Here is a 72,089-nt window from a genome sequence, read left to right as displayed (position 1 = left end):
AAGCTATTTGTGATAAGGACACACAGCCGACTGATGCCAGCGCAGCTTGAGCTAGGCATGAAATTCAAATGCTTCTTTAATCAAATATGCCTGGGGCAGTATCTGATCTACTATGAATCAGATGGATATAGTTGTGCTCATGAAAATAGTAATTCTGCACGACAAAAATACAAACATAAGACAAATGAGTAATACATATATGGTTAATGAGGTATATATATATATTGATTCATAGTTGACATTGACATTAGCCAACTCAAGAGCACTTCGAGCCCTCTGCCTCACTGTATGCACTCAACTTTCGTTTTTACTTGGCATCTGCTGCTGTCTCTTCTACTTTTGTGTGGCTCATGCCCCAAAACTAATCGCGACTGCTTAAAAGGGGCAGCAGCAGCAGTCGCTGTTCTGCACAATGCATAAGAGAGTGCGAGAGAGAGAGAGAGAGAGAGAAAGAGAGCGCGAATTCTAAATTAAAAGTAATAATAAGTATGTTATGTTCGAGTAACAGGAGGTGTGTGTGTGTGGGGGTAGCTACCCTGCGAACTTAGACATTGAAATGAGAATTTTTAAATATAAAAGGATGCCACACACACTCCCACACACACACACACACACAATATGCATATGTATTAACTCAGCCCACACCCACCTGACATCTACTAGCAACAACAACAACAACTAATGCCAAAGCTCTGGTTGTAGCTAGTCTCCAGCGTCTTCCACGCTGCCAGCGTCGCTGTCGCTGCCGCCGTTGCCGTTGCCGTTGCCGTCGACGTCAGCCGCCGTTAGCAATGCAAAAGAAATATTGCAACCCTCGGCAGAGGGTTGTGTGTGTGTGTGTGTGTGTGCTTTTTATTTTCTAAACTTTACTGAAGTTGTCGTTGTTGTTTTTTTTCCATGCTGCTTCTCCTCTTTGAATGCTTTTTTATACATGTTTATATGTATATATATAGTACCCGTACTTAGTGGCTGGGCAATGCCGAAAACGCACTGCGAGAAATCGCGAAGACTAGCGAAAGAAGACATTGCACATGATCTCCTGGTCAGTGGGCTTCAGAGGCTGAAGCAGTAGAGTGGAGACAACTCATAACCTACATGCACGAGGTATCGAACTCAATCTGCAATAGACGGACAAACGAATAGAATGCTTGAGAGCAGAGCTCCACAGTGACCCAACTGCAGATCTGCTTGCTTCAAGATCTGCTGGCTCCGCGTTCCACATTTCATATTTCATATTTCATATTTCATATTTCATATTTCATATTTCATATTTCATATTTCATATTTCATATTTCATATTTCATATTTCATATTCCATGTTCCATATTCCATATTCCATATTCCATATTCCATGTTCCATGTTCCATGTTCCATATTCTATATTCCACATTCCATATTCCATATTACATGTTCCATGTTCCATGTTCCATATTCCATATTCCACATTCCATATTCCATATTCCATATTCCATATTCCACATTCCATACTCCATATTCTATATTCCATATTCCATATTCCATATTCCATATTCCACATTCCGTATTCCGTATTCCATTTTCCATATTCCATATTCCATGTTCCATATTCCATATTCCATATTCAATATTCAACATTCCTCATTCCATATTCCATATGCTCTCATTTCACTACTTAAGCGAGAGAGAAGTCGAATCATACCAGATTATTATCGCTAGCTCTAGCTCATATACATACACATCTATATATCTTAGTATATAATCGACGTTCAGCTAACTATTTATTTATGATATTTCTTATTCAGACATCATTTTGCTCAGTGTACGCTTTGTATTGGCGCCTGTCTGTGCGGCGTTGTCATTGCGCCTAAAAAGCACCTTTTTCCACTACAATTCCGCTCATGCTGCCTGCGCCTTAGCCTGCCTTAGCCTTACAACAGACTGGCACAACAATTTACAACACACACACATACATACATACACTTAAACAAGCAGCCACCATAAAACATAATATGTATGAGATTTTTCTTTCTTCTTTTTTAACTACGAACACGTAGTTAAAAAATGAAAAAATTTAGAACTGCAAACGAAGATGAAGATGCTGTTGTATGTGTGTGTGTGTGTGTGTGTGTGTGTGTGTGCGTGGGGGACTCTGGTTGTACCTAGCAGAAGAGCTACTGCGGCATCGACGCCAGCATCAACGTCAGAAAATTGAAAAAAAGAAAGAAAAAAGAAAATAATACAACTACAACGCACCGACGACGTCTGCTATCGTCTCAGTCTCAGTCTCAGCTGGCTTTGCTACAGCCAAGTCGCAACTACACGGACACAGACACACAAACACAGACACACGCACACGCACGCACACAGAGACACGGGCCACGCACAGACATGCATATAAACCACCCTTGAAAAAATTTCGCGCAGCAAAATCTAAAGCAAAAATTTCAAGAGACGAAAAAACGAAAAACGAAGTGCAAAAGTATAGAAAGAAATGTTGAAATAAAAACCTTGTTTCCGCGCAAGTTACAACAGCTTCCCCCACCCTGCCCCGCTAGCCGGCCAGCTGACAAAAAAAGCTAAGCACACACACACACACGCACACCACTTATTTGGAGGGGTTACGAGTACATGCCGTATCCACCTTGAAGAGAAAGTACGATATTTGCTAGCAATAAAAGTAGTAATCAGTCGCGGTGCCTGCCATACACACACACACACACACACAGAGACGCACACACACACACACACACGCACACACATACATAAAAGGCGAGCGAATCGCCGAGGTTGCTCTGTCGACATTCCCGAGTTAGAAAGAGATGAGCATTAGAAGCAGGCAGAAAAGCAACAACAACGTTTCGTAGGGAGGCGAAAGAGTAAGCGAGAGGGGGCCGGGGACGTATGGGGAGGTGGCAGTGGGGAGCAAGCTGCTGGCTGGTGGCTGGTTTAACAACTGCTCCGCGTAACGAGAACTTTTCATTTTATGTAATTTCACTTCGCCGTTTTTTTTTTTCGCCGCACTGCTTTTTTTGCGCTTTGCTCATTTTTCTATAACATTCGAATTTTTAAGTGAGTGTCGCCGGCGCTGCCGACGCCGCGGCCGGCGTCGCTGTCACGCATGTCGCCGCGGCTGTCTGCCTTTACTTTTGCTTTTGCTTACCCCATTTTTCGCCCCTAGCGAGCTGCAATGTTTTTTTGCTTCTTTCTTTTTTCTCGCTAACTAAGACATTTGCTGTCGCTGCATTCGTTGGCGCTGCTGGCGTAGGCAGCGCTGCCAGCGTCGGCAGTTTTTCTTTTTTTGTGTGTTGAAATTACGAAAGCGACATTAATTTTTTAGAATTGCGCTTATGCGTGGAAAAGCAGTTAGCCTAGTGCGGAGGAGGCGGAGGAGGTGGAGCAGGTGGAACAGGGACAGGCAAAAAAGAGACAGAGGCAGCGACTGCGCTGCTTGCCAAACTTTCACTGCGGGTTTGGGGCTTGGAAATTGGGTTGGGGGTGGCTCGGCAGAAGCTGCGTTTTAAATGGGTAGTAAACGCGCATGTATGTAGTTATATTATTTTTTACGAGCGCGATATGTTGTGTAAAATAGCATTCTGCCTCAGTCAACAACCACGCCTACCCGCACCCCTCTCCACACCCCATCCGCCGCCCTACCACCTCCTCACATATCTCTATATATATATGCATATTTTGTATGTGGCTATGCAGATGAGTCGGCTGTAAGTTTTCACTTTACACTCAGGTGTGCTTCAGATGGGGGTGGGGGTGGTAGGGAGGGGGCAGCCGTTAAGATACCTTTGTAGCACACGGGTTTCCTTAGTATTCTATACATAGTTTGGATGTGGGAATGATTGCCTACACTTGAACGAATCGATTCATTCGATAACAGAGAAATGTCCCAGTTTAGTAATCGATAAGTTAATTTTATAATGCATGCCATCGATATGTTTTTATAGATACTCAGCAATTAATTTGTCCTTCCAATCGATGAATCAAAAGTCAAAAAGAGCAAGTTTTCACAAGTTTTGACTGGCATTATCGATTTGCCGCTAGTTGTACCATGAAAAGTCATCGGTATGTGTTGAATTTACTTAGTATATCAGCTTCTTGATAGATAGATTCTTGCTGTTCAATCAAAAAAGTAAAGTATCGATAAATCGATAATTGTGAACTATTAATCAATTTGGGTTTTAATTCTTATGTGGATTGTAAGTTATGCGATGCATTTAGATGCCCAAAAATTCACATCGATTTATCGACACATTCTTATTGATCAATCGATCAAAAGTTGCAAGTCGATAAATCGATTGTCACACATTAGTAGTAGTGCATAGCCTGCTCTTGCACATTATATGAGGTCTCACGCTCCATCAAAATAGAATGCAGACACAGTTGATAAATCGATAACCGATACATTTTCTGTTTAGTTTCTCACATGTAGTTTCATCGATACATTTCTAAAGTTGAATTATCAGTAAGAAATCGATAAATCGATACTCATGAATTATGAGTAAATTAAGCTTGTTTGCCTGAAACAGTCGTGGCCAAATTAATGAGCACAGCACAATGCATTGCATCGCATCGCATCGCATCGCATAGCCATTCGCTGCGACTATTTTGATCCTTTTTGTGTTTTTTTCCTCCCATACAGTTTACTTAATTTATGGCCACACCCCTGCTCACTGCCCTTGCCACTGCCACGAATGTGAAATTATTTACGCGACAATCGAAATGGATTTTTTGTTTTATAAATGAGGAGAAAACCTCATGAATAATAGCGCAAAATATTTGACGTCAGATGCCTTTTTATATATTGTAATTATAATGGCAAACTTTTTGCCATTTCCACTTGTTTTGTCGGCATTTATATTTGATTATGTAATGGTTTTTTATTGCAAAAGAATGCATAAAAAACACACAGCAAATCAAGCAAAAAATAGATGAAAAAATGATGGAAATATTTTGTGTTTGCTTTGGGGTTGGCAAAATTTATTGATGAAGCGAGAGGCAAGAAAGGAAGCAAAAAAAGCAGCCAAATGAAATGTTAATTTCACACACACACACACACACTCGATCCCCCTCTCTCCCTCCCTCTCTCCGCCCATGCTTGACAGCTGACACTGGCCATAGCAAACAATGGAAATCACAATGACTGACCGATCCTGGCCTTGTGCCTTGTGCCTTGTGCCTTGCACCACGCCCCTCCTGTCTAGAGCCCAATTGACCCCTGGCCAGCCGAACGCCCCTCTCCCTGATTCTCATTGTAAGCACAGCAAAATGAATATCATGCTGCCAAATTGTCATAACAACAACAGCAGCAGCAGCAGCAGCAGCAGCAGCAACATGACTTGCCCATTGCCAGAGCGACAAAACCTAGAAATGTTTTCATAATTCAACAGTTTCTAGCTAGAGCTGTGCGTGTGTGTGCGTGTGTGGCGCGTGTGTGTGCACAGTATGTGCCAACGCTATTAGACAATGCCATTGACTAAGGCCAGCAAACACGAGAGCAGCTGCAAAGGCTTTTCCCAGACTCTTTCAGCTTTTCACTTTCCCCTTCGCATATCAATCAGGCCCAGAGCTTAGCTCTCTGCGACTATAGACAGATATATAGAGATATATACACAATGGTTATATTACACTCAGGCAGTAGAGCAAGTACAGTGACGCAGTACAGTAAAGCCTTGCCAATCCAAACAGTCTTTGATCAGTAAACAATATAAAGGAGCAGCAGAAGACGAAGCAGAATAAGTAGAACGCGTAAAAGGGAGCTTGCAAAGAAGAAGAAGATGAAGATGTAAGGAAGAACATAGGAAGAGTAGAAGAAGGAGAAGAAGAAGAAGAGGAAGAGGCAGAGGAAGAAGAAGCCGATGTACAACTTGTGCTTGTCAAGCTGGAACTTGCTCGAATTCCAGCACACACACACACACACACACACACACACACACACACACATATCTGTCTATATGTTTAGCAGACGTGAAGGCAGAGTAAAGGAATGTGCGTAATATGCATACAGATATATATATATATATATATATATATATATATATATATATATATATATATATATATATACTATATACAAATATATATGTGTATGTGTGTGTGGGTGTGGGTGTGGGTGTGGGTGTGGGTGTGGGTGTGGGTGTGGGTGTGTGCACTCACACGACGACCCCCAACGACATGCTAAAAATTTGTATAGAAAATTAGTTAAAAAATTACTCCGCAGACACGCGCACACAAACAATTTACATGGCTGGGGGCGGGGGAGGGGCAGCTGGTGTATATGTATTGTATGTGCGCACACACGCACACACACGCACGTAGTCGCGTACACACATTCGGCATTAGTGGGCGGTGTTAGAAATTTGCGTGGATCCTTCCTTGCCCATTGTATAAAGGCGACATTACTACCTCCACACCCACGCACACACAGGCAGAGAGGGAGATAGCAGAGCGCACAGCGTGTGCAGGGCTACTTCTACTTTTTTAAGCACACACACACACACACACACACATGTGACGAGTGTGTGTGGCGCGCGAGTTGAAAGTTTGTCATAAAGCACCCCATTAAAAAAGAGGCGCACAGCGAACGCTTCACAAAGTTAGAAGTGGCCGGGGCGGGAGCATGCCCCTCCCCCTGGACTCCCCTTTTGGGGAGTTTTGTGCGGCAGCAAGCGAGACAGAGCGAAAGCAGCCACCAAATTAAACATAAATGCGAATTAGAAAAAACTTTTCTTTTTTTTTACTGCGAATAGCAGCAGCAGCAGCAGCAGCTCAAAAGGTTGAAGCCACACGAGGCAAAGCGCAGGGAAGCAAACAATGAGAGCACAGACGCCTAGCTAAAAGCTAAAAGCTAAGAGCAGCCTCCAGTGGCAGTTGATCTATTGCAAGCAGAGCTTACGATTTGGCCTTTTTCGCGACAGATCTAGCCTTTTTTGCTGTTAAATTCCTGAAACTCATTGGACATTGATAGAGCTGATGACCATTCGTCCGTCGCCTGTCCAATGGCACTCGCGAGCGCTGTAAAAGCTGCCGACTTGAAATCGGGAATATCTAGACCTATCGAGGCCCTGCGCAGGTTTTTGATTGATGTCTATCGATAAGTTTTGCAGGCTTCTAAGCTCTAAGCCCTTTGTATATATATGAGCAGGAGTCCAGTCACGAGTGTCTGTTCATCCGTCCGTATGCACGGACATCAGTTCTTGAGCTCGGTTCGGTGAGCGGAGCTGCATACCATAAAAGCGCGCTTCAGGGTATCTGCTAGTCGGGCACTCCCGCCTTAAGCAGTGTTTTCTTCCCTGTGCGATCGACGAGTCTCGGCCGCAGGTCGCCTAAAGTGTGTCAGCTGTGCTTAGGATCGACTCGAAGCAGGCTTCGCTAAAAATTGCCCTCTTGCAGCAGTTGCCACTTGCCACTTGCCACTTGCCACATGGCACTGCTGCCACACACAGAGCAGACGTGTGCAGTTGTTTTTGGCAATTAACCAAGAGTGCTGCTGGCTGCGCCGTCAACGCCCACCACTGCCCTGCCTCCTGCACTGGGGGCGAGCCCCCAGCCCCCACCGCCAGCCAGCCCCACTAGCAAATGTAAAAAAAGGTACACATACGCACAGTTTTTTGTTGCCTGCGTCGCACTCCACATTTTTAAATATGTTTAACTGCTGCGCATCGTTTCATGGCTGGGTAGGCCGGCAGGGGCGCAGGGGTAGTTGGGGGTGTGGGGGTGTGGCGGTGGCTGGCAACGTGGCAGCGTGACAGCGTGGCAGGGCTGGCGGGGTGTTAGGGTTGATATTCGTTTGGCGCTTTTCTCTGTTTGGTTAATATTTTGGCTCGTTTATGGGCAATGCGTGTGCGTGTGGCCATGTATGTGTGTGTGTGTGTTTATATATACATATATAGATGTGTGTGTGTGTGGGAGTTCGCGGAGTCTTTGTGGGTTCGCTAGTGTATATGTACATAAGTTCACACACACACACACACACACACGCACAGACACGCAGATAGGTGTAGGCTGTTCGGCTCACACTCAAATAGCTCCGCCCCACCCGCCCACTCCTCGCCCACTTTACAGGCAGCGAGACATGTGCGTAATATATTAACCGACACAAAAAAAGTAGGTGGAGCTGTAAAAATGAGCGCCGACACTTTTTGGCTTACTCTTTGCTGTGTCCACCTGACCAGCCCACCCCAGCCCCTTTCGCCTTCCCCTCCCCCTCCCCCTCAGCTACGCCACCCTCTCCCCTCTCTCTGCCTGCATTCATACGGCACATAGACAACTCTATGCATGATTATTGAATGTTTTTTTTTTTCAATTGACTCTATCTCTTTCTCTCTCTCTCTCTCTGCACATGAATTGCCAAAAAATCATTTTTCAATTATTTTAGCACAATTAGGGAACTGAGAAATGCTTCCATATAATAGCAGTCCATACATGAAGTTATAGCTCTTGAAGTCAAAGGTTCTTCCATAGCTTTAGTCGCATGCATAGAAAGCATAGCAGTTGGGTGTAGCCAACTGTTCAATACTCGCTCTTGCCACGCAGTTGATAAGAGCTTCAGAGAAACTATCATATGGGGCACAGGGAACCTCATTCATTTATATTAAATGTAGCTTGCATAAAAGCTAAAATGCTCGCTTTTCACTATGTAAACAAGCATAAAAAGGTAGTTTTTGTTTTTGCATTTGAATCAGCTGAAGGGAAAGCAGTTTTAACTAAGGCAAGCACTACGATCTTAAATTTCAATCTAATATGGCACACAGACACACGCACACACACATACTGGTTTTGAAACACGCCCAACCACTACATATGCAAAACAGCTATTCCTATTGGCTAATTACAACGAGCTGAAAAATTACACACAGCGAATAATCTACATAAGATGTTACATACGTACATCAATGCCTTGGGCTTATGAGTATGCGCGTGTGAGCTCTGTCTGTGTGTGTGTAATTTAAAAAAGAAAACACACACACTCACACACACACACACGCACACACGTCGTCGTCTTCGTCGTCGCCGAGCTGCTCATGTCTAAGAAAATATGCTGAAAGTTTACCCCAGCAAAGGGAAAAAGTAAAACAAACTCAAAATCAAGGCAAGTGTAACAGTGTACGTGTGTGTGTATGCACGTGTGTGTGCGAGTCGAGTAAATCAAAATTATGTGCACTCACACAAACACACACACTACTTGCGCCTCTAGCTGCACACACACACACACACACACACACACACTCGTACACAGAGCCAACATCTTAGATTTTTATACAACCCAATGAAGTTGGCTGCAATAGCAATAGCAATAACAACAATAACCGCTAACAAACTACAAGTATTTACAGCCACATGCAGCTCAAATAATTTGTAGCATTTGCCTGCTCCCACCCCACTCTACTGCTCTACTGCCCGCTCTGCGCCTCTTCTCTGCCTACGCTACACTAACCCCACGCCATATTCGCTTTGTCTAGCGGGAGCGCTAAATAAAACTACAACGAAGACGTCAACATCCAAGTCGATTGTTACACTGTCTCTTGCTTGGCCTTGCTCTCCCAGCTAAACGCACACGCACACAAGCACACAAGCACAGGCAGGCGGGCGCGCGCTCTTACGATTTGTAAAAAGAAGCAAAAGTAAGAAAGAAGAAGGAAAAAAATAAAGAAATGTCGGCGCACTTGTTGGCATCTCAAAGTCGCCGCGCCGTCTAAGAGCAAAGCGAAGAGAGCATAGCATACTTAGCAGCGAGCCAAGGCACGAGGCGAGGCAAAGAGCGCGGCCTAGGCGAAGAGCACTACGGCGAGACGGGGCGAGAGGAGACGAAGTAAGGCAAAAGCAGCGACGCTGCGTGGCGCTACTGGTGGGTACTTTACTTGATGATTATGGCGACGATAATGATGATTGGAATGGCTTTGATGGCGTTGAAAATGAAGATTGCGTGTAGTAGATTTCTTTGTGCTTATTTTTTTTTCCTTTTGCGCTAGCAGGGTCCAGCGGCTTGTGCGTGTCCTCCTTCGCGATGCGTGTGTTAGTGCTTGTGCGTGTGGGTGGTTAGCTTAAGGTAATGCTTACAACTACACACTATCAACATTTGATTTTATTACGCTCATTTGTATGCACACATACACACACATAGTAGCGGCAAAGATAGTGCGTGTGCATGTGTGTGTGTGTGTGTATTTGTCCGCCCGCTCAATTTGGCGCCCATAACCACTAAACTAAATTATAAGAATAGATTCACAAAGAGACTGAGAGAGCAAGAGTGTGTGAGTGAGAGAGAGTGAACAACTTTGACCTCCTGCTGTGCTGGACGCTGGCATCGCAGCTAGCATCGCAGTTGACGTCGACGGCAATGAAGGACGCCGTCGTCACACGGCGACTTTTGCCGGCTGGCTGAGTTCATCTTACATTTTTTCATCTTATTTTTATTTTATTTCTGTTTTTTTTTTGGTTTTTGGGTCTTTTTGGGCAACCAGCAGGAGCAAATCGCCAGCGTCTTTCAAGGCAGTTAGTAACTGTTAAGACGTCGTGGTCGTCTCGTCTCGTCGTCATTCTCGCTTCATTTGTGGGTTGCCCATTTGCTGCGCTTCACTTCGCTTCTCGATTCTGTATTCTCGCTTCTTGCTTTTTCTCTGTTCTGTTTGTGTTTTCTGTTGTTTGCCGGCTAGCCTCAGCCAGCCGGCAGCGGCCAAAGCAGCCAAAGCGGCCAAAGCGGCCAAAGCAGCCAAAGCAGCCAAAGCAGCCAAAGCAGCTAAAGCAGCCAAAGCAACCGCAGCAGCAACAATAACAGTTAGCTGGCTCGGACAAGCGGCGGACAGGCTAGAACGTGTTGCTTGCGTTTGTAAATGGTAACAGTAACGGTAACGGTAACGGTAACGGTAACGGTAACAGTAACTGTAACTGCGAAGCTGTGAATGTGAATGTGGCTGCTGTGATTTACTAACTGTTCTTAACATCAATGGATGGCGGAGATAAAGATAGAATGAGAGTGTCAGAGAGCGAAAGAAAGAAAGAGACAGAGAGCAGCATAGCTATTGTAGTCCCCAGTCCCTTTTGCAATAATAACAAATTAATATTATTATTAAAAATAAAAATTATAAAAAAAAGCTGAATATGCACACACACACACACACACACACACACACACACACACACACACACACACACACACACACACACACACACACACACACTCACACACACACACACACACGCGCGCTAATAAATCTATTCACACACACGCACATACACTAACACACACACGCACAAGCGACGCGCTTCTTTTTTTGTTTTCGGCTCGAATATTTTTTGTGCGTCGCCCTGTCGATTTCCCCTTTTCAACGCCAGTGGGTGGCACCGCCCCTTGCCCCCTCCGCCCACCACACTTACTGCACATAGTTGTATTTTGGATTTTTTTGCCCTTTACAATTTGTTGTTTTTTTTTTTAAATTTCGTGCCGTCGCACGGGGGTTGTTTGTGTGTGTGTGCGAGTGTATTTGCGGCAGCGACGCTGACGTCGCCGTCACAGCGAACGCAGCATGCAGCGGGGTTGGTTATGGGCTTCCTTTTTTTCGCTCGCACACACACATGCAAACACACACACACATGCGCGCTCACTCTTTTGCTTCTTTTTTTTTGTTTCAGCGCGTTGCTGTTGTTGTTGCTGCTTTTGGTTTTAGCATTTTTCGTTTTTACTTTTTTTGTTTGTTTTGTTTGCGATTTTCCTTTGGCCGACGTTGCCGTCGCCGCTTCTGCCGACGTCGCAGCTCGCAGCCTTTTTTTAACGCCGCACGCAGCGCAAAAACAACAAAAAAACACACAGAGAAGAGATGAAATAAAGCTAGTTGTTGCTTGCGATTGGGGGTGGGGTGAGGTGGGCTGGTGCGAGGGTCGGAGTGGGGTATTGGCTGCTGCCACATGACATAGGCCGCACAGCAGGGTGGAACGAGTGGAACGGATGGAACGGGGTGGAACGGGTGGCCAGGCAACGGCAATGAGTAATGAGAGTGTTTAGTGCTCGTGTGTAGTTTGGCGGGCGTCGCAGTCGGCAGCCGGCAGCGGACAGTAGCGGCAATTATGCCGTTAGAGCAGCCAAAAAATGCCGGCCACAGTCACTGCCGGCGTCGCAGTCGACGCCTTCAAATCATAGCACAACCTTTGGCGCACTCTGCCATGGTGTGTGTATTGGAGGGGGTCCTCGGGGGTGGAGGGCTTGCGTATGTAATGGCTTCAATTGTGTGCTAAATTTTCTATTTCATTGTCGCGCTGACTGCGCAGCAGCGACCGCAGCCGCAGCATCAGCAACGCGTCGTCTTTTAGCTTCGGTCCGCAATGTCTGCTGCTTCGGCTTAGCTTCGTGTGCCGACGACGAGGACGAGGCCGAGGACGAGCGCGACTCTTTTTAGCCACAGTTGCTGCGCTGCGACTGCGACTGCTGCTGCTGCTGCTGCTGCGACTGCTGCTGCTGCTACCGCTGCTGCCGGCTCGTCCTGTGGCTGCGACTTGCCCGTTACTTGGCTCACTTCAATTGAGTTCCGTTTTTAAAAATAACGTTAGTTGCTGTTTGTTGCTCGTTACGTGCGCGTGTTGCGACGCGCGACAGAAAAACAAAAATAAGCAAAACTGAAAACATCAAAATAACACAAAAGGAAGGAAAACAGCAAACAGAACAGAGAACACAGCCAAAAGGACATTTCATATTTCACTCGAAAAATATCAAAACAAAAATTCGAAAATTCTAAAATACAAAAAACAAACCAACAAAAACAAAGCAAATTAATCAAGCAGCTATTGTGAACTGATTTTATTTTCTATTTTTTTTTTCGAAATCGAATCGGAATTTTGTAAAACAGTTTGAAAAACAAACAAACAGATTTTTTTTATTGTGAATGCAACGCAGTCGAATGTGCAATAATAATTAGTGAATCGAATCGAATCGAAACATTCACACACACACGGGCACACACACCCACACACACACAGGCACACACATCTACAGCAAACATCGAGTAATTTCGTCTGTTGTGGCCCATTGCAGCGCCTGGTCCGGTGTGGTTCGAGTGTGTGACGAGATAAACAAACATCAAACAACAAACAAACAAACAACAAACAAGAGAAACAAAAACAAAGCTCGCGACATTCAGGCTCGAAATCGTACAGCGAAAGCGAAAGTGCCACAAAGGACCTGCTGCAGACGACCACGACGAACTAACAACAACAACAACAACAACAACAACAGCAGCAGCAGCAGCGAAAGAACAAGATAACAAAGTGCAATCGGAAACAACAACAAATTGAAGCAAAGCAAAGCAAATCATGTAAGTAGAATCCAAAAGTCCATTAGATAGAATAGATCAGCCAGAAGCATCTGAAACCCCATTGAAACTGATTTCTACAACTGTGAATATCATATGATATGATATGACATGATGTAAATGTAACACATCTGAAACAGTCCTTATTAACTACATTCGGAATGAGTTGGGAAAAGTGAAAGAACTCTCAAAGAATAGATCTACGAAAGTAAAAGTAAAGTCCATTAGTCGATGAGTCCATGAAACCCTATTGAAACTCATTTCTATAATTCTAAATATCACATGATAAAATATGATATGTATTCATTATATCAGAAACATCTGAACTCCTCTCAACTAACTCTGAATTAACTATTATTAAAAGAATAGTTTGGCGAACATTGAAGCAAAGTCCATTACATCGAGTAGAATAAGTTAGTCAGAATACAACAATATTTTCTCAAAATAAACTCACTTTCATAACTAACCGATATGACATGAGATGCTATACATGACATATCTGAAACGTCTATAACTAAGTTGTAAATAGAGTGCCTCTGCATATGGAAAGTCCATTGAACATCTATAACTGCGAATCTGATGTGCAGTTATCTAGCTGAGCCTTGTTATTATGATATATATCTATATAGCATATCTGAGTACCACTCAAGCACTGCGAATGGATAGAGAATAGAGGGTATAGTAAAGCACGTTGGATCACACAGATCTATCAAAATAGAATATAATCACATAAGTCCATTAGATAAGACGAAAAGTCGACCCTGATTATAATGTGTAGCAATATCTGATACATCTCAGACTCTAGATCTGATGGGATATACATTTATATACCCATATATATAACAGAAATTCTGAGTAGAGTCCATATGCATATGGAAAGGAAAATTAGATCAAGACAAGACACGTTTTAATTTAATACTTTAAATGCAGAATTCCTAGAGTAAATAGGTTAAGCCCATAGTTGAAAATTCTCTTTAAGGCGACAAATCCCAGAAATTCTGTAACATAAACTGGCTAATAGAGTGGTCGAAACATCTTGAGTAAATTCTAACAATTTTGAGATTATAAAAGTTTGATAATTCCTAACCCAAGATGTGATTTCCTTAACGATGTGATTTCCTAGCAAAGTGTCTCATAGGTCTATGTGGTTGCAGTCTAAACTAACCGATAGACTACTTTAAATGAGCGTAGGAACTGTGTCCTTTAGGAGTTTGCCCTTTCAATGGGACAGCAAGAGTCTCCTTAACACAAAATCATGTTTCGAATTTACATCGAAACAGTGATTGCTCCACTTTCTTTGGGCAACTCTCCATATCCTTCGATATTCCAGTCAAAATCTGGCCCAATCACATTTCCATTTCAATCTCGCTATTCACAATGCCTATTTCAATGCCCAACAGCCACAGTAGATAAGCTCGCATCGTATAACGATTGGGCAGATAGGGCGAATGTCGCGCGGGGCAGAAGTTGCGGCAATCGTCTCTCGGGTTGGCGATATTCTCATGTCGCTTAGTCACGAGACAAATGGAACTGCGCGCCATATGCGCTCTCCTCTCCCGCCCCCGCTGTCCCGCGCTCCGTCTATTGCTCGCCTTGTACGATCTCTCGCTCAATGAGGAACGTAAGCGTATAAAGCAAGGCAAGTCGTTGAACTTTGCGAGCTTTTTCGACCGATTCCAATTGCCCTACCTACTTTGGGGCATTACAATTTTATCATTGACGAGATAGCGATATAGATATATAGAGATGTATCGCAAGTAGAGATACGAAAGCTGAAACTGATATTTACAGTGACTTATCTGATCTGATCGGATCAAATGTATTGAAGCTTCACTGTGACGTGACGTTAGCCTTGGTCGCTTTCCTGTTTTTGTGAACTGTAAAGATTGCAAGATAATTAACGCTTGGGTGTTCGTGTGTTTGCGTCTTCACTGTAAGCAGCAGCATATCTAACGCTGATATCATGCGACAGACAAGGAGGGAGAGAGACAGAGAGCGCGCTAGCTAGAGCAATGATCGAGCTAATTCACATTACGTATACGCCGCGTTTAGCGTCGGGCTTTTTATTTGCCTTTTGCCTTTGCGTTGCGTTTTTTTTTGCGTTTTTCGTCGCGCGAGCGCGGTCAATGGACGCAGCGCTTATTAGGCCTTCAGCGTCTTTGTGTGTGTGTGTGCGTGTGTGCGTGTGTCGGTGGCGGTGTCGGTAACCCAATGCAATATACAACAATTAGAACAAACAGCGGCAGGTTCATTGCGATCGCATTGCCAGATCATTGCGTTTTGTTGTCGTTGTTGTCATTGTTATTGCAATTTGCTGCTGCTGCTGCTGTTGTTGTTGTTGTTTTATGTATTGTTAATACGAGGTCATGCAAAGGGTTAATGTCAATAGCAGCAGCAGCAGCAGCAGCAACTGCAACTATTAGAGTAGCGAGCGTGAGGCAGAGGAAAGGCAAATGGAAGATTCCGTTGCACTGCCATTTCATTCCGTTCCAATCGTAGCATAGAAAAGGTGAAGTCGAGAGAGAGAGAGAGCTAAAAGATAAAGGGAAAGGGAAAGGGAAAGGAAAAAGGCTAAGGAATTCCGTTTCAGTTTCAGTCCGTCCCGTTCCATACGACAGCAGAAAGCTGAAAAGCTAAGCGAGCTGCATTATGAAATCGTTCCATGGGAAAAATACTTAAAACGAAGTTGACCGAGAGTTAAAAGCGTAAAGGAGATAAGAACGAAAATGACTTCAAACTGCATAAATTCCGTTTCAGTTTTAGTTTTTTGTTCTATTCCATTCCGTTCCAAACAATCATTATAAGGCGAATGGGGAAGGCTATGCAAAATGAGAGTCAATGATTGCTGCATATTGAATAGTTTCAATTTCAATATTTCGTTCCGTTCCATTTGATGATAAATATGTAGTAATAGCCACGTTATCCGCACTTTCAGTTTCATAACCATTCCGTGCCGTTCCATTCGGCGACAATGATCTGCCCTTACATATATTTATATATGTATATTTACAAATATATATATATCTACATCTGTGCATGTTTGTTTCGAAAAAAATGTCGAGTTTAGCGCAAAATATTGGCCAGATTTTCATTCAAGCCGCGCCGCTGGCATCTTCGAAAGGTCAAAACAAGTGCCAAAAAGCCATGGCAAACAGCAGTGTTAAAAAAAAAAACGAAGTTTAAATATCAAAACCAGAAACAAAAAAAAATGCGTATTCTGAAAAAATGGGCAAGACACAAGTGCGAGACAAGCACAATTAAAAAATTAAATCGCCACGCATGAAAACACAACAAGAAAAAAAATTCAGTTCAGCAAACAGACGACAGACGACAGACAGTGAAAAAAAGGCCCAACAAAGTACGAAAATTATATAAAAATCAGCAAAAATGGAACAACTGAAGAAGAAACAGAAAAAACGGCTGAAGCCAAGCAGCGAAAGATGCAATTCCCAACTTGTTCCTGCGCAGCGAACTCAGGGCCACATGCAAAGCGAGAAAGTGAGAGAAAGAGAAAGAGACAGAGAGACGGAGAGAAGGAGAGAAACAGTGGGAGAGAGTAAGAGCTAAGTGCGGAGTTAGGGGTTAAGCGAAATGCAATTGATTTTATGGATCTGGAATTAGGTTAGGCCCAAGTCATATCTAAACACACACATACACATGTATGTAGGGGGAGAGATAGAAAGAGAATGAATAGTGTTGCGATGCGATAACCAATCGGCAATCAGCAATCACCAATCGACATCAGCGCAAAATTCAGCAACTGCAAATTGCGAATGCACACACGCACACACACACTCAAATTGGGAGTAAAAAAAACAGGCCAAAGAATTTTGTTGGTGAGCTTTTGTAAAATTGCGAACAAAATGTGGGCTATAACTTTCAATTGGCGGCGATTTCAACAGCCGACGACGAAAGCAACAGCAACAAGGGCGAAAAACGAAAACGAAAATCGAAAACGAAGCTGATAAACGCTTTGATATGCCCGTTGATCGTACGTACATACAAACATACATACATATTAAATAATGCATATGTACATACATATACACACGCACACACTTACACACCAATACAGTGAAAGTCGCTGCGCTACAAGTGCGCCGCTGCTGGCGTTGGATCTGCAATGAACTCAATTCCAGAGCAGAGCAAATGCAAACACTTATTGCTGCTGCCCTGCAACTGTTGTCTACAACAGCAACGACAACAACAACAGCAGCAGTGCATAACTGTCAACAAATTTGTGTCTCTGTCTCTGTCTCTCCCTCACCCTCTTCCACGCTCTTACACATAGTGGGCGTGATCCCTAATTTTGATTGCCCAATTTCTCTGCACAGGAACGAAAACAAGCACACACATATACATATATACGCATATGCATGCATGCATATAACGACGCTTATTCTATTATAAAAAAATTTTTTTTCTTATGTCAAAAGAAAAACGAAGAGAGCATGAGCACAAAACGTTTTTTTTTTTGGCGACTCCGCTGCCGCTGCTTGCTGCTGTAATGTGCGCTGGCAGCGCACGGCGGTGACTGCAGTGACGCGTCGCTGATCGTTCGTTCGTCTATGTGCTTCGGTTTTCGGCTGACGTTGACGTCGACGTCGCTGCACTCCAATGGCAAATCGCAAGCCCAAAAAATGAAGGAAATATGTATGCGTGTGTATGTGACTCTCTCTGTGTGTGTATGTAAAAAAGTTGTATTTAAAAATGAAAAAAGAGCAAACACAGGCGGTATATACACACACATACACAAACACAATGTCAGGGAATTCTCTGATTCAATTGGGCAGCACGCACACACACACACTCTTATATTAACAGCCAGCCGCAGCAGCAGCGAGCAGCAGCAGCAGCAGGGGAAAAATATCAACACATTTAACTGCATTTTTTCGGAACTCAGTTGAGCTTTTTAATTCGATCGGTTCAGTTACTAAAGTTAGTTCAGCCAAAACGCACAATTTCAAATTCAAATTTGAATTTCACTGTTAGCAGCCGCAGCAGCAGCAGCGATAGCAGCAGAGCAGCAGCAGCTGAAGCAGCAGAGCAGCAACAACAATTTTTGGGCAGTGCATGCGGATGCGGATGCGAATCTGCGGATCAGTCATAGACAGACAAGGCATAGATAGAGAACGTGCGTCAAGTGTGCAACACAAATGCAACAAGTGCAAGGATCGGAAAGCTCAACATTTATTTTGTTTATTTTATTTTTTTTACGTTTTCCATTTTGTTAAAAGAAACACCCAAAAAACCAAAACAATTTTCCTGCATTTTCCAAACAAGTGAAAAACACCCACGTCGTAGTGTGGTCTAAGTCAAATCAAATTACAAAAACCAAATTGAAAGAAAAATTAAGTTAAAATTCGCAATTTCAAGGACTTTCCAACTTGAACTGCTGAAAGAGACAGCAAAAACTATTTGAGTAGAAGAAGCTGAAGCTATTTCGAGTTCGCAAATGTCGCGCCATGTGAGAAAAAATTAAATTCTTTTTTTGTCGTCTACAACGGGCCACATCCACAGCTGCAGTTGCAACAACCACAACAACAACAACAACAACAACAACAGCGACAGCAACAGCAATTCCAGCTTCCAACTTCCAACTTCCAACTTCCAGCTTCCCAGGTACGTCTCAATTCTATTCCAATTGGAAGCAGTGTAGAATGTGCTCGAAAGCTGAGGGCGAGAGCTACAGTTGCAGTCGTTAACTGATTCAAGGAAGTGCTGCACTGCACACACATATATATATATATATATATATATATATAAATATATATATATATAAACATATATATATATATAAATTATGTATATATGTATATATACATGAATATACATGTCTGTATACATATATGTGCGTAAGTATGGGCAGCTCTTTCTTGGCAATTGGCAAAAGAAGGACATTTGACTCATGCAATCCGGGAGAGCAAGTTTTCGGGCAAAGCGCATGAAAGAGCGGCAGCGCGAGGCAGAGGGTGGGGGAATGCATCTGATCAGCTTGCACTCAACTGAATCGGGCACAAGTTGAACTTCTCTCTCGCTCTCTCTACATTTTTGTTTTGTGCCAATTTTCTGCATTGAGCTTAGCAGGCTGGGCAAGGCTGTGTCTGCGTGTGCATGTGTGTAAGAGAGTGGGCACGCGCATTCATTTGCCCTTCTCGTGCGCTCTTCGTCCCAGTTCTAGTTCCAGTTCGAGCTGCCAGTTGCAGTCCCAGTAACAGTAACAGTCTCAGTCGCCGTCGCGGTCGCCGTTGCAGTTCCAACGCTTGATCATTAGCACTTTTGAGTCACCGTTGCCCTTCGCTGGCGACGCAGTCGAATTTAAGCAGTATATGTGCACGCGCATGTGTGAGTGTATAATATTTAGTATAAGAAGCATTTCTCAAGCGCTTTTGGTAAAGGGCCAACCCACTGGACATAGAGTGTAGGAGAGTGAAGAGAAGGTGAGGAAGGGGGTAGGCGATATGCAGGAAGTCGTTACCACACAGTAGCCCAACAACAACAACAAGAAGAACTTCATCATCATCATCATCGTTACCGAACGCTATTCACTCGTTGCGTTCGAGTCTCGTTCGTGTTTCGTTCGTGTTTTATTTCGTGTCGCTCGTTGGCCTTTGTTGCCTTTTTCTGCTCTGCTGCTGCTGCTGCGGCGATGGAGGATCTTTTTGCACTGTTGGATCGGGGTGTCGGGGCTTTGGCATTGGCATTGCGCCTGCAGTTTAGTATTCAGCGTCGCAGCGAACAAACGTCGTGCGGCAGCCCACAGCGCAGCAGCAGCAGCAGGCAACAGAAAACTGCATCCAAAGATTCACGTTGAGAAACATCCCGAATACACACAATACACATACGCACATGTAGCTGAAAGGACGTTATTGTGTTTTTTTTTTTATTCATATATGTATATATACAAATATATATATATATTTAAACATACATATGTACTGTGCGTTTCGTTGTTTTCACTTTCATCTTATTTTTTTATACATATTTTTGTTGTTTTCTTTGTGTTTGATATTGTTTTTTGTTTGTTTGTTTGTTTGTTTGTTGATGATATCGCGGATAGTATATTTGTTGCTTGTAACAAGGCTCAACAACTCAGGACTTTTACAACAAATAGTCAGTATAAGAATACACACACACACACATGTGCTTAAATGTATTTGTGTGTGTGCATGTGTGTGCGTGTAACTAGATGAACGCCGTTAAATACCTCGCAAAATAAACCAAGCCAAGAATAAGCCCCAACTCAGGAATCGGCAACCGGAATCGTGAAATTACCGTTAACAGGTAAGCGACAAGTGACAAGTGACAATCTTAACTAAGCATAAGCCACAGATATATCTATATACAGTTATATATATGCGCAAACTTTCGCTTTTTAATGCTGCCAACTAGGAATTGGGACGCTCCATAGGGCAATTATGGAATTGGGGAACGAGGGAACCGTAGAGTATTAAGTGAAATGGTCGTCAGGCCAGACAGCCAGCCCGACACACACATACACAGACAAAGAGCGAAAGAGAAGGGTAGAGAGTAGAAAAAGAGAACATGTAGCGAGCCGTCTGTCTACTATTTGAGGCTGTTTAGTTTGGGGCGACCGAGACCCCAAGCCCGAGACCCTGAATGCAGCCAAAGACCGGTATGCATGCACACACACACACACAGACTCACACTCGCACTGACACTCACACTAACAACGCACACACACACACACACACTCACACGCATGTGCATGCATGCACAGGCAGACATGAACAGATGCACAGATGCACACAAAGGTGACGTAATGGCAACTACTCCACTAACACATTTTTCTACATTCCTGCCGCAACCAAGCTCTGTCCCTCTGCGTCCGTCTCTGCGTCCATCGGTTCGTCCGTCTATGCGCCTGTGGCGGCAGCGTGAAGACGGGAAAAACTGAATGAAAATTGCAGCGAACGTAGCACATGCCCTGGCCTAGCGCATAAAGAGAAGCAAAAAGAAGAGCAGCAAAAAAAGCAACAACTAGGAGACGGCGGGACGACGCAGCCAGACAGCTAGAGTGTGAGTGAGAGTGTGCGAGAAAGAGAGAGAGAGACAAGTTATTGGGGCTGAGGATGCTAGGCAAATGGCTGTGGCTGTGGCTACTGTTTGCTGTGCAACTGCGTAGAGGGCACTAGAAAGCGTGTGTGTGTGCGTGTGTCAATCTGTGTATGTGTGTGTGTGTATGTGTGTGAGTGCGTGTGCAAGTGCCCGACATTCAAGGTTGACGGCACACAACTTGTTTTCTTGTTATTGTTTTTGCTGTTGTTGCTGTTATTGTTATGGTTTTTTATATCTGTCTGTCTGTGTGTGTGTGCCTGAGCTTGTGCTTGTTTTAGTTTCAGTTACAACAAAGCAAAAAGCCAAAAGGCAAAAAGCAAGCGCAATCGCAAACGCAATATGCAGTGAAGCCAATTTCCAGGAACACTGCAACAACAACAACAGCAGCAAAGATGAGGGGCGAAAGAAAGAAAGAAAGAAGGAGAAAAAATGTAACAGTAAAATTGAAGCCACAAGTCACAGCGGAAGCCTTCGTAAGGCTTCGCCGTCTCTGCTATTGCTCCCTCGCTCTCTCCCTTTCCCTCTCTATCTCTGTCTCTCTCTTGCTCCCTGCGCTGCCAGCGAAATTGAGCTGTTATTTACAGTTAATCAAAATGACAGAAGTCGGTCGCTGCCATTATTGCCTATGTGTACATGTCTCTCTGTGTCTCTCTTTCTCTCTCTCGCTCTTTCTCTTTAAGTTTGTGAGTAATTAGAAGTGCCCGCCCTTTTTGGCTGTATAGCCGCCGTCAACACTTCCGCTGGCCTTGAGAGACAATAAAACAATAAATAAACTAACAGCAACTGGCTTCAATTGAAGGGCAGCCAGCCAGTAGTAGGGGGACAGCCATAGAGAGAGAGAGAGCAAATGGAGCCGTCGTCTTTACTTAGCTCTACAGACGGATGACTCAGCAATAGGTCGCGCAGACACACACACACACATAGACATGAATGCATGCTTGCATATGCATGTAAAGTTCTAGCAAAGTCTACGCACACACACACACACACACACACGCACTGATAATGACGATGCCTTCAATTCATTCCAAGGCCGCATTCACGGGCAGGCGAGAATTGCAAAATGCAACAAAACAGAGTAGATAGACAAGTGCGAGGGTCTGCTGTCTGGCGCTGCAGACGGAGGAGTGGGGGCTGCAGCTTGTTGTCGCGGCTTCCATTCTCGGAAACGGTTACGCCAAGGCCACACAATGAATAAGCAACAAGCAGCAGAGCGGGAATTGACAAACGAACTTCGCATAGACCACTAAATGTTGCTAAAGGCGTAGCCATAGCCGAGATAATAAATATACATACATACACATACTTTTATACATACATACATGCATAGACGTAAAGAAAAGAGAAATAATAACTGTACCCGATAAGTCAGCACAGGCTCTTCTTCGACTCGTTGGCTGACCCCAGCTCCAACACGAGCGAAAGCGAGACGGAAGTTGTTGCAATTTTTTATACATGTATATTTTGTGCTGCTTTTCTCTGATTCCTCTTTCTCTTATTACTATTCTTAGTCTTTGCTCACTCAGTCAGTCAGTTGGTCATTGGTGTCATGTGCATAGCTCACGCTGTCTCCTTCTTCGTTCCTCTTTCGCCGGCATTCCTCCTGGCCTAGTCTCGTGGCGAAGCGATTCGAGTCTCAGTTTACATCATTGCCACGGCGAGGGTATCTTAACGCCGCCCCCTCCCCCCACCTCCTGCTCCTGCCGTTCCTTTATTTTTTGTGTGTGCTTTATGCATATGGATTGTAATATGAGCTGTGTCTTATATTAGTAACGGTAAACACAGGCTTCTCGTTGACCATGTGGCGTATACGTAACACATGCGTTATTTACTAGAAAATGCGATTGACAGACAGGCAGGCAGGCAACGTACGAAAGAGAGAGACAGAGATAGAGAGACGGGCAGAAGTTAAGCAAGTCAGCAAATCAAATGATCATTGAACTCGTTCACACTCAGCAATGCATTGATCTAACTCTCTCGCTCTTGCACACGCCATCGGGCTCATAACGGCATTTGGCGCACCCAAAATGCAAAGCCTTAAACTCAAGAATAAGTCACATGGCGCTGTATACATGCATACACATATATATATATATATATATATATATATATATATAACCATTAGTATGTATGCGTCTGCAAAAAATATATGTTAACTATAGCTTAAGCACTACGACTATAAATATATATAGAGAGAGCGAGTGGGAAAGAGAGAACCGGTCATAGTCATCCACTCCATTCGATTCCCCTTCCCCACATACACAAACACACACACATATGCATACATATATACATGAGTACGAATGATCGTAGTCGCCGATTCATTTCCATTTCCCAGTGTCGACTGCGAGCGCATATTTTTGCTCGAACACATTTTTATCTAATAACCTTGTGCAATGTTATTAAACCCAAAAAGTTTCTTAACCTCGCCGGCAGCGGCAGCAGAATCGCAGCAGCAGAGCAGCAGCAACAACGGCAGCGCAGCTGCGCGCCGAACAGCTTTTGATGTGAAATGCTAATACGCGTACTCTCTGCGTTTGTATGCAAGCCACACACACGCACACACATACACTAGCGAGCAAATAATCAACGACAACGCACAAAGCTTTAAAAAATAGCCCGCTCACTAATACAAATGCACCTCCGACTGCATATGCACACAGGCGACAATTCGGTCGACGTCGTGTAGAAGTTAACATATGGGGAGCGGGGGGAGCCTACTTGAGGCCTACATGAGTACATATGTATATATATACATATATATATATATATATATTTTCGTATATGTGTCAATTGAATACAATTCTTGTAGCGAGTAGGAGTTTGCTTATTTGTGCAGAAATTCGCAAACATACATATCTGAATATGTATGTAACGCATACATATGCATGTACAAGCATATATATGTACATACACCGAAAATGAGAGCGCTGCGTAAATTGCAAGGCAAATAAGCAAATGCCATGTAATACGAATTAAATTGTGAATAAATGTGTGTATACATACACACATGCATCTATAGACGCATGTATACACACATACACACAAAAGGATTGTGAAGGCAAAGAGCGCGCGCAGCTAGGGAGAGAGAGAGCGAGAGAGTGCAGGCAAGACCAATGCGCAGCTAACTTTTGTTTTAGCTTTTACTCTCGCACACACACACACTGTGAGAACTGTATTTGTGTTTTTTTTTTTTGGGTGCTGTTTTGCAAAGCATTGCGTTGTAGGCTTTTGTTCATGCCAGCAATTCGTGTAAGTGTGTGTCTGTTTGAGTGTGTGAGTATATGTATGTAGTTATTTTAAACTTAAATGCATTTTCTCAACTGGCAAGAAATTTCGCCAGCTCTGCATTACTTTTGAAAGTGCCTTCTTGCTTTTTGTGGGCCACACGACGACTGCGAAATGCTGCGCCAGCAGATTAACGGTCCTTCGATTGTGGTTAGTTTGCTTTGCATACATACAAACATGACGTAAATTATATAAGTAGAGAACGATAGAGCTAATTGGAAAACAAGTTTAAGTGCGAAAGTAAGTAACTCGAACTCCAGTTAAAAGCATTTCTCTACCTCGATTTTGAATTCCATTTAGAAGCGTTAAAGCCAATGCAATTGACTAAATTTATAAGTAGATTTCGATTTCGAGTTCGAGCATTGCACAGTGGCTTACAACTGATAACATACAAGTGCATGTATTTATATATTTAACATATGAACAGTGCAGTTTATGTATATATATTCACCTCTATGCAGCTTCAATATACATCCAGTTATATAGATGGCTCCCATTTGTTGGGTGTAATTCGCAGTTCAATGCTCAGTGGTGGGGAGCTTCGCACTGTTGAGGCCAATAACTGATTGCCTGCTGCTGCGGTCGTTGGGGGGACGGCGGTTATCTAAGGGGTCCCAGATAATGGAGCTCGGCGCACTCTGATTTTTGTTACACTTTTTCGCTAGCGAAACTGGGCGGGGGTGGAGGCGGGGGCGGCGTCGTTACTTGTGATCTGCGGGCCGTTGAACGGGTGTGCGAACGTCGCGAGTTCAAAGCCCTCGCATCGCGAGCGACGACGACGACAGCAGCAGCGACTGTGACGACGAAAAACCAAAAAAAATACAAAATAATGAATTCACTTCACCTTTGCCACACTTTCATTGCGATATTGCAATATATGCTTGGAATATGGACATTTTTCTTTAGCATATCTCATTTTCAATTGACGATTTTCCTTTTCACTTCGCTATTTGCACTTTTCATTTGGAACTTACATCACTATCGACGCCATTTTATGGACGAAACTAACGACAAACGACCAGAGCCAAACGCGTCGCACACTCAACTAAGCAACACTGGAAAATGCGCGACTCGACCTAGTCTAGCCCAGAAACTATTTGCGCTCAAGAGCAGCGGCGCAGCTGCTCGATTGGGGAAACTTACAGCTAGTTTACTGGCAGCGAGCGGCGACGCTAGATAAGCCAAAAGCGCTCAAATAGAAACGCAAACTACAAAAAAACTAGTTGAGCGAGCTGCCAAATGGAGCTTTTTGAGTGAAAGCTGCAGACGGCAATAGTTGTGCGATCACTATTGAGCATATATGCATGTGTGTGTAAGTGTGTGGTTGTGTGGTTGTGTGCGTGCGTTTGATAGATGTGACAGAGAACAAGTTGGGCAGGCATCTTAACTGAAATCTCTAGCGCTTGTTCTCATTTGTGAGACACATACATACATGCGTGTATACAAAGTAGTGATTGAGCTTGTTGTTTTTGTGTGTTATTTTCGACTTTGGCTTGAGGTAAACGACCGAATGTCCGACACCCAATGACTAGGTTAAGGTGAAGGTCAAATTAGCAAAAAAATGCTATAAAACAACAACAAAGCAACGACAGCAGCAGCAGTAACCGCGGCGGCGACTGCGACTTCGACTGCGACAGCGACTGCGGCGCGCACCAACAATAGAAATCAACTTTGTCAGCGATAAAGCGATCGAGCAGCTAAAATAACACGAAAAACAATAACAACAGTAAAGCAAACCCAAAAAGCAAAGAGGAGAAGAAATTGAAGCGTAGACAAACGTGACCACGCGCTGGCTGGCAGGCAGGCAGGAAGACACAGGAGCACACAGACACACACGCACACATTCATTGAAAGTTGAACTTCAGACAACAACAAGTTTAGCATACTAGCAGACATCCAGACGGAGGAGAAGGACAGATAGACAGACAGTTGCAGTTGTCTTTTATTTGTGTCTGAAGAGTCGCCCGCATCGTGAGCCCCCTGCCACCATTATCAACCCAGTCATAGAACAGTCGCAAAGTCTCTGCTGAGCTCATCCAGGCAACCGGCAACCAGAACCCAATTCTAATTTTTGCGTGGTGTGTCTATATGCCGAAATACTCACGAGCGCACATACATATACATATGAAAGTATATATGTGTGAAAGATAGACAGACGCCAACAAAGGAAGCAAACAGACACAGACACATACATGTACGAAATCTATACACTGCAAAAACGTGCACTGAGTCTTTGTATTTGTATACGTATTTGTATCTGCGTCTGCGCCTGTGTCTCTGGTGCTGCCCGTTTGAAAGTGTTTGTTGAACGCCACGCGTTTGCTCGCTGGGTCTCTCGCTCTCTTACTCACACACACACATAAAGAGAGAGGGACCAACAATAGAGCGCGAGAAGCTTTTTCTGCAATCTAATGGCGCATTGGTTTGGCCTCAGCTGCTGTTTCCCTCACACTCGCGCACGTATTATGCCTTTAGCTAGCAATATTGCCGGCAGCAGCAGAGACAGCAGAATTAGAAGCAGAGCCAGAGACGTTGAACGCAAGACCTTGAACTTGGACTCAATTTACGAGTTGAAAAATTGGGTTTTGTTATGAATTGTTTGTATGTCGTTGTAGTATTCGCCTCGCCTTCTCTCGGTCATAGCAAGCTTTACGGGTTTCTAATGCACAACAGGCACAACAAACAGATGTCATTCAATTACATTTAATTAGTCTAATCGTCTAATTAATAGACAAATCAGGTGTGCGTAAATTTAAACAAAGCCTAACTCGGGCTGCATAAAACATGTGCAACAAGCTTGCTGCAACTGCATGCGGTTGCATACTCATGTTGTTGTGGCTGTTGTTGCTGTTCCCCTTCCACAGCAGACATTTGCCGGCATCTGTCTAGCCTTTGTCTAGCCCACTAGCACACACACAGATAGAGAGAGAGACGCGCACACATGTAAGCACACACTCGCATGTGCAGACAGGGCTGTCCCACTCCACTTTGTTTTTGTAATGGTCGTCGTCATCGTCATTGCCAGCGTCGTCATCGTCGTCGCCGTCGTCGCCGTCGTCGTCATCGTCGTCTCTCGTTCTAGTTTTTACATAAAACTTTCGCTTTCGCTGCTGTGCTGTGGCTGCTTGACTATGTGTGCATGTATCTATGTATGTGTGCGTGTCTGTCTGTTTGAATGTGTATATGTGAGTGTTTGTGTGGGTGTGTTTTTGTTTGTGTGCGGACGTTAGATTTTACATTTGACCGGCATTATGTGTGTGAGTGGGTATGGTAACTGAAGGAATGAGAGAAGCCAAAACAAAACCAGGAGACCGACAAATGGTAGGCACACACACACAGGGTGTCTGTTGACTCGTGTCTCCATCTGTCGGCAACAAGTGGCGATGTGTTTGTGTGTCTATCTCTATGTCTACGTCTATGTCTCTCTGTCTGCGGGTGGGACTGACCTTGTTCAATGAGCGCTCTGTAAACAAGCATCGCCCTCTGCCCCACCTTCTAAGCGCTCTACTTATCTGCGCGAAGTGGAATTCGCGTTGCCAAGCGGCTTGGCGAGCAGAGCCAACTGATAGAGAACTACTAGAGGAGACTCGTCTGTTGGTCTGCCCTGTGTGTGTGTGTATACAGAACTAACGCAGTTAAAGCTAACCTTGAAATAGCAAACGCCGCACACATGGCGAACAGGCCAAGCGAAGCAAAGTGAAAAAGAGAGCAGACAGAAGTGCACCATATACAAAGAGAGAATACAGATACCCTGTAAATAGATAGAAATATGTATATAGTAGACTACAACAACTTATGTATGTACATATGTATGTATGTGCAATGTAGTTAAGCTAGAATATGTGGAAAGCAGCACAGAGTAATCCAGTTCGATAGAAATGCACACACACACAAGCATATGTGAATCTATTGTGAATGATATAATGAAACATAGTTTAGTTTCCAACCGAACAAACTACTTGTCTATCTAATCTCATTTGTTTGGCGTTGCTGCTTTTTTCGCGCATTCAACCGAATAATTGCTTCATACGCACACACACACACGCACACTCGCAGACAAATTTGCAAAAAAAAATTATGAGGAAAAAAAACTGCAACACCAAAAAAACGGGCAGAAGAAATAAAAAAAAAAACATTTTTTCTAGAACTATTTTAAAAGCTGTTCGTCCAGCAGCGACTGCGACTGTGTCTGCGGCAGCGGCAGCGTCGACGAAAACTCTCTTCCTCTCCCGTTCCCTTTCGTTCTTTCTTGCTGGCGTAGAGTGCGCAGCGAAATGCGCCAAACACAATTTAATAATAATACAGCAACAACAACAAATACAGCGCAAAAATGTAGTATTTAGCCTTGAAAGTTCGTAAGCACTACGAGCGAAGATCTTTTATTTTATTTTATTTTGTGTTTTTTTTCGGACAAAAAGTCACATTAAATACAATTCGAAATGGATCGAAAAAGCACAACAGATCGAAGAATCGAATTAAAACAATCTTAGCGAAGCTGACGAAAGTGAGTGTACTATGTATGCACATGCTAGTTGGCTTGAAGAGTTGAAAGTTTCGAGTTCGTATTCGAATTCTGTCAGATCGGAATCCTCACGAATACGAGTCGAAATATAAAATACAGCAAATGGATATATTTTATTCAATTTTCTATATTTGAATGCTCTATAACTAAGCAGCTGCTGGGCCACGGTCACGGTCACACGGTCCCCTGCCGAGGCTTCCCCTTGCCATTGTGTGGCGCTGTATTTGCTTGCTCTTATTTTTTACGTAAAATGATTTGGCTTGCATTAGAAACTTGAGTCTTTCCCACCATTTGGCCCACCGGCGGGCTCCACTTCGAATGAATTGCAATTGCAATTGTAATGCGATAGTTCACAAAGAGAGATGGAGACATGGAGAGAGAGAAGCAAAGGCGCTAATTACGAATTTGTTGCTCGTAATGGTAATTAGATGCGAGACATACACATTATGTACATATATATGTATGTATATATATATACATATATATATATTTATATGTATATATGCCGGTTGCTAGTTGAAAGTGTCAAAAGTTGCTCAGTGGGAAAGCAAAACTGTTAATCGTTCAGCCTGTTAGTTTATTTGTTTGTCTCTTCTATGCATGTATGCATGTACAGACATGCATACACATGTAGGTATATATATCTGCCTATTCATTTTGTTAATATTAGTCAGCGTTAGCGTTGGCGTCAGCTTCAGCGTCAGCGTGAGCGTCAGCGTGAGCGTCAGCGCAGTGGCTGCGTCGTCGACCGCAACGGAGTTTTGTTCTATGCACAAAAGTCACACACACAGATGTATACACATACTATAAACTAAGCGCGAGCGTGAGAGAGAGAACGCAGAAGAAAGAGAGGGTGAGAGATCGAGAGTCACAAATTTAATACTGGACTGTGCCAAAACTTTATTTGGCACTGCTTCTATACATATAAGTATATATATATATATATATATATGTATGTATGTATGTATGTGTATGTGTATGTGTATGTGTGAGTGCGTCGCTGCTGCAGCAGTACCAGTAGTCTGTCTCTGTGTGTGTGTGTGTGTCTGGGTTCGGTCTGGTCCGCCGCTGAGCATATTTCGTAGTGGTGGGAATTGAAAGCACAAGCACACATTCTAATACTCAAGTTCAGGTTCAATTCACTGTGTGCTCCCCCCACCACATACATATGCATACGCACAGATCATATGCATGTGTGTTCATGCATTTGCACACACACATATACATATACATTGAAATTCCTGTCCCTGTCTGTCTACCTGACGATCCTAGCATTTGACTGGCTAGGGATGGGGCTGGGATCGGGGGATTGGGACTGGCCAGAACAGCAACGACGCAACAGAGCGTGCGCACGTTTGTTGTTGTCCCGTTCTCTCTCCCGCTCTCTCGCACACACACACACTCACAGGCGCGGCTGCTGCTGTTGCCAAAATTTCAGTGAATAGTTTAGTGTTTTTTTTGTTTGTTTGTGTGTGCTTTCGACTGCCGTCGCCCCTGTCCCTGCCCAATGCGCTTTTTTGTGCGCTATCGCTGCTGCTGTTGCTGCTGCTGCTGGTGCTGCTCGCAGTCGACGCTGCCGTCGCTGCCTGGCTGCCTGAGGCACTCGAGCACTCTTCTTCTTTAGCACGAATTCAGTTGAGTTTCTACGCTTGCAATCATCAAACGCAACAAAAAGCCCAACACGCTGGTTGGCCGCCGACTGCTGCTTTCCCAGCGTTCCCGTTCTCAGCGTTTCAGTTCACTGGAAGTGAGCTTCCAGCACAAGACATTTCCAAGCGATCCTGCAATCGTCGCTAACGCAATGCAGCTCAGCTTCCAACTCGACTCCAATATAAATATACAAACGCATAGATACAATACATGCATACATGCATATGTGTAGACATAAATACATATATATATATATATATATATATATATAAATAAATATATATACACGCATACATATGTAGCTAAATAGTTTTTAGTGCGTGCTCGGTCGGTCGTTCGGTTCGGTTCGGTAATTAATAAGTGTGTGTTTTTTATTATTTTTTTTACATTTTATTTTTATTTGATTGTTTCGTTCAGTGCCAATGTTATTTGCATTTAACGTCTAAGCCAAGATCTCAAGTCAGAAGCGAATAGCATTTCTTAATTACCATATTACGTATACGCAAACAAATTTCTACCTCAAATCAAACCAAGCCAAAGCAAATACAACAACAAAAAACGACAAAAACACAGAATCTAATATCAATAAAAAACAACAAAATGTTTGCTGTGCGAAACTCACCTACAATAAATTGCACACATAATAATAATCTATTTCTGTTGGCATTCGCAACACTAATGAACTATTAAAACTTACAAACATACAAGCACATATATATACATATGTGCAGATCTTGTTATTAGGATGCCAGTAGCTGAGCACCCAGTCGGAAGGTATGTACTCTAAATGATGCAGCTTGAAAGTGCGCCTTCTGCATTTCATATAGAATTGAGAGAGCGCAACCACACATAACTACATATACACTCACATAGTAACTGTAGTCGTCGTTGCTGTCTATTTTTAGCATAGCTAAAAAGTGCAACGCACACACTCGCAAGCACGCCTTGACTTATTATCTGATAGTTTTCACTTTCAATGTCATGCATACACATACATATACACACTCATGAGCAAGCTTTTTGCGTGCGTGTGTTTGCCTTGCTCTGCTATCGTAGTGATACATGCGAGAGAGAGCGAGCAAGCGAAAGAACAGAAGAAGAAGAATAACTATCCTTTGCTAATTGAAACAAAGACAATGAAAAAGACAACGAGAAAGAGAAACAGATCAAGCAGCATAAAGCCGAAACCCCAAATGCGAAATGCGAAATGTGAAAAGCGAAAAGCACATCGAAATTTGTGCACTACAAGTGTTTTAGTTATTTGCCATGCGTTTGCTAAAATTTTTGCGCTTGGGGTGCTTTTTTGCTGTTGATGTTGTTGTTTTCTCTTTTGCTTTTGTTCTGCAGTCGTTATGAGTGAAAAGAAAACATACAAAATTAAATTGTACTCGTTTTAATTGTATTTAGTCTCTTTTGCTGCTGTCGCGTCTTCTTTTTGCTTGGTTAGTTTTTTTTTGGTTTGTTCTTTGATTTAGTTTTATTTCGTTTCATTTTTGTTTCTATGTCACACAAATTGTCGCCGTGGTTTGGATAAATTTTAAATTGCATTTGTTAACAATTTTCGAACATTTATGCAAAATGTTGCATTTGTTGCACTTTACCCAGCGTTAAATTCAAAACAAGCAGCAAAAAAATTTACCCCACCTCTCGCACTCTCTCTCTCGATCTCCCTCTGATACATACTATTGCCGGCAAATGCGAATGTGTGCGCGCGCGCATGTGTGTGTGGAGGCAAACTGAACGAATGCGCAAAAATACAGTTTTTGGCTATCAAAACAAGTCAAACGAGTTGTATATATAATTTTTATAGAATAATATAATTAACTTATACTTTTGACACTAAAATTTATGCGATTTAATCACAATTATAATGCTTAGACAATGTAAAAACAAAATTTGTTTAATAAAATAATAAAAAACAAATTCAAATAAACTGAATGCAAATGAAAAGATTTTTGTATTTCTGAAGAAATTAGAAAAAAAACAAAAAAAATATAGTAAACAATATAATATATAAAGAAAATTAATATATAATAATAAATAATAAATATTATAAATTAAAGCTTAAATAGAAATAAAATATATATACATATATAATTAACTAAATAAATAATAATAAATTATTAGTTTAACGAATTCTCGATTCTAATGAATTGCTAATCTAACTGTCTCTTTCTGCTCCTCCCTCTGTCTTTGTATATTTGCAGTTAATTAAATATTAGTGAAATAATAAAAGTGATCATCATCTGCATCATCATCGTCATCGTTGGAGCACACAAAGGGAGCAGCAGCAACAACAACAAATACCCCAAGCAGTGCGTGTGTGTGGGCGTGCATCTGTGCATGCGTGCGTGTATGTGTGCGTATGTGAGCAGCAAACGCAGCAGCAGCCACAGAGAGCAGAATATAGTTTTCCCCTCGGTGCAATAAAAAGCCGCCAAAATACGCAAAAAGGTGACCACGAAGAAAGCCAGCGTTGTTTTTACAGTTGACGAAGATAACAACAACAACAACAACAACAACAACAGCAACAACAACAACAGTAGCAACAACTACAACTACAACAACGCTAGGCAGCTAAAAACAACAACAACAACAACAAGAATCCCAACTCCTACAACAGCCGCAATCGAGCTAAATAACTGTTACACAGCAGCAGCAGCAGCATCATCAGTTGAAGAAGAGGAAGAACAAGAAGAACAAATCAACATGGACGAAACACAACATTTCTGTCTGCGATGGAACAACTATCAGAGCAGCATCACATCGGCATTCGAGAATCTTCGCGACGACGAGGACTTTGTCGACGTGACGCTCGCCTGCGAGGGACGCAGCATAAAAGCGCATCGCGTCGTCCTCTCTGCATGCAGCCCCTACTTCCGCGATCTGCTGAAGGTGAGTTTACACTGCATCCCGAATACCCTACAATCGATCAAATAGAGTCCAGACTGAGGAGTTATATAACTAGGAATGCCAGAAGTTGGGACTACTAAAACGAGAAAAGCTTTACGTTCCAGCCTTTCTTTTGGATTTTTGATCTGATCTGATCTGACTCATTAAGGGGCTGGCCAGATAAGGAAGGGTATAAAGACTTCGGCACGGCATTTGTCATTGATTTGCCAATTACTTTGCTTCCGTTGCTTGGGGTGCCATAGGGCAGATCTTTTTGGATCTGGTATCTGTGCATGAGTTTCTTTTTTTTACTTTTTGTGTTTCGCAACTCGAAATACATTTTGGTGACCTACTTAGCCCAGACAATAAGCACGATAAGGAGTGTGGCGACAGCAAGAAAGAGAGCGAGAGAGAGAGAGAGAGAGAGAGAGTGCACATCTCTGCTGTCTTTTGAATACATCCTGTTTGAGATCTATATAACTCACATATATATATTATATATATATATATATATATATTTATATAGCTTTTCTATATATTGTATGTGTGTATTTGTGCATTACTCATACGCAGCGTTGATCAAATAAGACTCTCACCTGGCGCTGTCGCTGTTGTTGCGGCCCAGTTTTAATGACAGCCTAATTAATAAAACGATGACTACACACGCACACATGGAGAGGGAGTGTGTGTGTGTGTGAGAGTGAGCGAGAGAGAAAAGTCAGTTGACTTCTGTGCGAATGCGAATGTTGCAAGAGTTTTGTTTGCTTGCAACGTTTCGTGCGCGCGGTGTAAACTGTTAAGGCAAAAAGTTCTTAGCTGTGCATTTAGCTAAAAAATATGATGGCAGTCTGCAGGAGCGAGGCGGGGGGCGTGGCTGGGCTAGGGAGCGACCGTCTTCTGTTTGGTTTTAATTTATTTAGTTGCGCAACAACTATAACAACTATAAGTATAACAGGCAACAACTAAAGAAGAAGCAGCAGCGACGACAACACGCCAAATGTCGACAAATGCCTGCAACAATGTGTGGCATGGGGCAGCGAGCATAGCGAGTTGCCGGCGTACGGTACAGTCGAGGCCACTGCAAAAACTTCCAACTGCAACTGTCTTAAAGCAGGCAATTATTTGAGTAACATGTGACTGGACCACGAGCCCAAACAACGTTCGTCTAACGGACCAGCAGCTCGACTTGTAAATGGGGCTACCATGCAGTTGTAAGCTGGTCACAGGGTATTCTTGGGGAGCAAGTGCAGGCAGCACGAGCTCATTCATATCTACTTGATCGATAGGCTCTGCTGAGGCGATCTGTGCTATAGAGAGTCGCAGTGGAGGTATTTACTGGTCGGGCATACTTCGTGCAGTCCGTCCATATATATACCTGATCAATTGAGTTTTCTCTCTCTCTCTCTCTCTCTGTGCCTTGATCTGTCTGTTCGTTCAGCAAGAGAATAACGGGTAGGGTATTTACTAGTCGGGCAAGCTTCATATCCATCAGTTGAGGCGATCTGTCTCTGCCTCTTTCTATCTGCTTGTCCATCTGGAGGTCGCGTGTCGCTTTACTGGGTATCTGTTAGTCGTTCACACTCGATGCGAGCAATCGTACTTGTTTTTATTATGACATTAAAATTATGGAAGTCGTTGCCTCGTTTACCTGTCCGCCAAAAGAAGAAAACAAAAAACAAAAACTTGTGACTGCATTGAAAATATTTGCACGCAATTGCGGTTTTTAGCAGGCCTCGAGACTTGGTTGCCCCTGGCCCCTCCCTCTCACTCTCCCAGTTGCCTGCCAAAAACTTTGCCATTTGCATTGTTTGAGCTGTCATCAGGTTGGAGTTTGGGGTTTGGGGGGTTAGTTGGGTTAGCGAGTTGGTTAGTGAATTGATTAGTGGTTGTGGTTAGTGGAAAAGCCTTTGCCTTTGCCTTTGCCTTTGCCTTTGCCTTGCCTTGCCTTTGCCTTTGACTTTGCCTTTGCCTTTGCCTTTGCCTTTGCCTTTGCCTTGCTTGCCTTTGCCTTTGCCTTTGCCTTTGCCTTTGCCTTTGCCTTGCTTTGCCTTTGCCTTTGCCTTTGCCTTTGCCTTTGCCTTTGCCTTTGCCTTTGCCTTTGCCTTTGCCTTTGCCTTTGCCTTTGCCTTTGCCTTTGCCTTTGCCTTTGCCTTTGCCTTGCTTTGCCTTTGCCTTTGCCTTTGCCTTTGCCTTTGCCTTTGCCTTTGCCTTTGCCTTTGCCTTTGCCTTTGCCTTTGCCTTTGCCTTTGCCTTTGCCTTGCCTTTGCCTTTGCCTTTGCCTTTGCCTTTGCCTTTGCCTTTGCCTTTGCCTTTGCCTTTGCCTTTGCCTTTGCCTTTGCCTTTGCCTTTGCCTTTGCCTTTGCCTTTGCCTTTGCCTTTGCCTTGCCTTTGCCTTTGCCTTTGCCTTTGCCTTTGCCTTTGCCTTTGCCTTTGCCTTTGCCTTTGCCTTTGCCTTTGCCTTTGCCTTTGCCTTTGCCTTTGCCTTTGCCTTTGCCTTTGCCTTTGCCTTTGCCTTTGCCTTTGCCTTTGCCTTTGCCTTTGCCTTTGCCTTTGCCTTTGCCTTTGCCTTTGCCTTTGCCTTGCCTTTGCCTTTGCCTTTGCCTTTGCCTTTGCCTTTGCCTTTGCCTTTGCCTTTGCCTTTGCCTTTGCCTTTGCCTTTGCCTTTGCCTTTGCCTTGCCTTTGCCTTTGCCTTTGCCTTTGCCTTGCCTTTGCCTTTGCCTTTGCCTTTGCCTTTGCCTTTGCCTTTGCCTTTGCCTTTGCCTTTGCCTTTGCCTTTGCCTTTGCCTTTGCCTTTGCCTTTGCCTTTGCCTTTGCCTTTGCCTTTGCCTTTGCCTTTGCCTTTGCCTTTGCCTTTGCCTTTGCCTTTGCCTTTGCCTTTGCCTTTGCCTTTGCCTTTGCCTTTGCCTTTGCCTTTGCCTTTGCCTTTGCCTTTGCCTTGCCTTTGCCTTTGCCTTTGCCTTTGCCTTTGCCTTGCCTTTGCCTTTGCCTTTGCCTTTGCCTTTGCCTTTGCCTTTGCCTTTGCCTTTGCCTTGCCTTTGCCTTTGCCTTTGCCTTTGCCTTTGCCTTTGCCTTTGCCTTTGCCTTTGCCTTTGCCTTTGCCTTTGCCTTTGCCTTTGCCTTTGCCTTTGCCTTTGCCTTTGCCTTTGCCTTTGCCTTTGCCTTTGCCTTTGCCTTTGCCTTTGCCTTTGCCTTTGCCTTTGCCTTTGCCTTTGCCTTTGCCTTTGCCTTTGCCTTTGCCTTTGCCTTTGCCTTTGCCTTTGCCTTTGCCTTTGCCTTTGCCTTTGCCTTTGCCTTTGCCTTTGCCTTTGCCTTTGCCTTTGCCTTTGCCTTTGCCTTTGCCTTTGCCTTTGCCTTTGCCTTTGCCTTTGCCTTTGCCTTGCCTTTGCCTTTGCCTTTGCCTTTGCCTTTGCCTTTGCCTTTGCCTTTGCCTTTGCCTTTGCCTTTGCCTCTGCTTTTCCCTCTGCCTTTGCCTTTAGCTGTGCCCTTGCCTTTGCCATTGCAGCAGAAATTATATAAATTACAAAGTTCTCAGTTCTTAGTTTTGTTGCTTGAGTTGGTAAATATTCGCTCTGCGACGTGATTTGTTAACATGATAGAAAACTTTAGTTTTGTAAAATTTTTTAGACGCAGCCAGACAAATGAACAACGCAAACTGGAAAGTAGGAACAACTTTGAGAAAGAGGTAGTGGGGGAGAGGGGGAAGGTTGGGGCGCTCCGTTTCTTTTGGAGCATTTAGTGGCATCGACGTTGGCTAATGGTTGGCGGCATTGCTTTGCAGCTGACAATACGTCAACCTTTTTGAGTATATATACCTTGGCATATTGTGTATACGACACGGTGTACCCAGCTACGCCAAGCTTTACAAGCTGTCCGGCCAATAAATTTCGCAGAAACTTTCAGCCAAATGCTGAAACTACGACTATGATAATGAAGCACAACAACAAGAACAGACAAACAGACAAGTAGACAGGCGGAGAGGCGGGCATACAGACAACAGAAAGTCGTCATTTAATTTGTTAAAAAGGCCAACTAAATTCGCAGCAAACTGCAACTGCAACAATGCCAGCAACGAAGGAACAAAAAAAAATGAGACGCGAAGAAAAAGAAGAAGAAGAAGGAGAAAATGCTAAAATAATTATATACCAAGAAATTAGTACAAAAACTTTGTTGGCAGTGCAACAATACGAGTCAGCCAGAAGTTTGTAAATTCAATTTGAAATACATACAACAACGACGACAACAACAACAACAACAACAAAGACACAAACAGACATGCTAGCTAAGGTCCAGCCTCTGCTTGAGTCCGGCTCCGGTTTGGCGACACTTTGCCACTTTGCTCTGTGTCCATCTGCGTCTCTCTTTCTCTCTCTCTCTTTCTGTCCCTCTGTCTCTCTTGATCTCTTGTTGGCGCCGCCTTGTGCCTATGCATAAATATTTAATTAACTGCAGCGCATTATTTTAATTAGGTGTAAAACTGCAAAGCACACACATAACAACAGCAGCAGCAGCAGCAGCAGCAGCAGCAGCAGCAGCAGCAGCAGCAGCAACAGCAACACAAAATAAAGTGCTCTCGGCAGTGGAGGCAATCGGGGTTGGAGCAGGGGAGCGTGAGTTAAGCGCTGCTAAAAGCATTTTGGCTATTGTTCAACTGCGAATTGTGAACTGTTAACTGGAAAACTGTTAACTGAAAACTGTCTGCTGCCACGCCCATTTAGCAAACACACTCAATTTGCATTTGGCTCGCAGCTAAAGGCAACGGCGGCAAAGACTCCTTCGACTGCCCTCTTGTACCCAGTGGCCTTAACTGCTTCTCTATAGCGTCTTTGTTGCGGCAGATCAAACTGTCTGTTGCCAAACGGTTTCTCTAAGCGAATCTCTCTGTCTCTGTCTCTTTCTCTGCCTCTGTCTCCGTCTATTTGACTGCGACAATATCTGTTTCCAGCTGGGATCATTTGATCTTAAAAACGAAACGCGCCTTCTAAGCAAATCTCTGTCTCCCTCTCCCCCTCTCTCTCTCTCTCTCTCTCTCTCTCTCTTTCTCTCTCTCTCTGTATCGATATCTCACACTCTCTCTCTCTCTCTTTTTTCTATTCATATCTTCTGCTCTCTCCCTCTGACTGTTTCTCTGAGCAAATCTCTGTCTGTGCCTGCTCGTTCCCTCTCCCTTTCCCTCTGTCCTTATCTCTATCTGCACTTGTTAGGCTTCTCTCTTTGGCATAAACTCGCTGTAGGTGCTCGTTTGGGATGTGACGATCACTTGATCGCTGCCGTCTTGACCTCAATTTCACAATCTGCCTCTGTCGCAGGCCCTGCCTCTGCCGCTCTTTGTGTATCTTGCGATTATACTTACATATGTGCTTACATATATACACATATATACATACATACATACATATGTGTATGTCTTACATTGGCGAATGTGAAAATAAATTGCGATATAAGTAAATAAAACAGAGGAAGATAGAGAAAGGCAGTTGACGGGAGATTTAGACGGAGACGAAGACGGAGAGGGAGGCGGAGGCGGAGGCGGAGGCGGAGACAGAGCATGTAAAGACAAGGCAGACGCTGGTATATAGGATCGTGGCTGATGCTGAGACTTAGTTGAGGTTGGGGCTGGGGTACAGGGGCTGGAACTGAAACTGGAACTGGAACTGGAGGCGCAATGCGTGCAATCGAAATAATAACAAAGACGCCGTAACTTGACCTAATTTTGAGGGTCTTTGTTGGCTTTTGCCACTCGGATGATAAAGTGAAATTTACACACAACTGTAGATTGGGGTATGGAGGGGCAAATGGGGTCAGCTGACAGTAGTTTGCATGCTGTGTGCATGTGCGTGCTTAAAAGCAGAAGGAGGAGCTGCAGCTCGTTTGACATTCAGGCAGTAGCTGAAGGTTATTAAGACTGACTCGATCTAAATATATGCTTTTGCTTACTCCACAGAGCACACCCTGCAAACATCCGGTCATCCTGCTGCAAGATGTCAACTTCATGGATCTGCACTCGCTGGTGGAGTTCATATACCACGGCGAGGTCAATGTGCATCAGAAGTCGCTGCAGTCCTTCTTAAAGACCGCCGAAGTGCTGCGCGTCTCGGGCCTAACACAGCAGCAGGCCGAGGACACGCACAGCGTAAGTACAGTAGCTCCTCGATGTACGAGCTTAGCTGATTATTTTCCTCTCTTTTGTTGTCGTTGTCGCTGTGTAGCACTTGGCACAGATACAGAATTTGGCAAATGCGGGCATACGCACGCCGCTCAACTCACATCCACATCATGGTTCGTCGTTGCACGATGATGGGGCTGCCACATTGTTTAGCAGCCGCCAGGTCGGTGGCTCGCCGCCGCCTCCACCGCCGCCGCAGCAGCTGCCACAGCATATCAATAACAATCTGCTGAAGCGCATGGCCATGATGCATCACACCAGCGGCGTCGTGGACGAGACAACATCGCACGCCCTCAAGCGTTTGCGTAGCGTCGACAACAACAACGGCCTCTCTGCCAACAGCAACAACAACAGCAGCCCCGATCTGCAGCTCCATGCGCGCAGCGCCTCGCCCCAGCTAACGCCGGCCGACTTTAGCACGATCAAACACCACAACAACAACAATACGCCGCCGCTCAAGGAAGAGAAGCGTACGTACAGCAGCCGGACAGAGCGTTCCGCGCCTCTTAGACTCTTAGTCATGGCATCAGTTCTCACTTCTCACTTTTCCACTGCAGGCAATCGGTCCACCGGCAATGGCAACTCGGGCAACGGCAACAACAACACCAATGGCAACGGCAACGGCAATGGAAATGGCAACGGGATCTCTATCAGCGAGAAACTTGGCAGTATGACACCCTCGCCGCTGACACGGGGCGTCGAGGACGTTAAGTCGGAACCCATGGAGCTGGTCTGCTCCAACAACAACAATGCCAACGCCAATGTCAATGATGAGCACAGCAACGATTCCACAGGCGAACACGATGCCAATCGTTCCAGCAGCGGCGACGGCGGCAAAGGCTCCTTGAGGTAACTATATATAGTATATATATACATATATAAATATGTATAATATGCGTAGCCCATGTGAAGCAAGTCCATAGGCCATAGGGTTGAGGTTCCGGGTATCTGCGAGTCGGACAATCCCGACTGGAGCACTCTTGCTTATTGAATTATATATTTAATCGTTTGCGTTCCTTTCTTTCGCTAGCTCTGGCAATGACGACGAGATCAACGACAACCTAGCCACCCATCATGCCGCACAGCCCTTCATCATGTCACCGGCTGAGAGCAAACTGTTTCCAGGTGGATTCAATTTTCCGATTAGCAATCTCGATCATCCAGCCTTGATTGGTGCGTACCATTACCCCCATTCGCTCTCTTCCACTTTGACTAATCTTCTTCTTCTGCTTCTTCTTCTTGTTCTCCCTGGATTAGGTCTCAATACCCAGCTACAACAATCTGGTGAACTCGCTGTCTCTCCACAAGGTGAGTCCGAGCATTTCTCTATTTACTCTATTGTTTCGCTCTATTTGCGCTCAAAAGCTCATTATTACATTTTTTACATCAAATGCAAATACCAAAAAAATCAAAAAATCTAGAATCAAAAATATCAAAAAAAAAAAATCAATTTTTTAATGAAAAGGAATTAATAGAAATCCGAATATTTTAACGTTGAAGAAATGTGTCTGTATCATTTGTTTTACTTGATAAAAAAAACATACTTACATACGTACATGCATATAAATCGGCTATATATGTGTGTGTTAACTACAATTTGATTTAACTTTTGATTTATTTAAACACACTTGAACACACGAACACGAATATATATATATTTGATTATATTTATCCATTCCATTCGATTTGATTTCAAAGTAAACCAAGATACGAAACGTCTCATTCAAAGGTGGCCCAGTGCAGAAGCTTACAGGGTATGCCACAGTCTCGCTTGCTGGCGCTTGCTGCTGGGCCGCTTTTCACGTGGACTTTCCTTTTTTTGTTTTTTTTTTTTAATTTTTTATTTTTTTTATAGAATTGCAAAAACACGTAAAAGTCAACATAAATATAAAATATTTTTTTTTATTTCAATTGTTTTTTATTTATTTTTTCTTTCCTTTGCATCTTCAAATCTAATCGGTAAAGTGTAAAAATTTCTTTCTTGTTTGATTGTTTCGATGGTAAATGTTTTCATTTTCGTAATAAAAACGAACTAAAATAAATATAGAACTATAAATATAGAACTACGAAAACAGATGAAGCAGAAGAAGGAGAACAAACAGTATTTAGGCGTCATAAAACATATGTATAACAAATGGCCAATGCTTATGTTGATCATAGTGACAGTGATAATGATCGAAGCTGATCATCATTGAGTTGAGATAATGCAGAAGAATCCAAACATTATTCATCTACGCATAAAAACGGCTAAAAACACTGAACCTGCAACTCCCAGAAAAACCCCCTTAAAACCCAAAGAAACTAGCTAATAACTTTTGATACTTGTGTGTGCGTGTGTGTGTGCGTGTGTGTGTGTGCGTGAATACATTAAACTAATTAACTCAACGAATGAGCATTCGAGGCATCAGCAGTGTTTAGCAAAATAGACTGTGTTTTCCCGTACGTGTGTGTGTGTGAATGTGGCGGAAAATTTTAATTGCCTCTGTTATCCTGAGGTTTGGCCACAACAATTTGCCACGCCCCCATCTCCGCCGACCAACACCGTCAAACCGTCTAACTGTGAAGCGTGTTCGTAAAAGCTTTGCGGCTTTGCGGCCTGCCCCGCCCACCACCGCCACAACATGAACGACACACGAACAACTATGCGTACAGTGCGAACAGTGGCGCCCAAAATATTAGCATTACTCTGCAAAAGTGCGCTTGAATGATTGGCGGAAAATGCAATTGTTTACAAAGTAAACAGTTAGTTGAAAGGGCCTCTTCTCTTCTTGTTTGATCGAATGGTCGTTGTGTTAACAGTGGGTGAAAAAGGTATAGTCAAGACTTTTAATATAACATTATTGTGTTATATGCATATGTAGATGGATTCTTTACCATGGCTGGTGGACCAATACTTTGTTGACTCACTGTACAGTACTCAGCGCGTAGATAGATAATTTGTGAAGCTGCGAGGAGGATGGGGAGGAGCTGGAGGAAGTAGGAGACCAGCAAGTAGCAGAAGTCGAAGGTACATTGCAGGCATTAGCTCAGTCACATTGATGGGGGCTTGGTTCAGTGTTGGGGCCGCTTTTATTGCTTTTCGAAGAGAAGTGTGTTTTCGAAATTTCAAGTTCATTTGGCTTACTTCATGTCCATACATGCTAAATCAGTATCAGCAGTAAGCGATAAGCGATAAGCGATAAACGATATACGATATACGATACACGATACACGATATTTTCAATATATGTCATAAAGCAACATCGCTTTTCTCTCTCTCTCACACACACATACATACACACACATACACACACACTATATCACATTTTCTCTTTAATTCCCGCTCTCTCACACTTTCTCGTTCTCACAATTCGTTAAACGTATATCGACATTCAAATGCAAGTCGATTCCAATTGGATATCTCTAATCAGATCTAATCAGATGAGCTAAGCATCGGCTAAGAGTTAAGCAGAAAATATATGTGTATGTTCCTTATATATTTGTTTTCTCAACATTTGTCATTTGTTCATTTTCAATGAGTCCATTTCTTCGTTTTACGTTTCACGTTTCACGTTTTACGTTCCTTCGTTTATTTGTGTGCTAATTTTGTATTCGTATTTAAACGCAATAATAAACCAATTACATATTACCGTACTATACTATACAACACACACTCCCTCACACACACACACACACACATATACTTGCATACATACATATACACCTGCATACGTCTTATTTATGCTCCATATACATACATATGTATACCTCTATTGATTGTTTACTTAATAATGCTAATTAGAAAACATGTTTAATTTTTATCGTTTTCTTAATGTTTCAATTTCAATTTGAATTTCTGTTTCCTTTTTGGTTAATCGTTAGAGACAGAGAGAGAAAGGAAGCGAGAGGGAGAGAGAAGGAAAAAGAGAGATGGATAGAGATGGACATAGATTTCTGTTTCCTTTTCAGTTAAGCGTTAGAGAGGCAGAAAGGAACAGAGAGAGGAAGTGAGAAGAAGATAGAGGGACAGAGAGGTGAAGAGGGGGAGGGAGATACAGATAAAGAGATAGATTTAAAAAGATAAAGAGATAAAAATATAGAGGGATAGATAGAGAACTAAAAAGATAAATAGGAATGGTGAATAGCTTAAAAGGCAGAGAGTTAGAGAGATAGAAAGAGATCGAGAATGATGGAGACAGAGAGATAGACGCCAAACGCATCATGGAAATATATAGAAATAGGATAGATAATTGAGACATGATCGTTATTTTCAGTTCAATTCCATTCGTTCCTTTGTTTCATACACACATCAACAACAACAACAACATTTGTGTTTAGTTTCTGTTTTTCTGTTATTTTTGTTGGTAAAATGCAACCGCATTATAAGATCGATCGAATATATATATATACATAAATACTTATATATATTATGTATTGACATTTTTTAATTTACTTTTGTACGTCGTCGTGCTTGTGTCTAAAACTAAGTATACCAAAATTGTCCAAAGCCCCAGCTCCTGCGCCCCCTTCCCCCGTAACTCCTCCCATATAAGATCCATATATATTTTTACAACAGCAAAAGCAAAAGAAAAGCTCCAATTCAATTATATGTATTTGCATTGAAAACTAATCCTTTAAATGATAACCCAAAAAAGAAACCAAAAAAAGAAATAAACAAAATACAATTATATCAAAAATCTCTATATATATAAATTGCAACATTATTTTTAATGTGTCTTTCGTTGAATTATTTCAATATTTCGATTTTTTCTTTTCGAATTTTTCGTTTCGATTCGATTTTTCAAATATGGCTTCAAAATTGTCGAACAACAAATTTTCACCCTGAATATGATGCGAAATGAAAAAGCAAACTACAAATATACCACTCACACACACCCACTCACATACATACACACACACAGATATCCATGCATCTGTATGCATGTATGCATGCATGTTTGTCTGTATGTTTGTGTGTGTGCGCGTGATCTTCTCCCCTTATGAACATTTACGTATTCATCCTTTGGCATAACACATATGTATGTACACACATACACGCACACACACATATACACCTACACGCATACATGCATACATATGTACATACGCCTTATGTATTGGACCCATGAAACCCCCGCCCAACCCCCACACCCCCAATTTGAAGCCTGAGAATTTGCTAAGTACAAATACAGAAGCGCACACAGACTGCCCCAATAATTTGTCGCATTTGTTGTCTGGCAGGCAGCCCAATTGGCTAATTGTTTATGATGTCGAATGTTCTAATTGTCAAACTGTCGAATTATCGAATTGTCGAATTGTTTTATATACAAATACTAAAGCACATATACATGCATAGCCACACCCACTCGTCCACTCGCCCCTTTTCGGGAAGAGGCAGCCCAATTGGCTAATCGTCGAATTGTTGAAGTGTTTAATTGTTATCTATATATATATAAATATATATATATACATTTCTAATATTGGCAAATCATATGTTTTAGTCTGAAATAAGGAAACAGAAATGGAAGAAGCACCTGAGGCACAGCTTTGAACCAACAATTGGCATTTGTATACATATGTAGCTCAGTTGATCCTTCAGCATATAGTGCATATCGTACACACACACACACACACACACATGTGTGTGTTTCTATATGTGTGCACTTTACGTATGTTTGTGTGTATATGGAGAGATATATGCTGTAACGTAAAGTACGCACACCCACACACACACGCCTACATACACACACACACACACATACTGACACACATACATGTATAATTGGTGAATAATTCTTATACAGTTCAGCAGACAACAACAGAAACGCACGCAAATACACACACACGCACACGCGCACACAACATGGTCTTGGTCTCCCCCACGCACAATCGAAAACTCCCTTTGTATTCACATATATATATAGATATATATATATATATATATATATGCATAGATATTTGATAAGACAGGTGAAACTTCAAGTGTTACGTCTATTAGCGATTGTGAGAGGCCTAAGCCCCAATGAAACCGATTCGAAACTCAAATACAAATTCAGCAGGCGCTCGACATCACTTCTAATACATACATACATACCATACATACATTCACACACATACACCTACATACACATACACATACATACATCTTATAATACCCAGCAGCAAAACTAACCCAATGATGATAACTAATGCCTACATATATATATATATATATATATATATATATATATATATATATATATATATATATATATATATATATATATATATATATATATATATATATCTATATATATATATATATACATATAATACATATATCTGTATATATATACACCTATTTACTTTTCAAATAATACTAAAACTCTTAACCCCCTTAAAACAACAACAAAACAACGAAATTATGTTTAGAAAGTAATCAAAGAGTACAAGAAAAACAACAACAAAAACAAAAACAACAACAAACGGCAACAACAAACAGCAACAACAACAGCAACAGCCAAACAATCAAAATTATTAAGCAATAAGAATTGAACTCATACGAATTCATTACACAAATACAAAATAATTACAACATCTACAATTAAGTAGCTTAATTACTGAATTACAAAAGTATTTACTAAAAACTTATCTTAATTGTGCTTTCCACACACACAATATTTAGGTAAACACGAATACAAACACAAATACAAATACAAATACAAAAACACATACATATATACTTTATATGTATACATATATATGTATATGTATATATACAGCTTTACGTATATAAAAACCGTTGAATGAATCGCTTTAAAATTACGCTCTTTCTCTCTCTCTCTCTCTCTATATATATATATATATATATATATATATATATATATATATATATGTATATATATGTATATATATATATATATATATATATGTATATATATATATATGTATATATATGTATATATGTATGTATATTTGTCGCTGTTTCCTTTAAAATTACAATTGATCCACACACAAACACATACAAAACATATACATATACAAATACAGCTTAGAATTTAGTTTAATTTAGTTCGCAAACCGAAATTAACTAATTTTAAGTTGATTAATTGGTGATAACTAAGAAACAACAAACAAACCCAATTGTAAATTATTCAAGTTACGTTTTAAGCACACACAAACACGTATTGGCAGCATACAATCGATAATAATCGATTCGATTTATCGAATAAATCAATAAATTGATATGATATGAATTGACTTGTCTCCCGCATAACACACGTAAATTAATCCAAAACGACTTGCACAGCAAACAGCTGCAATCGTACAGATCGAGCCATCGATGTATGCAATAACTGAATAATCAAATAATCAAATAATCAAATAATCAAATAATCGAATAATTGAATCAATTCCTATTGATAATTGACTTTTATCCCGTATTACCCAAATCAATCGATAATTACACAGCTAACATATCCCAGCGAAATAATCGATTAATCGAATCAATTGATATGAATAATTTGACTTGTAAACAAATCAATCGAAATGCATTCCACAGCAAACCTCCACCAAACGAACAATCAATCGACGATTAATCGAAAAATCAATAAATCAAATAATCGAATGAATTATTAAGAATAGTTTAAATTGTGACCAAATTAATCGATACGAATTGACCAGCAAACGCATCCAATTGAACAATCAATCTATCCATAAATCGAATAATCGAATGAACTATGAATAATTTCAATTATAACGAAATCAAAACGCATTGCATATTTCATTATTCGATTACATTTTCAAGATTTGAAAGAATTGGCTTTCAATGTAATCGACTACCTAAACTTTTCTATTATTCCGTTCTGTTCTGTTATCGGATTCCGATCTTAACTTCATATATTTTACATACTTCTGTTGTCCGTGCAATTTCGCCAAGAGATGAGCAGCCCCTTCCCCCAAGCATAACAACGATAAATACTGTATTAATATATAAATGACATGCCAACTTTGGTGACCAATGAAAAACCAACAGCCAAAACAACCAACAACAAATTCCCCCATATCAAAATCCATAGCCCCAAACACGATACTAAAAAAGCCCCCATCTAATAAAAAAAAGAACAAAACTCAAAAATTCAAATAAAAATCACAAAATCAATGAAAAAAATTTAAAAAAATTCCGACACCTATGTAGAAACCAACAACAACAACAAGAACAGCAAAAGCTTATGCACAAATAATCAAAATGAAAAAAAAAAGATAAAATTGCTAACTCGAAACTTGCAATGGCCCGAAATAACGATGAATGAACGATGTCGATTGCTAATGATGAATGAGAAAGGAATATATTTGGAAATGGTTAATTTTTAGTCCTTTATTTAAGTGGCACACATACATGTACACACAAACACACAGCCCAACACACACACATCTACACACACGAAACGAAACGAAACGAAAGCAAAGAAACAAAACTGAGAAATTGAATGCAACACACAAGCAACACACACAAACAGCAACAGCAGGAACAAGATTGAAGCTAAGAACTATTATGGTGATGGTGTTTAATACACACACAAACACACACACGCACACAGGCAAACAAACCAATACACACACACGCACACACACACGCATACACAACGAAACAAGTAACTGCAACAAGAAAACGAAAGTTTTACCTCTTTACGTTTGGTATCTTACTCTCCCTACTCTGCGTAACGGTCACGACCACATCAAACAACAGGCAACAACAATCACAAGAGCCACAGCGGCAACGATAAGACCCCCAATCCCCATTATCGCCCTTTTCCCAACCAGTAACCAAAAATGAGTCAAAAATGCGATAAAAAATCAAAATTTCAAATACATATAACTCGTGACACGTGATTCGAGACTCGTGATTCGTGACTTGTGACTGTGTCTGATTACCCAGAGAATCGCCCTTGGTTTCGAACTGGAGATACACAATGAGATTCAATATAGTTCGAGTCAGTTATACCTATATCGTAGACCACAACTCGTGACTGTGACTGTAACTGTGACTCGTGACGCTGTTGGCTTGGATTCACAACCAACTTCAGCTTAGGTAGAATGAGATGTTGAGTCATCTAATGCATACGTGATTGAATCGGGACTATCACTCGTGACTGTGACTGCGACTCGTGACTGGATATCTAGTTGTCAGCAGTCGGCTTGGATTCAGAACCAGCTTCAGTCTAGGTAGAGTTAGGTATTCAGCTGAGTGCATACGTGCTTAAACTTGTGGTTCGTGACTCGTGACTCGTGACTGTGACTGATCCCTAAGTTCTAGCTGGACATACCGAAAGAGATTGAGCACAGGTTGAGCCAAAGGAGACTTCGATTCAGAATTAGATTCACTTGAACTTGATTCAGCAATACAAATCAGATTGTCTCGTGACTCGTGACTTTTGACTAGTGACCCGTGACTCGTGACTATGAGTGTCTGTATGTACCATCTAGATAATTATTCTTAGCTTCGAGCTGCATTGAAATTGAACAATCAAAGAAGAAATCAATTTATCCACTAGCTAAAAACTCAAAAGAGAAAATCTTCTTCCTTAACAACAGAAGGAGAAAGCACACACACACGCACACACACACATACAAACAGGTCGTTCTCTCGCTCTCTGCTCCACTTATGTGTGGACAGACAAACGAGCTCGGAACCTTTCTATGAGAACCTTTTCAACTTCAACTTTGACCCCACAACAAATCATCCGAAGCAAAACAAACAGTAAAAAAGAACAAAAAAAACAGTTAACAAAAATAAATCAAAAATCAAAACAAATACCACAAAATTTAATACGTACATAGGCCAAATTGTATCATATATATATATATATATATATATATATATATATATATATATATATATATATATATATATATACATGTATATATATATATATATATATACCTTTTATATCAAATAAATCCAAAGTTAAATTAAAAGTCGAAAAAAATAAGAAAAAACGTTAGAGTATGGGAAATAATATATATTTAAAGTAAATAACAGCTAAATAAAGACAAATATATATACACATTTATACATATATACATCTATATGTATATATATATGTATGTATATACATAGACATTATATTTGATGAAAAAAATGCTTTGCGAATTATTAATGATAATTTTTCAATAAAATGCACCAAAAAAAAAACAGCTACAGAAATTCGAAAAATTATAAAAATATCAAAAAAAAATATAATAATAATAAAAAGAATAATTAAAATCGTTGTACTTGGGCTAATGCGACGTTTTCTGACTTTCTTTCCTACCTTGTCGTCAGGTCAACTGACGACAAATGCTACAACTTCTACAACAAACAACAACAACTTTTACCTGTCATACTCTGAACAAACAAACAACAACAACAACAACTGCACAACAATCAAAACCACAACAACAACAACAAATCAAAAAACAGCCATCACAAACGCCTCTGGCATATGTGGGCTTAATCTCTCCACATTCGCAGCCAATTGCAACAACAACAACAACAACAATAACAACAACAACAACAGCAGCAGCAGCAACGGCGGCAGCATAAATCAGCAACAGCAGCAACAGCAACATCAGCAGCAACAGCAGCAGCAGCAACAACAACAACAGCAACAACAGCAACAACAGCAACAACAGCAACATCAGCAGCAACAGCACCAGTTGAGCAATGTAGGCAACCAGGTAACGAATGGTATGCTCACCTGTAGTCCACCTGCGACCGCACAACAGCAAATGTTTGCAGCCGTTATGGCGAATATGGCAGCAACAGCGAATGCAACAGCAACGGCGGCAGCAGCAGCATCGGCCTCGACAAGCGTCAGCGCCAACAGTTCGCTGAACAACAACAATTCCAATTTGAATACATCTGGCGGCAGCTTGAATGCGTCCAGTGGTGGCGACGACTTTCGCTGCAATCCGTGCAACAAGAACTTGAGCTCGCTCACACGGCTCAAGCGACACATCCAGAACGTGCACATGCGCCCCACTAAGGAGCCCGTCTGCAACATATGCAAGCGCGTCTACAGCTCGCTGAACAGCCTGCGCAATCACAAGAGCATCTACCATCGCAATCTCAAGCAGCCCAAGCAGGAGCCAGCCGGAGCCAGTCAGCAGTCGGCGAACAGCTATTACCACCAGCAGTTGAACCATCACCATTCGTCCTCATAGAATTTCATGTACTTTGACTATCAGCAGGCGGATGTCAACTTTTGAAGCTAAGTTAACTATGCAATGCGAGTGCATAGCTACACACATACATTTATATGTATGTGTGTAGAGATAGAGAAGAGGAAGAGGTAGAGGAAGTAAAGAAAATCTTTGTTAAGTTTGTGACAATGCGAGTTCAATTTGCAAATGAGTGTAACTCTTTTATCATTATAATCAAATTATAACAACTCTTAAATATATATATATATATATATATATATATATATATATATATATATATATATATATATATATATATATATATATATATATACATATATCTATCTGTATATATACATACATACATGCATATATGTATTTGCATCAGTGCTGCCTATCGATAGGAAGAAAAGTCAAGTCAAAACATTATTAAAATAGAATACAAATATGAAATCAGTTTAATTACCTCTCATCTTTTAGCCAGAGACTCAGTTTATATATATATATATATATATATATATATGTGTCTAACGTATTAAAACATAACATATATATTAAGAGAGAAACATGAAATCGCTTAATAAATCAAAAAGGTTAGATCTGAACGGAAAAAGGCTAAATGCGCAGCACTGTTGCTAGAAGACTCTGATTGGGAGTGCTAATATGGCCAGCACTGATATGCATACATATGTACAATATCCACACACACACACACACACACACATCCACACACGGACACACGCACACAGTAGATAGAGAGAGGGAGAGATAGAATAACGACAAGCATCGCTTCTGTATGTATGTATGCTGTACATACATATGTACGCGAATTGTACATACTCTGATGTATTTGTCCATAGGAACAGAGCAGAGCAGAATAATAATAAATAACACATAATTACAGTCTAGGCTAGTAACACTTAGTTGCCTTTTGTAGCTTAAGCAGAAACAGATAAAGTTGAATATGACAGATATAGTAGCAGATACAGAAGCAGGTGCAGATTCAGATGCAAATGTAAATGCAAACGCAGATATATATATATATATATATATATATATATATATATATATATATATATATATAGATGTGGCTGGCAAGCAGCAGTTGCTTTAAGCTACGCTGCAGATATCGTTCTATATATATATATATATATGGTTACTTCACATAAATTTTTGTCCATTTGTCTTTTTTATATATATACACACATATATATATATATATACATATATCTATTATTAGTTTAGATATATATATTTGTAGAACAGAGAAATGATAAATTACAAAAGGTGCCGGTAGTGAATTCTTCAAAATGGCTTTAATAAAATTTAAAAAAAGAATTAAAAATTTAAACAAATTACAAATTACAAATTACAGATATAAATACAAGTACACATACAAATACAGTTACAAATACAGATACTAAGCTAATTAGTTAGCCCTAAGCAGCACAAATCAACTCAGTTGTGCAAATCGTAGCCTTTAAAGCTTTCTGTACAGCATTAAGACCAAGCTAATGATTTTTTTTTTCGTAGTTATACATTGCATAGACATACGGATATATTATACAATTGATATGTATTTATATAGATAGATATATATACATGATTATATCAAGATTTAACGATCGACCGACCGAACGACCGACCAATGGAGCATGATAATTAAATATAGTGCATATATATGCAGATATATATGTATAGGGATCTAAGCTAAGCCGATCAGCATACACACTCACGCACACACACACACACATGCACACATGCATATATATATATATGATATTTTATAGATATACATTAAAAAAAATGATATATAAATATATATCAAATAATTATTACTGATAAAAAAGTTTTATTATACATACATACGTACACACACACTTATATATATATGTATGTATTATATATATAAAAAATCTGTTAACACGTAGGCTAAATCCTGGTATTTTTTTTCATTATATTTTTTTTATATTAATCTTAAGAAAATGATAAAATCTTGTAGATACATACATAGACATACATACATACATACACAAACAAACCAACATACATACATACATGGAAAATGTTAACCGGATACTTTATGAGTGCACCTGTGTTCGTTAGATTATATAAGTTTTTTTTAGGTAAGACCCAATGCCTAAAGCAAATAAGCACACATTCACACACACACAAACACACACACCTACACACACACATATGATGTAGTCGAATGAATGTAAGCAAATTGCAATTACTGCAATTGACAGAAAACGAACTTTGAATTATAACAATCTAATAATAAAAATGATAATAATAATAATAATAATAATAATAATAAAAAATCTACACATGAAATGAAAATAAGTATATTTTGATTCAAACAGCTCTTAAGTTATGTTGCAAGTAAGGCCTACTTACTCCATGTTATGTATGCATGCAGCAGATCGAACGATCGATCGTTCGACTCGATAATCAAATAGTTCTGATCTAATGCAAGGCTAGGTCAAGCAATCAATCAACCAATCAATCAGTAAAATCATCTCTAGAAATCATCACACGCACATACTTACAGCCACCTAACACACACACACACACTCACGCACACATGCATTTATATATATATATATCTCTCTCTCTCTCATTTACCAACTGTTTGTACGTCTTGCATACAAAAATTATTTTAGAGCGCCAAAGGCTGTCAAATAAAATTGTGTTTGAAATATCTTTTCGAGTTTTTTGGCACACACATAGAGGCACACGCACACACAGAAATGTGTTTGTCGCATTATACAGTTAAGTTGTCATATGAGAGGTGTGCTCGAAAAGTAAGCATGACCCAAATGTCACGTTCAATGCACTTTTACTCATTTGTGATCGATAACACGCCTCATCGAATATGTGTTGGCTGTGATTTGTATTTGTCTAAGGTCATGCTTACTGTTTGAGCACCCCTCGTCTATGTGTGCGTATCTTTAGCTGCATTATGCGATCGATATTTTGTCCGGTGTGCACAAAGTGTTAACTTTGCTGAAAAATTATATGTGTGAAGAAGAAGAAGAGGAGGAGGAGGAGGAGGAGGAGGAGAAGGAGAAGAAGGAGTAGGAATAAGAACAAGAACAGGAAGTAGAATCGATTAATGCGCATCCATTTATTTGTACTTAAGACTCTCTCTCTCTCTTTCTCTCTCTCTCTCTCTCTCTCTCTCTACGAATTGAGCGACAATTACTAATACTTATAAAACAACAACAACAAAAGAAAAGAGAAACATATCCCCTACTATACTATCCATTACCCCCGAGTCCACTCAGTATCCAGTGTCTAGTAACTCCATGGCTAGCTAACCAGCTGGCTTTACCTGTGTTCCCGAATCCCGATCACCAACAAACCAAACAACAGCTGCCAACGGGGCAGCATTTGTTCTAATCTGCAAAATGTTAAGTATCAATCCAAATGCCACACACATACACGCACACACGCACACACATGCTCACTCTCTCACACATAAACCTATTTTATTAATTCCTTACATTTGTCAAAAAATCGATTTATGCAACGTATATATTTACACATATGTATATATATTTTGTATAAGGCGTAACATCTAAAATTGTGTGTTTGCCCGCCCTACTTCCCCCGACACACACACCCCCACCCCCACCGTCCCAGCGCCCAGAGCCCAGCGCCCAACCCCCAGCCCCCTTGCCCAAAAGCACATTTGAAATCTGGTATATTTGGTTGTTACCTTAACCCCCAACCAAATCAATCAAATCGCATCACACACACAGGCAACAAAGGTGCTGCTGCGTTTGAGTTTGAAAAAAAGAGACACTAGTGACAACAGAAATTTAGAGTCCTTGGTGCTTTTGCGACCAAGTCAACCAAAATAACAAATTACAACAAAAACAAAAATATTACTAAAAAACACACATTTTATATGCAACAAATCAATCAGGCCAAAACATGTTTCAAAATTTTGCTAAAAAAAAAACAAAACAAAACAAAGCGACAAAATTGGTTTTTAAAGCTATTCAAGAAAATTTCAAAAAAAAAAAAAAACAAAAAAAATACAAAACAAACAAAAATTACGATCACAATCACAATTGGTACAGTCACCAAAATTTGTAACTGTCTAAACACTTCTTTGTGGTGAGTTCTCGAGAAACTCACCACGCAGCAGCCTTGGGGTATGCTACAGGAAATGTTCTTTCGAGCGTAATCGAACGTTAACAACAACAGCAACAACAACAACAGCAAGAAAATACTTCGAACTGCACAAAAAATTTGTTTCGAATTCGAGCAAAACTTTTGTGCGCCGCAAATTACAAAATTTTCGAGTGGAAATGCAAAAGAAACAAAAAAAAAGAAAACTAAAATTTGAAAATTGAAACAGTTTTATTAATATTTTATTTACACATGTTTTTTGCGAAACGAAAACAAAAACCAAAATTAAGAACCAAAAGTGTTTTTTTTTTTTCAAATCTACTTTGATGATGATTTTAATGCAAATGCAAATGAAACAGAAACAAGCAAAATTCTATATATATTTCAATATATAAAAATCAGCAAAATTTAAATTTGGTTTTGAGCCTGGATTTGTTAGTGTAAAATAATGTAAAGTAAATAATACAACAAACATACGAAAAACAACTAAAACACAAAAAACAGAACTCACAAGACAGAGACACGACCACACACACACACACACGGATAGACGAACACGTGTAAATGCACATATGGAACTACATGCCACACACACATATATATATGTGTGTGTGTGAGTGTGTGGGTGTGTATATGTGTGTTTGTGTGTTTGTGTGTGTGCGTACTAAACACACACAGATAAACATGAAACAAATCAAATCAAAATGAAAAAAGAAAACATAAAGAAACTAAACAACAACCAGAACAACAACAACCAGAACAACAACAACAACAGCAACAACCAGAACAACAACAACAATAGCAACAAAGTCAAATATACAGAAAAGTCACTATTGTCTCTTTTTTTCTTCTCTTCCTATATGACGTATAGGTGGCAGCACCAGCCTACTCAGCGGCGTCATAGTGCCCGGTGGTAGTGACAACCCTAGTAATAGTAGTAGCAACAACCAACAACAACAACAACAACAACAACAACAACAACAACAACAACAACAACAAGTAGAACAACAGCCAACATCACAACACCAACTCCAACAACAACTCCAACTCCAACAACAACATCATTCCACACTACATAACCCACAACAACAACAACAACAACAACAACTGCACCAAGAACGAGAACGTGAACGTGAACGTGAACGGGAACGGGAACGCGAACGAGAACGTGAACGTGAAAGAGATAGAGATAGAGAGCGTAGCAGCAAGGCGAGTGACCTACACAGCAACAGCGAGCGCAGTCTCTCACGCTCCTCGCAGTGTGGCATGGGTGAGGGCATGGCAATGCATAGCAGCAGCGCAACTCCATCGCCGAATGCCAGCTACAAGCGGGAAAGGGAACGGGAGAGGGAGCGAGAGAGGGAGCGGGAACGGGAGCGAGAGCGTGAGATTGAGAGAGCACAGAGCAATACGCCGGGAGCATCACCGCCTCTACCACCAACATCATCGCATCACGGACATCCAGCGCCACCGCCGCACTTTAGTCAGCATCCGCTGGCAATGCTGTCGAGCCATCATCAGCATCAGCTGCACTCGCATCACGAGCTATCGCCGGGCGCTGCCCATGCGGTGGTTGCCGCCCATCATGCGCATGCTTTGGCCCGTGCTGCCTCCCCGCTTGTGGATCGTCATCATTTGTTGCATCAGCATCATCGGCGCGCCTCTTTGTCGCCCTCAGCGTCCGTCAGCAGCGGCGGCGGTGGACGCGGCTCCGGCGGCAATGCGGCCAGCAGCTTGCTAAGTTCGGCGCGTGCCAGCGATGTGACACAGGCCAATCGCTTGCTATTGCCATTGCCGCTGAACGCGTGCCATCGCTGCGATGTGTGCGGCAAGCTGCTGAGCACGAAGCTAACGCTGAAGCGCCACAAGGAGCAGCAGCATCTGCAGCCGCTCAACAACGCCGTCTGCAACCTGTGCCACAAGGTCTTCCGCACGCTCAACTCGCTGAACAACCACAAGAGCATCTATCATCGCCGTCAAAAGAATCACCACTCGTATTTCCATCATAGTAGCGGAGTCGTTGGTCAGGCTGGCAGTCCCGGCAGCCGGCTGCATCAGTCGCTCAGCTCGCTGACCGCTGCAGCCGCTGTGAACAACAGCGTCGCTGGTGGCGGCGCTGGTGGCAATGCTGTGGCTGCTGCGGCGGCTGCCGCTGCGGCTGCTGCTGAGCTGCTGCTGTCGCCAATTGTGGGCGCCGCTGCTGTCGCTGGGGGTACAGCCAGCTCGACGCTGCAGCTGGCGGCGGCGCATCAGCAGCAGCAGCAGCAGCAGCATCATCAGCAGCAGCAGCAGTCGTCGCCGAACATAGTCAAGCCGTGCATAGATTTCTTATAAGATCAGCATCAACTTTTGCAGCAGCTGTTCCATGTTGCGCTCAACAACTCAGCAGCAGCAGCGGCGGCAGCGTCGGCCTCCCAGCCCCAACCTGGCGACTATGTCGGGCAGCAGGTGGGTGCCACGCCCACGGTTGACCTAACACAATTAGATCAGGGAAGCAGCGGGGTCTATGCGGCGGCGGCAGCAGCAGCGGCAGCTGCGGCGGCAGCAGATGGTGGAGTTGCAGACTTAAGAGCCCTTCATCTGCACCAGCAACAGCAACAGCAGCAGCAACAGCAGCAGCAACAGCAACAGCAGCAGCAACAACACGGGCACTTGGCCCATCTCCACCCACACTCCCACTCCCTTGCACATCCACATCAGCATCCGCACCCGCATAGCCATACCCATGCCCAGCACCATCATCGCTATGAACGAATGAATTTATTAGACCAATAAGCATAACGCTAAAATGTATGCTACATAAATGGAGCGATCGGTGAGCTCGTCTACACACACACTCATAGAAATTCGGAGAACATTGAAAACAGACACACATACACACACAAATGCGCGCGTGCGCCAGAGCGGATAACGGCGAGCCGATAGCGGAGAATCTAGTACTGAATGCATACATTAAGGAGGAGAGAGCGGATGAGCCAGTACTGAATGTACATATATAGACATATACGCACACACGCACACACACACATGCACGACTGCATACACTTTGGATCTCAACATGGCGGAAAACTGCAATAAAAAAAAAACAAAAAACTGTTTCGGCAAATAACAACTGAAATCGAACAACTAAGCGAAAGAAGGAGAGGAGGAAGATGAAACATGTTTAGGCAAATGAATGAAAAAACTGTGATTTTTTACAAAAACTTGATTATAAATATAAAAAGAAAACCTAAAATGAAAAGAAAAAGGGGGAAAAATAACAATTTAAGTCTTTGATGAGGATGCGCGATAAAAACACAAAAAAAACGAAGACATTTTTTTTTTATTTTTTTAAAACGGAAATTGGCAAAGCCAAAATGCAATAGCGTGAGTTTTCTTTTAAGTGTAGGAAAACTGAATGAAAAAATGAAGGAAAACCAGCGAAGCATAAAAGACTGTTAACCAAACAAACAATGAAACAGACAGAACAACACACACACACAAATACACAAACACACACGCGCTGTACTCATCCATCAGAATAATAATAATTTACCTCTTGAGTATTAATCATGTTATCCGCAACACTCACAAGACAGACAAACAAACAGGCAGACAGATAAGGTCATAAGTAAGGCAAGAGGAGCCCACATCAAAGAGAACTACATATATATGTATACAGATGGATATATATGCTGGAATCGGGTTGATTTGCCATTTTATTTGCAGCTTTCGTATTCCTAGATAGCATACAACATAATGAATTTTGTATCTCGAACACTGCTTTACAACACTACTTACTTACACTACTTTACAACACTAGTTACTTTAACACTTTCCGTTTTGACAATACTTGTTGCTCGTTGGCCGGCAACAGCAGCACATGCAACATGCAACATATTAACTAACATTCAATGTACAACAAACTATACATGCGTATGCTCGATATATAAATATACTTCTTTTTTTTAAATACATATATATATATATATATATATATATATATATATATACATATATATATATATATATATATCTATATATATATATATATATATATATATATATATATATATATATATATATATATATATATATATATATATATATATATATATATATATACATACATATACAAATATAATTATGTACCACTCGTAGCAGTGTAAAATCTAATCTTAAGCATATAAGCATAACTATATGTGAGTGTTTTTTTTTTGTAGCTATAAACTGAAAAAGAAGAGAAAAAGATGGAATTAATAACTATGCATATGAATGCAATACATAAATAATAATAGAGAGGATGTATACATCAATACATCATGCGTACATACATCATATGTACATATATGTTAACGTACAACTAAGGCATTAATCGATTTTCAATTAATTCTAAAATTACACAGCGAGAAAAAGCTATGTATAAGTTGCACATCAATCTATCTAAAGTCAAGAAGGGAAATTGTATATGGCTCTGCATATACATATATATGCAGCGACAGGTAGGGATTTTAGCCTTTCATCATCAAATTGATTTGAAAATAAACCAACCTTTTTTTTCATGAAATAGTAGTTGACTTTTGACATAGGTTTTTTATGTTCAAAACGGATAAAGTTAGAAGGACTGATAGTTTTTAGGCACAGCCAATGGCAAATTGCAAATTAATCCAAAATTATTGTAAGATCCAAATTATTTTGAGACTTATTTTTTTGCGTGGTTTGGAAAAAGAAGAATAAGCAGACGAAGTTCAAGATTTTGAAGAAGTGGGGCAATCTAATTGCTTACCCCTTTTTTAGTAACTACCAATTGGCACAAGCACATAGGAGATATATTTTGTAAGGTTACTAAACTCATTGCAACTCGGAAACGTATAATCAAAAAGAATTTGGACTTAGCGACGTATTTATTAGATTTTCATTTGCATTACATATTGATTTTTAAAGACTGAACTTTTGAAGTATCCTTAAAACAAAAACGAAAACAAAATGAACATGAGAATGGCAATTAAATAAAGATGAAAGAGAAGTAAAAGGTAACGAATGGCATTATTGCTAAGCGTGCAATTTCGTGGAGACTTTACATCATTTGACCACACATACGAATATATGTAAATGTATATGAGTTATGTATGCATCAGCTGATGTACAGGCATACAACATACATACATACATATAAATGAATATGTAGACCGTGTAGCGAAATTTTATTTTTTATGCATTTTTACATACATATACATACATACATACATACATACATAGATACATAGATCCATAGATACATCTATGCGAATGTAAATGGTACTCGTTAAGAGAGTGAAAGGAAGTTTTTTTTTGGCACAACGAAAAGTCTGAGAAATCTTTTAATTTATACATACATATGTATATATACATATATATATATATATATATATACCCAACTGATGTTTATACTAGACTACTATTCTCATTATTATTATTATTATTATTATTATTAAATATATACGATTATAATTCTTATTTTGTATACCAAATTTGATGAACGCAAGTTTTTAGGCATTAAAAATAAGTTTATAAAAGAGAAAAGAAACTTCGATTGCGCAGCAATGTGATTGATTGATTGATTGTTGACTGATGGCTCAACCATTACAGCCTTATCGCAAGATATATATATATATATATATCTATATATATATATATACATATATATTTATATTACTTATTATTCTGAAATTGTGTCATAAGCATTTCAATTGAATTTTTTTTTTCACTTAGCAAATGTCCAAAAACAACAACAAAAAATAAAAGAAAACAAAAAACAAGAATGTAAATATCTATAATAGAGATTAACTCAAGTAACCCCTAATAACTAGAAGTTTTATTTACAACAACAACATCAACAATAAAAAATAAGACAAATGCATACTTTGAATACAGTTTACATACCTAGTACATGTACATGCTATGTACATATATATATATATATATATATATATATATATATATATATATATATATATATATATATATAATACTATTTGCACAATGCTCTCCACTTTAAATGTTGTTTATATTATCATTAAACGATGCATGGACAGAGAAACAGAAGTAATCCACTTATTCAATATATTTCAATATTTGTATTATTATTTATGTTAACAGGTTACACCATAACCAATAAAGAAATTACACAGTATTTAAATTTTGAGCTAATCCAAGCAAAAGCAAATACCACAAGGCACCAAAAAGAAGAAAGAAACCCAATTAAGCATATAAATAGCATATAGCGAAGGGCGACAGCAACATGCTAACATTAACAGAAGCATTAACCGTAATATTAACTTTAACAGTAACAGTAATAGTAACAGTAACAGTAACATTAACAGTAACAGTAAGGGCAAGGCAAACAATAGCAAATAAAATTGGTACAGTTATGTTTCTCTAACTCAAAACTTCAAAACAGTTATGTAAGCTGCTTTCCAAAGCCAAATTTAAAGAACCCAACACAAGTACATATATGTATATATATACATATATGTATTTATGTATAATTATTCAATGAAACATTAGCTCCAAGCCGCACTCTCTATCATATATATAACGCTTACAATAAACTACAATTACAGTAATACATCCAATAGAGGAAGCAACTACAACTTAAATAGAGCAACAGTAACTAACGACAGCAACAGAACAAGATATCATATTCTACTACTTGGGTATAAACGTAATCTACACACATAATATTACATTCAGTAAAATGTTAAACTCAAACTCAACCAAAAGGCAATTAGCGTGCGAGCACAAAAGTGTTTGGGAAAAAATATATAAAAAGTAGAACAACAAATTTCATAACACCAACAGTAACAGTAACAGCAATAGTAACAATAACAGCAGCAGCATCAGCAACCGTAGTAGTAACAGCAATAGTAACAATAGCAGCAACAATAGAAAATATTTGTTCTCTGCACTCGATTGCCAACTCAAAGAATAAATTTATATATATATACATATATACTTTATGTATCACAGACAAAAACACAAATATAGTTGTATCAATGAATAAAGTAATAAAATATATATATATATATATATATATATATATATATATATATATATATATATAGCAATAAACTAACGAACGTTACTTGGATTCATTTACACGCATTCATCTCTCAACTACATTCGAGGAAAACTTGAGTTTCTGCATCCGTTCAAACTTAAAAGCTAATTCACAGCATTTGTAAATATGATAAATGAGATAAAGAAAACATATTTCGATGAAGTCATTTAGTGAATGGGAAGCGCAAAAAATAAGTATATGAATTTCGATTAAGGAATAAAATGAAATAAAATAAATTTTTATGTAAATGTCAAATAGACGAAACTTAAGTAAAGAGAACAGAAAAGAAAGAAAGAAAATAAAAACCAAACTCAAAATGAAAATGAAAATAAAAAATCCTTTAATTCACACAAATTCGTAAAGATTATAACGAAAGAACAAATTACAGAACAAAAAATGAATATGAAGGGAAATGAAATATTTTCATAAACATAAAAACAACAAACAATGTGTTATTATTTAAATAAAAATTGAATGTGTACATAAAACGAAATCTGCTTTCAATTCAGCTCAACTACCGCTTGGGTGCACACATACATATATCTACGCATATGCATATATGTGTGCTGTTGTTGTAGGCGGTTAGATCAACGGACGTGAGAGCAAATCGTGTTGCATTCCGCTTTAAGTTTAAGTCAGCGAAATGTGCTTTTGGGCTGGGCTTAGCTAGATCGACTGTTCCCACTGGTCCATCAATACCAGCGGCTACCTTACCTTTCTCTCTCTATATATCTGTGTGCGTGTGTGTGTCAAGTGAGTTATTGCCATGTCTACGTACAATTGCCATACATACCCAATACATATGATCATCCCAAGGTATACATACACCACCTCTCTCTCCCTCTCCCTCTCTCTCTCTCTGTTGCTACTTTTCACTCTTTTTCTGTCACTTTGTGTTGTATGCGTATGTTTATACACAGACAGGGTACACAGATACATAATCGTACAAATACCATACATATATATATATATATATATATATATATATGTGACAGCTGCACTAACACTAAGTCGAATCATTTTACGCTCATCTATGTTACTATGTCTCTATGTCTTTCTTGTTCAAGTGAATGGTGTGCGCAGAGCCTAATCTAATCCATTGCACTAAAACGAGTTATTCTTAGTCTAGAACTTCTCCACATTCCATATTCATGCCACGCCTACATCGTGCTAAATGAATTTGTTGGCCCCACTGCCCCACTGCCCCACCGTCCCACGTCCCGCAACTTCCACTTCAAACATATATTTTAAGGTACAATAATAAATATTTTAATTATAATTTAATGATTTACATATTTGAATTTGTTATCTGTGTTATCTGTGCAACTTGTATGTAAACAATGAATATATGAATATATAAATATATATAAATGTATATATATATATATATATATATATATATATATATATATATATATATATATATATATATATATATATATATATATATATATATATATACGTATTTGCATATAATATTTGAAGCTATATTTTTATTTTTTGTTCTGCAATTCAAGCCATATACAAAGGAAAATGTTTATACACGATATATATATATATATTAAGGTCTTTATATATATATATATATCTCTACTTATGCCCAGTATCATATACATACCTACCTACACACATCCATACATACACATACAACCAATAACTTAATCCTTATAATAAGTTTAAGCCAAAGTCCAAAAGTAATATAACAAAAAAAGACAGAGAAAAATAAATATAGCAAATGAAACGCAAATACCTGAAAGAAATATCAAGCAAACCATAAATATATAAATAAAAAAAACACCTATATATATCAATATATACAAAAACCATCAAACATCCAAAACCAATTTACAGGAAATTCACCCAAGAAACTGTTCTCATGCCAACTGTGCGGTAAGCTCCTCTGCTCGAAAGCCTCGCTTAAGCGCCACATTGCCGACAAACATGCCGTGCGACAAGAGGAGTATCGTTGTGCCATCTGTGAGCGGGTTTATTGCTCTCGCAATTCTCTAATGACTCACATTTATACCTATCACAAGTCACGGCCCGGCGAAATGGAAATGAAAGACATTAAGCTATATAATCAATTCAATTCGTCTATCTGAGACTTAACATCCATGTCTGGGTTAACAGCAACGACAACAAAAGCAACAGCAGCCACAGCAGCAACTGCAACTGCAACTGCCATAACAGTTGTTCAGAGTGCGAAAAAAGCCATGACAAAATATCAAAACAAATATCTTAAAACTAAAATCAATGCGAATCAATTTCAGTCGAATAACAACACCAACAACAGCAACATAACTATCGAAGATATAGAATACGATTATATGCATCAGCAACAGCAACATGCAGCAGTGTTGCCACACGAACAACATTACATACAAGAAAGACAGTTGATGACATTATACGATTACTATTTACAGCAGCGTAGTAGGGCGACTAACGGTAAAAATATATACAACTAAACTTTAACTAAAATTAGATGACTCGAAACTTAAACTTAAACTTAAAGCAATGCCATTCTGTAGTGATACAACAAAACGAAAACGACAAACAAATAATGTCTCTATAATTTACATACTTACATTAACTATACATACATACATATACATTATGAACAAAAAAAGAAAAGAAAAAAGACATTTAGACTCTAAGCTAGACATAGTTGACACTTTAGTACTCTTTTTTATTAACGTAGCGATGTACGTGATCTACATCTAGTTGACCTATTGCTGATGTATCTATGTAACGACTCATGCCTATTGGACCATTTACACACAAACTTATATGACAGTTGCTAGGCATATGCGGCGGCATTATTAGCTGTATGTGCTAGCTGCAACTGTTTATACTCTGTGGCCTTCTTTATACCTCATACAACGTACTTGTAGTCAAATTTTGTTTGTTAATACTTAATACTATGAATTTTGATTGATGCTACAGTGACGAACTCGTAGCACATTGCACAAGTTGCCTTTCTAAACTAACTCGTCGACTTTTCCAATTGACTTTGACTATACAACATACACACACACACGCGTACACGCACACACATACTGACACGCTCAAATTAGATATATAGAGAATCGCTATAAATTAATAAATATATATATTTATAACATATATATAATATGAAATATAAATGAAAATAATAAAATAAAAAAATGCCAATTGCCGTTGAACTTGTGATTAGTGTTATAAATGCTGAGCCCGCTCTACAACGAGAACAACAACGAGTACAACATCAACAAGAACAACAACAACTACAACAACAACGGCCAAGCAACCAAGCCGCCAAGCAACCATGCCGCACATACATACACAATTTGCCGATTGGAGCTAGAGAGCAATGTAAAGCATCCAAAACACCCCCAAAAGTCTTACCATCAAAATGGAGAGATCTGAGCTGAGCTGAGCTGAGAGTTCACTTCACAGACTTGAAGCCAACGATAAAACGTGACTGCCACAACTTTAACTCTCCCGGTACTCAGTATCCGCTATCCGGGCGTACCCAAACGCTTTATCCCGGTACTCCCGGTTAGTCAGTCTTGCTAAAGGTTAGCCCAACAACTCTTAAACTACATTGGTAGCAAAAACAAATTAACGAGAAGAAACGTAGTTAGTACATAAAAAACATGCTCTGTCTCTGTCATGACCTCTATCTCTCTCTCTCTCTCCCTCTCCAGTCCCTCCTCTAACATACACTACCTCGCTTTCTATCTGTCTCTCTCTCTCTCTCTTTCTATATATATATATTCTTATATATATGTATATCCCATCCTTTCTATATATCCCACACACACACACTCTGTCTCTCTCTCTCTCTCTCTCTCTCTCTGTTGCCCTTAGCCTCTATATATATACACATATATAGTCTCCAGTCTGTAAAAAGTGTATCTCTCTCTCTCTCTCTGTATCTCTTTCTCACTACACAACATTTATCATAATATATATTTATATATATCTACCAGTTGATAAATAACTCTTACATGCATATATGTAGAGAACGTTCATCGAACCATTTTCGATAGTTCGATATATCGGAACTGTAAAAAGTATTCACGCAATTAGATTACCAAATACAAATCAATCAATATCTGCAGCTTGTTGGCAAACACTTCGGTACTACATCTCGCTCTGGCCTCTCTCTCTCTCTCACCACACACTCTCTATCTATCTATAACTCTGTCTCTATCTCTTTCTTTATTTCAGCATAAGTAGAAGAACTCTTTCTCTTTCTCTTTGTCGCCTCCTGCTCCTACTGTAGCTGTAGCTATACACTACATATATTGGACCTATACAGTGTCCATCAACATCTTCGTGTATGAAGTCTCAACTCTACTACTTACGCACCACTCTCTAAATATATACATACTCTGTACATCTGTTTTGGCTGACCGATTGCATTCAGATCTAATGGTTTCTATATAGCTGAAATTAACTATTAGAGCTCGTCTATTCGGTTTAGCATTTATCCCCTCTCTCTACACTCTCTCTCGACTCTCTCTACTCTTTCTCTACTCTCTCTCCTCTGTCTCGACATAAATAAATATATTTATATAAGCTTATGTAGTTATGTAGCGAGCACAAATAACGAGAGTCTTTCGAAAAGTTATTCTTCTCAGAGACTCTTTGCTTTACTCCTCTAAGAGTATATGTATATATGTATATTGATTTCATTAACACTAACACATCTGTAAAGCTAATCTATCATCTGCATAGATCTATATATGCATACGTACCCTACTAGCTCTCTAGCTCGAGTTTGTCTGTTGCTCTTAAACCCGTTTGATCGAGTCTTTATATCATTTCTATGCCCTACAATGGATCATACCGTAGGATGTGTAAGTACTCGTTGACCCGTCCTTCTACTCGCTCTCCTCTCACTCTCCTCTCTCGCTTCCTTCTCTTACACAACTTTGCTGTCTCTGTGCGTTGCTGCCCTTCCCCAAGGACTCTACTCGAGAATTGTTCCCCAACGTTGATCTCTCTTCTCTCTCTATGTCACTTTCTATCTCTACCACTTCCGTCTCACTCTGTCATTGCCTAATGCTTCTCGCTTTGAATCAACTGTACAAAATAAGCTATCATAACCAATGAACCAATAAATGAGTAAATATAACGAGAGGCGAAAGCAACGCGTTATATAACCAAACATTACCTACTTAAGTGCTTGTATACTTCATTTTTCTTTTTGGTAAGTTTGCGTCATTATCGAATATATATAAAAATAAACCAACTCTGATAAATACTCTCTGTCTCTCTCTCTCTCACTCTTTCTCACTCTCTCTATCTCTCTCTCTACTACTTCTACTACTTATTACACCATCAATATATGAATATAAATTTGTATATTGAGTTAGGCAAAAAGGACAACATTTCCTCGGTTAAGTGAGGTGTGCTCGAAAGGTTCACATGCCTATTAAACCTAAACATGATCAACCAGATAAGCATACTCTTTGAGCACACCTCGCCCATACATACACTATCATGCAGCAGCTGACTGTTGCGTTCAGTTCAGTTCTTAGTTCCATTTCCTTTAATAACAATTATTTCCGCCTTAATTTCGACGACACATAAAAAATATAAATTGAAAAAAAAAAACCAAAAAAAAAAAACAAAAAGTTATTTTCATTGCTTTTCCTTTGACAACTTGCTTTTTGCTTTTGCTTACCTACCTAATGTCTAAGCATGTGCATTGCGTGGCTTTACTTGTACATACATACATACATACATGCATATGCATTTGCTTTTGTATTGTTTTTGTTTGTTGTTTGTTTGCCTGTTTGTAAAATTGTAAAATTGTAAAATTGTAAAATTGTAAAATTGACTTGCACGTTCTCTGTATGCACATGTACTGTATCTATCATTTGTATCTAGCTCTTATTTTCATTGTACAGCTTGTCAGATGCGAAAGGTCAGCTCAACGACTGAGAACACCTCGTATACTGAAACATGCATGCACTCTATACAACTCTCACTTACCATCGTATGGGCAAAGTGACCGTAGTTAATGTTAGTTTATTTATGTATCTATAGACAACCCCAAAAACAGTTACGTATTAGCCAAAATTTTATGCATATATAAACTATAGTTATATATACATGTATATATATAACTACCTTTACTGTTATCTATTCTGTTGTACAAAAAAAAAACAAAACAAAAAAAAACAAATCTGAAGTTTCTTATTTGAATTTCTTATGCAAAAATATTCGAGGAAACCTCGTTTTTCGGTTCTTGAGTCTGTAAAGCATATTGATTCTATTTAATAACGCTTAACCTACTATCTTAAAAACAATTAAAGCATATGAACCTAGGAGATAAATAAAATATTATATATATATCAACATTTCCCTATTCCTATAAAAAAAACATATATACATTTAAAAAAAAAACAACTTGTATTTTCACCTTTTAACTTTGCACTTTTAGTTTCATTTCCTCAACAAGAATCGCAAAAAAAAACAGTTAAGAAGAGAAAAGATAAACTGTATACATACATGAAATGCTGTGAGATGTGGTTTGACTTGCCTTGACTAATATGTATATATTTCTATATCTTCTATCTATGTCCTCTCTCTCGACATGAAGGAACGCTCAATATAAAACGATCCGCGGCCAATTCGCCAACCAGTTCTACCTCATCGCCGCCGTCGCCGTCCAACGCGTTGACATCGCCGACCTACTCGCTAAATGGCAGCTTAGCTGCTGCCGTCTATCATCTGCAGACGTCGCCTCCTCGCCCGGGCAGCGGCGGCGGCAACGGCAGCGGCAACGGCGGGGGCAGCAACCTCTGCTCGCCTTCAAATGCCAACGTGAACAGCAACAGTCATGGCAATAATATTAGTCCAGCCAATGTCAATGCCAGTGCTAACCTCAACAACACATCCACCTCGCCGCAGTCTGGCAATGGGGGTGTGGGCGTTGGTGTCGGTGTTGGTGTTGTGCCAGTGCCACCAGTGCCGCTGCGCATGCCGCCGCCAACCAGTGGCGGGATTAATGAGCCGCAGGAGTGCCCCTACTGTCGACGCACATTCTCCTGCTACTACTCGTTGAAGCGGCACTTTCAAGACAAGCACGAGCAGTCCGACACGCTGTACGTATGCGAGTTCTGCCACAGGCGATATCGCACCAAGAACTCGCTGACAACGCACAAGAGTCTGCAGCACCGTGGCTCGAGCGGCATGCTGAAGCGCCTGCTGAAGACGTCGGCCATCAAGCATGGTCTGGTCGGCGGTCATCATGCCCATCCGCATCACCATCATCACTCGCTCACGCACTCGCGCAGCAGCCTCTTCGACTTCAAGAGCGAGCTGGGCCAGCCCCCACCGGGCATACAATAGGATCTACGTTGGAATGCAATTTTTTAGAGAATTACTGTCTAGAGACCAGCTACAAATACTTCGCCCTCCCCCACACGCCCAGACACCCAGACGGCCCACACGGGCATCTGGCCACACGTCTTTCATAATTTTATAGATATATTTGTGACAACGAGCCAAAGGCTCCCCGCAACACACAGGCCACTGTTCGTGCTCACATTTAGTTATTAGAGTGACATCTATTTTTTTTTTATCTATATATACATATAAATATGCATATTCTTAGTTGTATCTGAGTTAGAAGTTAATTTAATGTTATTCAATTGGTTTTGTATCTTAAAATTATGCTCTCCAACTACTTAGTAGTTGAAGCAACGTGGATGACAGGCGCAAGCAGGCGCGGAATGACGTTGCTTCATGTGCAATACCTCAAAGCAAACAAAAGGAAATAATAATCAATAATCGTTTACGCACGCGCATCTAATATTTGGGTAAATAAGCTGGCTTAACTATAATTTACTTTAAGCACACATTTGCTTAGCTTAAGATCTATTAATGTGACAAACAACAAACCACAAACAGCAACAGCAAACAACAACAAAAGGAAAGAGAGCGAAGGACTAAACCAAGCTAAGAGCTAAGCAAATCAAATTGTGTTTTGGGCAGACTTTGGCAGATGCGTATAAAGTAAATCTACATAACATATCAGGGCGTATACGCAATATTCCCAAGACAGCTCAAGAAAGCGTGAAAGTAAAGCGAAAGCGAATTGCTCAGAGCTCGATACTGCCCAAAACATTTGCCTTAGCAATTTTCTTGTTGTTTTCTTATAAATTCGGTGTTTTTTTTTTTTTTTTTAGCTTTAATTTTCGTTTAAAAACAAACAAAACAAAAATTCTCTTAAAAGTCATATTCCATACGAAAGAAAAAGAAAAAAGAACAAGCAAGAACGATATGGCAAGAAGCTGCATTTTTTAATAATATATGTATATCTATATATATATATATATATATATATATATATATATATATATATGATTGAGCATAACGTATTAAATGATATGAATATATATATATATATATATATATATACCTATATATACATATGGATACATAACTAACACAGGAATAAAAGTAGAGAGAAAAATGATGTAAACAAACAAAAACACAAAGTAAAAACGTTATCAGGGATTAAATATCAAGTATTTAGAGTTAAGCAACTTTTTTTTTATATATATATATATATATATACATACACACAGCCACACATAAATATATATATATATAGAGTAAATCTAAGACGAATAAAAGAACAGAATTGAAACAAACATATTAAAAACAAAAAACAAAAGAGACAAACATACGATATGTATTTACATACAAAGCAAATTGGCATTTAGGCAGTCGCATATATATATATACATATTACGTATATGCATGTGTGTGCATAGCATGCGAACGCATGCACACCCACACACCTACACACAAACATACATATGTCTATTTATACAAGCCGCAGACAATTTTTGCATATGAAACAACAACAAAAACCGCTAACTAACTCAGTGATTTTCTACCAGTGAAGTACAAATATTCAGAAAATTTAAAGAAATAAATAAAAGAAGAAGATGATGGTGAAAGAAAAAGAAAAAGCCAAAATTAAGAAATTAAAAATAATACAAATATCGAAAGTAAACGTAAACGTAGAGCACAGCCAACAACTGAAAAGCAGATGAAAACAAAATTACCTTGAGATATATACAGATATATATGCATATATATATATATATATATATATATATATATATATATATATATATATATATATATATATATATCTTTCTATCTACATTTACATATTACATATTTTTGAAACACTCGAAATGAAAATGGACAGAGAACAGCGAAATGAAGGAAATGCTAAGTAATGAACGCGCAGCAGATAGAAAAAAGTTTTAAGAAAAGAAAAAAAAAAAACAACAAAAAAACTGTACAAAAAATTGTCAAACATTGTTATTTGCACACATATCCAAAAAAAAAAAACAAAAAACTGTCTCAGGAATTTCTCACATAAATACAATTTTTTAAAAAATTTATATAAGATTAAAACATACATTAAGGAACAAAGTTCTACTTAAAAAGAAAAACAAAACAATTTTCAAATGTATGCGACATATTTTGATGTAAGTAAGAAGAAGATGAAAAAGAAGAAGCAGAGAAAGATTATTCAGTTTAGCAATAGATGAGATGCCAAGGAGCGGCGAGTAAAGATGACAAGTGAAACGGGTCTTTTGACTAGAAGTTGCTCTCTAGTCGTATCCTTACCATGGAGGCTGTCTAAGTCAAAGCAGCCAATCAGCGTGCATCCACACATACATGCATACATATATATAATGTACATACATGCATATGTATGCTTATGTAGCTTTACGATCTATCTGTCTATTTGTCTGTCAGTCTGTCTGTCTGCCTGCCTGCCTGACTGAAGGCAAAGAGTTAAACCATATGCTACCTCT

General features: G+C 40.2%; 1 protein-coding gene and 1 long non-coding RNA gene across 5 annotated transcripts in view; one reads left to right on the top strand and one right to left on the bottom strand.

Moving 5' to 3' along the window:
* LOC111599955 overlaps nucleotides 1-25,726 on the bottom strand; it is a 25,962-nt gene extending 236 nt beyond the window's left edge. The window contains exons 1-2 of the long non-coding RNA XR_002751476.1: nucleotides 25,631-25,726; nucleotides 25,108-25,450 (exon numbers count right to left, since the gene is read on the bottom strand). This is a non-coding gene — a long non-coding RNA (uncharacterized LOC111599955). The remainder of the gene's footprint in view (nucleotides 1-25,107; nucleotides 25,451-25,630) is intronic.
* Nucleotides 25,727-33,447: 7,721 nt separating this feature from the next.
* On the top strand, nucleotides 33,448-70,425 carry LOC111597481 (broad-complex core protein isoforms 1/2/3/4/5). Of its 4 annotated transcripts, none has more exons than XM_023313460.2 (7): nucleotides 33,448-33,723; nucleotides 39,663-39,851; nucleotides 39,928-40,354; nucleotides 40,442-40,733; nucleotides 40,915-41,057; nucleotides 41,142-41,192; nucleotides 68,843-70,425. In XM_023313460.2, the coding sequence occupies exons 1-7, from the start codon at nucleotides 33,538-33,540 to the stop codon at nucleotides 69,592-69,594; spliced, it is 2,040 nt and encodes a 679-aa protein (XP_023169228.1). In that variant the 5' UTR covers nucleotides 33,448-33,537; the 3' UTR covers nucleotides 69,595-70,425. The 4 variants fall into 4 exon arrangements, with proteins under 4 accessions (XP_023169228.1, XP_023170819.1, XP_023170030.1 ...); XM_023315051.1 differs by lacking the exon at nucleotides 68,843-70,425 and adding an exon at nucleotides 64,099-64,816; XM_023314262.1 differs by lacking the exon at nucleotides 68,843-70,425 and adding an exon at nucleotides 50,305-51,175.
* Nucleotides 70,426-72,089: the final 1,664 nt, after the last annotated feature.

The sequence above is a fragment of the Drosophila hydei genome, unplaced genomic scaffold (assembly GCF_003285905.1).
Source record: "Drosophila hydei strain 15085-1641.00,03,60 unplaced genomic scaffold, DhydRS2 tig00000358-arrow-arrow-pilon, whole genome shotgun sequence".
Classification (NCBI taxonomy): Eukaryota; Metazoa; Arthropoda; class Insecta; order Diptera; family Drosophilidae; genus Drosophila; species Drosophila hydei.
The sequence above is the reverse complement of the archived record's forward strand: the minus strand, read 5'-3'. Positions and strand labels throughout refer to the sequence as shown.

Excerpts from the sequence above, each read along its gene's own strand:
- LOC111597481 (XM_023312628.1), top strand. The coding sequence starts at position 33,538 with ATGGACGAAACACAACATTTCTGTCTGCGATGGAACAACTATCAGAGC. Across the intron at positions 39,852-39,927 it reads AGGCCGAGGACACGCACAGC|CACTTGGCACAGATACAGAA; the intron begins GTAAGTACAGTA and ends GTCGCTGTGTAG. Across the intron at positions 41,058-41,141 it reads CGATCATCCAGCCTTGATTG|GTCTCAATACCCAGCTACAA; the intron begins GTGCGTACCATT and ends TCCCTGGATTAG.